This window comes from Prionailurus viverrinus, chromosome B3 (assembly GCF_022837055.1).
Source record: "Prionailurus viverrinus isolate Anna chromosome B3, UM_Priviv_1.0, whole genome shotgun sequence".
NCBI lineage: Eukaryota > Metazoa > Chordata > Mammalia > Carnivora > Felidae > Prionailurus > Prionailurus viverrinus.
The window spans coordinates 69,029,586-69,093,169 of record NC_062566.1 but is presented as its reverse complement, the minus strand read 5'-3'; the positions used below and the strand labels follow the sequence as shown (position 1 = coordinate 69,093,169).

Sequence of the window (63,584 nt, the reverse complement as noted above, 5' to 3'; positions counted from 1 at the left end):
GCATGAACGGGGGAGGGGCAGAGAGAGAGGGAGACACAGAATCGGAAACAGGCTCCAGGCTCTGAGCCATCAGCCCAGAGCCTGACGCGGGGCTCGAACTCACGGACCGCGAGATCGTGACCTGGCTGAAGTCGGACGCTTAACCGACTGCGCCACCCAGGCGCCCCCCTTTTTTTTTTTTTTCTTCATTCCTTTGCAGGCATATCTTTCTTCACTTGTCTTTTACTACATCTGATCAAGAACTAAGTCTTGCTTATTCTTCCTCAATAATAAGAAACAAAGTATATCACCTCCAGAGCTCAGGATAGGATTGTTCTTTTTTTTTTTTTCTTTTAATAATTATTTATTTTTGAGAGAGAGAGAGAATGAGAACGCACAAGTGGGGGATGGGTAGACAGAAAGGGAGACACAGAATCCGAAGCAGGTTTCAGGCTCTCAACTGTCAGCACAGAGCTGAATGCAGGGCTTGAACTCACGGACCACAAGATCGTGACCTGAGTGGAAGTCGGATGCTTAATCGACTGAGCCACCCAGGCGCCCCTAGGATTGTTCTCCTTAAGGAAACTCTGGGGCTCTTGGACAAACTAAACCTGTTCCTTCAAGGTTCTTTATGAAGGGTGACTATCCAGGTCTCTGGGGCAGCCACCCTGCATTTTCCCTCAGCCACCACAAAGAGGAAATACAGTGCCCCCTTAGAGCCCAGTCTGATGATCCCCAAAGGAGAAAGGAATCCCTGACATCCACCCCCCTCTGTGGGGCCCCTCACCCTGACATCCACCCCCCTCTGTGGGGCCCCTCACCCTGTGAACAGTCCCTCCGCATTACCCATCTTGAAGGACCTGAGCTAGGTTTTGTTAAAGGAACTGGTAGGTCAGGGTACCTGGGTGGCTCTGTCAGTTGAGCATCTGACTTCAGCTCAAGTTCTGATCTCACAAGTTCGAGAGTTTGAGCCCTGCCTGGGGCTCTGTGCTGACAGCTCAGAGCCTGGAGCCTTGGATTCTGTGTCTCCCTGTCTCTGCCTGTCTCCCACTTGTGCTCTGTCTCTTTCTCTCTCTCTCAAATAAATGTTAAAAAAAAATTATATGTTACTAAAAAAAGGAATTGGTAGGTCTTTTCATACCTTAAGACAGTGAAAACGTAAGAGGCAACTGATAATGGACAAGATTAGCAATCTGTAGAAATAATTTACCAAGAAAAGTGGTATGTCGTCGATGGGGTATCTGGGTGACTCAGTTGGTTAAGCCTTAGACTCTTGATTTCGGCTCAGATCATGATCTCACGATTTGCGAGTTTGAACCCCTCATTGGGCTAGGTGCTGACAGTGCAGAGCCTGCTTGGGATTCTCCCTCTGTCTGCCCCCCCCCCCCAAATAAATAAATAAACTTAAAAAAATAAAAAAAAAAACAGTAAAAATGGTATGTATTTGAGTGGCTGAGGTCTAGCCTAAGTGGCTTTCCTAGTCTCAGAAAAATACAGTGAAATTTAGAGACACTTAAATGTACCAAGCCTGGCTGAAGAAAGAATGTATAATGAAAAGTAAACAATTAGCCCAGAGTTTAGAAAAGGGTTATCCAAAGAGCAAGGTCAGGGCTCTCCCAAGTAATGGAACCTATGATTATATGATTATATTATATTAATATGTATGTTATATTATTATATTTATTATATTATATTAATTAGATAAAAAGATTTATTTTAAGGAATTGGCTCATATGATTGTGGGGCTGGCAATTCTGAAATTTATAGCGCAGGCTGTAGGCAGGAAACTCTGGCAGAAGTGATGCTCCTGTCTTGAGGCAGAATTTCTTCTTCAGCAGGAAATCTCAGTTTTTGCTCTAAAGGCCTTAAACTGGGGCACCTGGCTCAGTCAGTTGAGCATACAACTCTTGGTTTCAGCTCAGGTCATGATCCCAGGATTGTGGGATTGAGTCCCACATCAGGCTCTGTGCTGCACTTGGAGCCTGCTTGAGATTCTCTCTCTCTCTCTCTCTCTCTCTCTCTCTCTCTCTCTCTCTCTCTCTTTCTCTCTCTGTTAAATAAAATTTAAAGAAAAGTCTTCCAGGAGCACCTGGGTGGCTCAGTTGGTTAAGTGTCCGACTTCAGCTTAGGTCATGATCTCACAGTTCATGAGTTTGAGCCCCACATTGGCCTCTCTGCTGTCATCACAGAGCCCACTTTGGATCTTCTGTCCCCCTTTCTCTCTGCCCTCCTCCACTCATTCTCTCTCAATAAATAAATAAACTTTAAAAATGTCTTCCATATAATATAAACACATTTATTACAGAAAATTTGGAAAATACCACTTTTTTCCCACATATCAAAGTCATTCTGTGTATACAGTTTGTAATCTGTGTCACAGAATAGCATATCATTGAGTGGTCCTCCATGCTATTAAATTTTCTCTGGCAACATTGATTTTAATGGCTGCTTAAGATTTCATTGCATGGATGATTTATTTAACCATACCCCTATAGGATATCCAAGTTGTTGTTTTACATTCTTTGTAATCATAAAAAAATGCTACACTAAGCATTTCTCTTAATTAATCTTTGTCCTAGTTTGGAAAGATTGTCTAGGATAGTAGGATAGCTTTCTAGAAGGAAAATTATAGATGATATATCTTAAGGTTAAGATCGAAGGCTCTAGAGTCTGTTGACCTGAGTTTGTACCCCATTTAAACTCTTTCTTAGAGGGGCAGCTCACTTAATCTTTCTAAGACTGAAAGAATAATATTTCCTACCTCACAGCGTTCTTATAAATGTGGAATGCTTTTCATAGAACCTGACACAAAAGAAGGGCTCAGTAATTGTTAGCTATTTTTATTATTACAAATAAAATCATTTTTAATCACAAACATGTACACACATACAACTGGTCTGTTTCTGGACTATTGGTTTAGCTCTTTTATTCTCTCTATTCTTATACCAACTGCACATTGTGTCTCTTTATTTATACATTGCTTATTTCATAAAGGGGTTTAAGGTAAAGGGCTAAAACTATAGAATAAATTCCTTCACTCTCCTCTTTTTTAAAATTTTCTTTGCTTTTCTTGTCTGATTTTTATACAGATGAACAGTGGAATCATTTTGTCAAGTAACAAAAGATTCCATTAGAATTGTGATTGAATGTTGTAAAAGTGAGAAATTAATTTTGTAAGAATTGACATCTTTATGAGATTCATTTTTTGTAAGAACACAGCTGTCTCCTTTTTTTTCTCTTTCATTGTATCAGCAAAACTTTGTAGTTTTCTTTTTTTTAATGTTTATTTATTTATTTTGAGAGAGAGAGTGTGTGCAAGCAGGGGAGGGGCAGAGAGAGGAGAGAGAATTCCAAGCAGTCTCCACGCTGTCAGTGCAGAGCCTGACGTGGGGCTTGATCTCATGAACCTGAACTGAAATCAAGAGTTGGATGCTTAACCAACTGAGCCACTCAGGTGCCCCTATTGTTTTCTTTATATAGGTTCCTCACATTTTTCAGTAAGATTACAACTAAGTATTTTATAGCAGTGTTATTGTTACCACTGTGAATGGGGAAAATACTAATCACGGTATTTTTTTTTAAATTTTTTAACATTTATTTATTTTTGAGACAGAGAGAGAGCATGAACAGGGAAGGGTCAGAGAAAGAGGGAGACACAGAATCCAAAACAGGCTCCAGGCTGTGGGCTGTCAGCACAGAGCCCGACGCGGGGCTCAAACCCACAGACCACGAGATCATGACCTGAGCAGAAGTCAGACGCTTAACCGACTGAGCCACCCAGTCACAATATTGTGCCCCCTAATCACAATATTGAAGTCTTACTATGTGCAGGAAAGTGTGTTGCTATTTTAATTAATTTAAACTGAACTAATCATCAGGGTGCCTGGGTGGCTCAGTCAGTTGAGCACTGATTCTTGATTTCTGCTCAGGTCATGATCTCATGGTTCTTGAGTTGGAGCCCTGAGTCATTGGGCTTTGTCAGCACAGAGCCTGCTTGGGATTTCTCTCTCCCTCTCTCTCTCTCTCTGCCCCTCCCCTGCTTGCTCTCTCTCAGAATAAATAAACATTTAAACTTAACTAATTCTCAATAGATAAAAACTGTTATTTACATTCCCATCTTATGGATGAGGAAACTGAGGCCAGAGATGTTTATGCTCATGTGGCTAGTAAATGGAAGAACAGAACTTTAATCTCTTTCTATCTGGCTCCATAGTCCCGTCTTTTTTTATATATATAAAGATTTTATTATTTTTTTAAATTTTAATGCTTATTTAGTTTTGAGAGAGAGAGAGAAGAAGCACAAGTGGTGGGGGGGGGGGCAAAGAGGGAGACACAGAATCCAAAGCAGGCTCCAGGCTCTCAGCTGTCAGCATAGAGCCTGACGCAGGGCTTGAACCCATGAACTGTGAGATCATGACCGCTAAAGTCAGATGCTTCACTAACTGAGCCACCTAGGTACTCCCAAAATTTTATTTTTAAGTAATCTCTGTAACCACGGTGGGTCTTGAACCCACAATCCCACAAAAGTCATATGCTCCACTGACTGAGACAGCCAGGCACCTCTTCACAGTCCATAATCTTAACTATCATGTTTTTGGGATATTTTTTATTAATTATGTCTTCTAACTGGTTATTCTCAGCATTTAAAAGGCTACAGGAGGGAGGGAGACACGGAATCCAAAGCAGGCTCCAGTCTCTGAGCTGTCAGCACAAAGCCAGACGCCGGATTTGAACTCACAGACCGCAACCGCAAGATCATGACCTGAGCTGAAGTCAGACACTTAACCAACTGAGCCACCCAGGTGCCCCCTCCCCTTTTTTTTCAGTTCTCATCATTTTAAAATAGATTCTTATGGATTTTCTATGTATACAATTATATCATCTGCAAACAGTGATAAATTTGCTTCTCTCTTTCCAAAAGCTATAACCCCTTTTTCAAATTTCCAGCCTATTTTATTTGATTTTTCAGAATAATATTAAATAACACAGTGATGAAAGTAGACATTCTTTTTTTTACATAAACTGTTGACTTCATGTATATAAATACATGTGTTTATATATGAAGAATATTAACACGATTAGGAGTGTTTACAGAAAATGGAATTGATTTGCCACGTTCTCTTTGGTGACTATTAAAAAATGATCAAATTTTTTTTTGTTCGGTTTATTTTGACCTTTTATATAAATAAATTTCCTAATACCTAATCTTGTCTTAAATCCTGAGATTAAGCTCTAATTGGTTGTGGTATATAATTATTATATTAATATACTGTTGACCTTTATGTATTAATCTTAAATATTTTTTATTTTTACATTTATGTGCAGCATAAGTGAGATTTGTCTATAGGGTTTTTTTGAGGGGGTGCTATTTCTGACAGGTTTTGCAATTAGGTATATTCTGGCTTCGTAAACAAATTGGGTAGTTTTCCATCTTTTTCTATGTTCCAGAACAGTTTCTACTTTCTATTCATTTTGACAGATAAACACTGTATAATAGAGATGACAAGGAAGAGAATGCAAATCGGCACAGATTATTTTGCCTCAGTAACTCCGCCACTTTTGTAGCTGCAGGACAGCCTTGATTGTACAGGCGCAATTTGGAGCAGTAGGAGGGTCAAACGGTCCATTATTTTGGTGTTGAAGAGTGTAGCTGGCTGGGCAGGCACAGAGGTGAGTGAAGGGGTCCTGGGGAGGGAGGCAAGTGCTGAGGGAGGAGCTGAGCACCAGAGATGAAAGGAGCATTTACAATGGGCTGGAGGTGTTTAAACAAGGTTACAAAAACAGGATCAGGTAGAAGAACTGGGCCTGAAGGTGAGGAATGCCAGGCAGGGTTAGGGATGGTGTGGAAGGGCGGGGGTGGGGGTGGGGGGGTAAGGAGAGAATTATCTGGGAGAGGATACTGTTTCCTTTCCAGAGGAGTTTCCAGTGCTTTGCCTGTTGGTCACTGGCTCCTGTTGGGAGAAAATAATATTGTATCTGCCCCACTGTCCTACCATCTCCCTACCCTCATCTCAGCAAAGGCTTGGATCTGGAGGCCTTCTATCAGTGACTTACATGTTTCTGAGCACAAGAGTTCAGCACGGAGGGCAGGGCAGAGGGAGTCAGAACAGAAGACAGACTTTGCCAGCTCTGACTTTATGCTTAGGGCCAAGTCCTTGACAAAGTTCTCTGTATCTTTTTCACTCCTTGCCTTCTGCTTCTCTCTGGTTCATATAGATAGACCCATAGTATTTGCTGTATTTTTTTTTTAAGTCACAGGTAAGTGCTGCAGGAAAGAGTGGGAACAACATGGTATGGAATTATTGTGAGCTGTTCAGCATCATGCTTGCCTTAGAGCTGAGGCCATCTTGAATGAAAAACCAAAGACATTACAGAGAATTGAAATGCAGCCCATGTGAATTTATTTTAAGGCCAAACAAATTCCAAGCCCTTTTTACACATATTCTTTTGAAAATTATTTTAATGATGGCAGAACTGACATTACTGTTTTATAGATTTTCCTCTCTCTCTCTCTCTTACTCATGGATGGGTTAGTTAACAACCAACAGCCAAGAGCAGCACCAGCTTGACATCAGGAGGAAGATGCCAGGAGCACAGATGGTCCACAACCCAGATAATTAGCTTCCGAAGAAGAAACCACATCTCATAAGTCTTCTCTGAATGTAGAGCTTGGTTGGGCACAGCTGGGGCAGAGAACAAGCAGGCCTCCTGAAAACTCTTCTTTACCTCTTAAAATGTTGGTAGAGCACTCACCCACTTCCTGTGGACAACCACCTACTCATAAGACCTGCAGGGAAGAATTCCAAATAAATATTGTTGACACTCCACCCTAAAGGAGGGTCAGCAGAACTCTCTACTCCTTAAGTGTGGGATGCACATGGTGACTTCCTCCCAAAGAGCACAGGATGGGAGGGGGTGGGGAGAGTGTAATTTTACAGTGGAGGAACCTGATAAATACTACTCTTGCCAGGTGATAAAGGTCAACATCAACAGTCATAAATTATGTTGATAGTATGTACTATTGATATATTATGAAAATGATACTTCACCTCTGTGATCTTCCTCCCCAAACCCATAATCCCAGTCTAATCATGAGAAAACAATCAGACAAACTAAATTCCAACAGAGGGGCATCCTATAGTATGCCTGACCAGTACTTCTCAAAACTATCAAGGCCATCAAAAACAAGGAACAACTGAGAAACTTGTCACAGCCCAGAGGAGCCTAAGGAGACATGACAACTATATGTAACACAGTATTCTGGATTGGATCTTGTAACAGAAAGAGGACATTAGGTAAACACTAAGGAAATCTGAATAAACTATGGACTTTGATAATAATAATTTATCAATATTGGTCCCTGAATTATAATAAATGTACCATACATGTGAAGATCTTAATAACAAAGAGAGCTCTGGGGAGGCACATGGGAACTCACTGTACTATCTGCTCAATCATTCTGTAAATCTAAAACTGTTTTAGCAAATAAAGTGCTAGGGGTGCCTGGGTGGCTCAGTAGGTTAAGGGTCCGAATCTTGATCTCTACCCAGGTCATGATCTCATGATTGGTGAGTCAGAGCCCCAAATGGGGCTCTGTGTTGATATTGTGGAGTCTGCTTGGGATTCTCTCCCCCCCCCTCTCTCTGCCCCTTCCCTGCTTGTGCTCTCTTTCTCAAAATAGATAAATAAACTTAAGCAAAGAAATAAAGTCTACTAGTAGTAGTTTGTAGTAGGTGTACTAGTAATGATGGGACAAAAGCACTTCCAACCACTTGAGGCTTTTTGTATGCCTTTTCTTAGTTGTTTGGCTTTTTGACTTTCGTCCTTCTGGAGCATTTATCGTTGCACCCAGAGCTCTTTAGAGCTTATCCTATCCACACCCTTTCCATGTTTCCAAGGACTTTGTCCCCAACGGTCCAGGATGATCTCATTCAGTCTCGTGGCTTTCATCACTACCTCTCTTCTGGCATTTCCAAATCTTCTCTGGTTCAGATCAGATCACTCACTGTTCATCCAACTCTCTATTACACAGCGCCCCCTAGGCGCCCAATCAATTCAGCACTTCCAAACCCGAACTTTGATTCTCCCTAAACCCGCTTCTCTCCTTTCTTGTTTCACTCACAGAGGGCAGAACCCAGACTCCTCTTTCCTGGAGCCCTGCGAAGCAGTCCCTAAATTCTGTCAACGCCTCCTTCTTCGGGCTTTTTGCACTGTGTTCTCTTTTCCATCCCTGCTCCCAGGCCCTCAACACCTCTGGGCTCCCCGCCTTCAGGTATTCCCTTTCTCCTCCCCGTGTCTTCCCTTGCTTCATTCCTCTGCTTCTTTCCATTCCTCTAACAAGAGTGTATATATTTTCCCAGGCCTCCTCCAGGCACTTCATGACTCCTCTTCGCTGTAATCCCTTACCACGAATGTGTGAGTGTGTGTGTTTACCTTTTGTGTTGAGATATAAAATCACAAGGAATTAGTGGCTGAGTTTCCACAATCTATTTGTAAATATACGAAGGCCCATACAAAGCCCATTTTAAGAGCACCAGCCATTAACTCAATTCTCTTGCTTAGATGACCTAAGCAAGTAGTGACACAAGAGTCATTTCTGAATTAGGTAACGGAAAAAGCTGACATAAGATGGCTGCAGAACTCAGTCAAATTAAGACCTATAAAACGAAGGTGCGAAAAGATAAAAGAGGAAACTTCTAAGAGTGTAAGGAAAGGAAGGGAGATTTAAAAGATTTTGCTTAAGGCCGTGTCGCATGCGATGCAATAAAGAAGTCTCAGTCTCGCCGAGCCAGCCAGGAGTCGAACCTGGAATCTTCTGATCCGTAGTCAGACGCGTTATCCATTGCGCCACTGGCCCTGAGACAATTACACTCCGCTCAATGATGACACTTCAAGCTTATATTGCAGGGTTTCATGGGACGTGTAGTCCCTTGACGGAGTTCTATGAATGCACGAAGCATTCTGGGAGATTGAAATTCGTCGAGAACCAGACCCTGAGATTGGTGGATCTTCCGGAGCCACGCCGTAAGCCACTGTGCAGCCCGCGGATTGGCGGGAGGCGCCACTCCCCACCCCTCCGCCTCTCGCTCTGAAGCCGTGGAAGACGCTCTGGTTGTTAGGGCGACTCATCCCGCCTTCCGGGGGCTTTTTTCTGGCTTTTTGATTGGCTGCTAATATCAAGGAATCCCGGCGTGGACAGCGCGAGGGAAAAGATGGCGGCGATGGCGGTCGGAGGTGCTGGTGGGAGCCGCGTGTCCAGCGGCAGGGACCTGAATTGCGTCCCCGAAATAGCTGACACTTTGGGGGCTGTGGCCAAGCAGGGGTGAGGGCCCAGACCTCTGCAAGCGGAATGCGGGCTCCGAACTCGGGGACGAAGGGGGGACAGACTAGTCATCCCCGAGAAGCAGGGGTGAGGGGGTCGGAGTAAGATTAGGGCGGGAGAAACCATTACTCCTTGCGGGTGGGTGGAGAGCCTTAGGCTCTGGGGCGTAAGAAAAAAAAAAAACTTACTGGAGGTGTGTGGTCACTGAGCCCCAAAGTCGGGGGAGTTGTCAGGTAAACTCGAAAAGCGAACATACAGATCTCCAAGGCCCTGGAGAGCGGGATTACAGTCTGAGAGTGGGAGGGAGAGTCAGGGGGCTAGAGAGAGAAGAGGTAAATCTTAAGGGGGAAGGCATGGGCGATACTGGGGCAAATCTGGATGTGACGATCCTGGAAAACCGGTGACAGCAGAGTAGAAATCCACTTGGGGTGGATTTTTATCTTCTCTCCTTGTCTTTTTCCATGCCTGTGTTTTGGGGAGAAATTGAGGCACAGTGCAGCGGAAGTGATCTGCCCCAAGGTGGGCTGAACTCAGCAGTCCCGTCGGGTGACTGATGGCAGCTGAGAGGGTTGTGCAGAATTGAGATAGCCTAATCCAGTTGCTTGGATTTCTGGGCACTGCTGCTCTCTTTACATGACGATTCTGGGTCTGTCGCGGTTGTAGGTTTGATTTCCTCTGCATGCCTGTCTTCCACCCGCGTTTCAAGAGGGAGTTCACTCAGGAACCTGCTAAGAATCGGCCGGGCCCCCAGACACGATCAGACCTACTGCTGTCAGGAAGGGGTAGGGACCATCCCATATGCCCCTTAATTATTAGAGGCAGTAACAACTTCTGCTTTAACAGTGCCCTCATTCTCCTCCTTTCCTGACTTGGATATATTGGTTAGTCCTGGGACACAGATAACTCTTGTTTTCTTGCTTACCTGGTAAAAGCTGTAGTCTATTCTGCATCAGGCTATCCCATATCTGTGATAGAAAAAGTCTTTTATCTCTCATCTCTACTCTTTATTCCCTGTTAAGAACTAGAAATTGAACAAGTAAAGTGCTGACCCTCATTTAGTCTTTGTCTTTCTTGGATGGGGGGAGTGCAGACTGGAATACGCTAATTGTGGGAAAGCTTTCTCCATGGATTCGTCCAGACTCAAAAGTGGAGAAGATCCGCAGGAACTCCGAGGCGGTAAGACTGTTTCACCAATCCAATGGATTTGTCTAGAGGTCAGGTTCATAACCACGCTGGGTGCAAAGAGCAGTTTTTTTTTTTTCTCCCATAACTTAGTAAATCTAATATAATTCAATTAAAGCTAATTGGATTCCTAGCTCTTAACCTTTTCCTCTTGATCTCCATTCCAGGCCATGTTACAGGAGCTGAATTTTGGGGCATATTTGGGTCTTCCAGCTTTCCTGCTGCCCCTAAATCAGGAAGATAACACAAACTTGGCCAGGGTTTTGACCAACCACATCCACACTGGCCACCACTCCTCCATGGTATGGCTAAGGGCCTCCCTTTCTGCTGCATGTTACGATAGTCTGCTAGGTATTTTCTTGTTCCTAGCCATTGAGTAAAGAGTGCATTTGGGAGAACTGACATGTCAGTACTGCCTACCAGCTTCTAAAAGTGGTAAGCAGACTGTTATAAAATATATAGAATGTATAGTTATTTCTAGAAACTTACAGTTGCAATAAAGGACAAGGCAGGTATTTACATAAGGATATACACAAGGTAAGTGTACATGTGCATATAACCACAAGTTGGGAAAAACATAAAAGGATTAACTTGTGAGCTGGATCAAGATTTTTCTTTTTTTGAAGTTTATTTTGAGAGAGCAAGCACGAGTGGGGAAGGGGCAGAGAGAGAGGGAGAGAGAATCTGAAGCAGCCTCTGTACTATCAACGCAGAGCCTGACACGGAGCTCAATCTCACAACTGTGAGCCGAAATCAAGAGTGGGATGCTTAACTGAGCCACCCAGGTGCCCTGTGGATCAAGATATTTTTAATTGAAGGAAGCTTTCTGGACCTAGTGAGTTCCAAAGAGTTCTAAATAGAGTACTTGTTCATGTGCAGTTCTGGATGCGGGTACCCTTGGTGGCCCCAGAGGACCTGAGAGATGATATAATTGAGAATGCACCAAGTACACACACAGAGGAGTACAGTGGAGAGGAGAAGACATGGATGTGGTATGTCTCCTTTTGCTGCTGTGCCAGGGCAAAGGGGAGGATAAGGGGAGGTACAGGGTGGAGACTGTAGGGAGGTCTCCTCGAGCTGTGGTAATTGGTGAGCTATATATATTTGACAGTATTTTTCTGTATTTGACCCCGACAGGTGGCACAACTTCCGGACCTTGTGTGACTATAGCAAGAGGATTGCGGTGGGTAAGTCCACAAGGGTACTGGGATAGGTATCCCTTCTCTGACCTCCTGCGAGTAAGAATTAGGAGTTTTGGGGGCACCTGGGTGGCTCAGTTGGTTAAGCATCCGACTTCGGCTCAGCTCATGATCTCATAGTTTGTGAGATTGGGCTCTGCTGTCAGCACAGAGCTCACTTCAGATCCTCTGTCTCCCTCTCTCTCTGCTTTTCCCCTGCACACACTCTCCCTCTCTCTTATATATATCTCTCTCAAAACTAAATAAATATTAAAAAAAAAAAAGAATTAGGAGTTTTTGGAGATGCCAAGTGAAATGTGTGCATTTTTGATAACTATGTACTTCTGGTGACTTTACAGGTTGAAATACTTTTTTAAGTTTTGTTAAAATGAAGATTTTTTTTACTTTTTTTAATGTTTATTTATTTATTTGAGAGAGAGAGAGAGAGAGAGCGAGCAAGCAGGGGAGGGACAGAGGGAGAGAGAATCCTAAGCAGGCTCCTCGCTGTTAGTACAGAGCCCAATGCAGGGCTCAATCTCATGAACCATGAGATCATGACCTGGTCTGAAATTAAGAGACACTTAACTGACTGAGCCACACAGGCATCCATGGTTTACTTTTTTTTTTTTTTTTTTTTTCTTTTAAGCTATGTTGTTAGTACACAGAACACTTCATTGTTATTTAGGGGGAAGACAAATGTCACTAATTGAATATCTCTGAAGCTAGATTGATAAGGGGGAGAAAATACCTTTCCCTTCTAGTTCTGAGAAACTTCCTCTTTGGTTCCCAGGAGGAGGGATTCCTTGATGATGATACACATTAGCCACCTTGGCACAGACACCTTATGGTGTGGAAAAACTAAAATTCATTTTTTATGTCCTCTTCTCCTTCTCTGCCTTCAACATAGATTTGACTTCCTTAAACCCAGAGACCTGTTGGAACCTGACCCGAGTGTCAAAATGGTTCCCAGTATGTCAGGCAATCTGGACTTTGCAGGGTCACCATGGAGATGGCATCCCTCAAAAGAGTTCCTCTTTTAGCTTGTGGAGCATCAGATTGATAATTCTGCCATTTTCATTTCAAAGTCAGGGTTGGCTTGTGAAAAGTTGTTTAACAACATGCTAAATGTGAAATGTCAACCCTTACTCTAAACTTTTCCTTGTTCAGGCACTTGGGTGACTCAGTCGGTTAAGCGTCTGGCTTCAACTTAGGTCATGATCTCACGGTTCATGGGTTTGGGACCTACTTTGGGCTCTGTGCTGACAGCTCAGAGCCTGGAGCCCCCTTCGAGTTCTGTGTCTCCCTCTCTCTCTGCCCCTCCCCCCACTTGTGCTGTCTCTGTCTCTCAAAAATAAATAAAATATTAAAATTTCTTTAAACTCTTCCCTGTTCAGAGCATCTAATGAAGACTTCATTGGGTTTTATGAAATGGCTTTCTGACTTCGGTAGTCCATTAAAGAAAGGAGTTTGAAAGTTGCTGTATACTGTTAACATTGTCTGCCCATGTTCTGCCTGAAATACCATGATTGTTTATGAAAAGTATCTTTAATAGAGCTGGATACAGTTAAAAAAAAAAACAGGAGTTTCAGGGGCGCCTGGGTGGCTCAGTCGGTTAAGCAGCCGACTTCGGCTCAGGTCATGATCTCGCGGTCTGTGAGTTCAAGCCCCTCGTCGGGCTCTGTGCTGATAGCTCAGAGCCTGGAGCCTGTTTCAGATTCTGTGTCTCCCTCTCTCTGACCCTCCCCTGTTCATGCTCTGTCTCTCCCTGTCTCAAATAAAAAAAAAAAAACGTTTAAAAAAAAAAAAGAGTTTCATGTATACTAGGCTGCTGGGCAGTTTTGCTACTTTATGTCTCAGTAGGCCTTGCTCTTAAGGAGTAAACAGATGTTGCACAAAAAAGCAAGGAAAGCCTTCTTATATAGTAGTTAACTTTCTTTTCCCTCGTGTAGCTCTTGAAATTGGGGCCGACCTCCCATCTAACCATGTCATTGATCGTTGGCTTGGGGAGCCCATCAAAGCAGCCATTCTCCCCACCAGCATTTTCCTGACCAATAAGAAGGGATTTCCTGTTCTTTCTAAGATGCATCAGAGGCTGATCTTCCGGCTCCTCAAGGTGGGTGGTAGAAGGTTTCCAAAGATACAGCTAATCCTCTTGCCTTATTCACATATGTGTGATGCTTTTTTTTTTTTTTTTCTGTGAGGCTGATTCTTTTCCTTTCTGGTTTCTGGGGAGCGATTTCATCAAAATTGGAGCTCTTGAGAACAAAGAGGCGAATGGGATTAGGAGCCCCAGAACATTTCAAAAGGAACCAAATCTCATGAGAACTTTGCAGAAGGTTTCATTTAAGATGTTACAGTGAGGATTGATGGGGCTGTTTGAGTCAGGATGATGCTTATATGGCATTAGAGGGCTTTATAAGTTTATTGAAGCTTCATGCTGTTGTGTTGATACTTGGAGAGATCTGTTGAACTGGAAGACTGATCGTTTGGGCCTTATTTTACGCCAGGGTTCTTTGGCCATAAGCCATAACAATATCCCAGAATCTTGGTTCGAGGACTGTACCTGATGGTCTGACTTCTCTCACAGCTGGAAGTGCAGTTCATCATCACAGGCACCAACCACCACTCAGAGAAGGAGTTCTGTTCTTACCTCCAGTACCTGGAATACTTGAGCCAGAACCGTCCTCCACCCAATGCTTACGAACTCTTTGCCAAGGGCTATGAAGACTATCTGCAGTCCCCACTCCAGGTGGGTATGGAGTATTCTGAGAGGAGGGAGGTGTGGGAGAAGAGTCTCTGACCATAGGTGCCCTAAAATCCTACCAGAGCTCAGGAAGCAGTGGGAAATTTTTTGGTATTCTGGTGTGTTGCCCTTGCCAGAAACTGGCTAACTTATTTTCCCTTTTTCCTCTCATTCGTCAGCCACTGATGGACAATCTGGAATCTCAGACATATGAAGTGTTTGAAAAGGACCCCATCAAATACTCTCAATATCAGCAGGTATAGTGTGGGTCTGGGTCAAGTACAGGGCCGGGATGTCCTGGGTGAAGATGGGATCATAGCCATGAGGTCTTTTCTCCTTCCTCCACCAGGCCATCTATAAATGTCTGTTAGATCGAGTGCCTGACGAAGAGAAGGATACCAATGTCCAGTGAGTGCTCTTGCCCACAATCCCAGAGATTTGCATACCTCTTCTCTATCTGCTAAGTCAGCTTGACCCTTCCTCTTTCTTAGGGTGCTAATGGTGTTGGGAGCAGGCCGGGGTCCCCTGGTAAATGCTTCTCTGAGGGCAGCCAAGCAGGCTGACCGGAGGATAAAGCTGTATGCTGTGGAGAAGAACCCAAATGCCGTGGTGACGTGAGTAGCAACCTCCTTGCTGGGAAGTTTGTCTCCAGTGCCAGTTTTTCTTACCAGTGTCCTCACTTGCATTATCTTTATTATAGGCTAGAGAACTGGCAATTTGAAGAATGGGGAAGCCAGGTGACCGTAGTCTCATCGGACATGCGGGAATGGGTGGCTCCAGAGAAAGCAGACATCATCGTCAGTGAGCTTTTGGGCTCCTTTGCTGACAATGAACTGTCACCTGAGTGCCTGGATGGAGCCCAACACTTCTTAAAAGGTGCCTCTAGGCTGGGGTGTGCTGAGTAAGGGGAATGGATTCTCAGCTTGGAAGGCCGTGGCAGTTTGGGGGGCGGGGGCGGGTTGAGTGAGGCAGCAGCAGCCTAGGAGGAGGTGACAAGGTTTAAAGGAAGGTGGGTTGGACTTGGGTCATTGCCTTAGCAAATGAAGTAACTTCTCTGAACCTCACTGTTCACATCTGTAAAATGAGAGGAGTGGACTAGAGCAGATCCTCCTTAAGTCTGAGGTCTGTGGATTCCCTGAGCTGATGTAATATGTACCTTGGGCTTAGCTTTCATCCATATACCAAGGTTCTTTATGACCCTACAGAAGTTAAGAACCACTAGATTAGAATATCTTAGGTTCTTTCCAGTTTTAACCTGTGTCTCTGTAAGTTAACCTCAAAGTAGAATTTCTCATGAAAGGACCTAGACAAAACAGACCTAGACAGCTCCATGTTGTCACATGTGGTATGCTTTGATGTAGGAGGTTTGAACCTTCAGTTAGACGCACCATTTTCATCCCTTGGGAACTAATATGACCCTCCTACTCTCCAGATGATGGTGTGAGCATCCCTGGGGAGTATACCTCCTTTCTGGCTCCCATCTCCTCCTCCAAGCTGTATAATGAGGTCCGCGCCTGTCGGGAAAAGGACCGTGACCCTGAGGTAAAGAGCCACTGTCTTCTGAAGAGCTCTTTTCTCTTTAGTCATCTTCTTTTTCTACGTTAGCATCAACTGTTTTCTTGCACTGGAGAAGATGAAGTGATGGAGGAGCTGGGGATGTGGGAAAGCGAAAGTTGAAATGAAAATGTTATCCTTTTCTGTGTCCCTGAGGCTCAGGCTTCTTTTCCCGGGGAAGTAGGTGTGTCTCTGCCTGTCTGCTCCAGCTCTTGCTTGGTCTCTCGGGACAGGCCCAGTTTGAGATGCCTTATGTGGTACGGCTGCACAACTTCCACCAGCTGTCGGCGCCCCAGCCCTGTTTTACCTTCAGCCATCCCAACAGAGGTGGGTTCCCGCATGACTCTCCTCTGACTGGATGGGTGAGAGCTTACCTTTCTGGTTTCTTCTCTTACTATCCTGGGTCTGCTCTGTCTAGGCTTCCCATCCTGTTTTTTGCTCTTGCTTTACCAAGTTGTCTAGAGCTTTTGGCCCCTTGTCATCCACATAATTCTTCCTTGACAGATCCTATGATTGACAACAACCGCTATTGCACCTTGGAGTTTCCTGTGGAGGTGAACACAGTGCTACATGGCTTTGCAGGCTACTTTGAAACTGTGCTTTATCAGGACATCACCCTGAGTGAGTGTCTGGGGCAGTGGATGGCAGGGCATGAGTATGTTACCTAGGCAGTTTTGTTAATGTTTCATTTAGATGCACAGGGAGCCCAAGAATCAATGAATGGGGATCTTTGATTACTTGTTTCTCTGTTCACAGAAGACACGCCCCTCAACCCAGGCAAAAAGCAGTCACAGAGACCTCAATGTTTTCATTATTTTTTCAAACAGGTATCCGTCCAGAAACTCACTCTCCTGGGATGTTCTCATGGTTTCCCATCCTCTTCCCTATTAAGGTAGGAATCACCTTTAATACTCCATGGGTTAAGGAGTAACTTTTGCCATTGGTGTTCTGCCCTTTCCCTGCTCTCAGGAGGATGCTTGAGTATGACCCATGTTCTGGTACTCCCACATGTTCTTGGATCCCTGTTGTAGATGTTGAGATGTCTGCGGTGCCTGTGTCCTTAGCTTCCCCACATCTCCTCTGGCTCCTCTTCTGTCTAGTCTCTACCTTGAGCAAGAGTCATTTTTTAAAAGCCCAGATCTTGTCATATCTCTGTCCTGCTTAATACCGTTCATTGACCTCCCACTGCCATCAGGGGAAAGGTTTAACCTTGTAAGACGGTGTGATCTAGTTTTAGCTTGTCTTTTCAGCTACTCTTCCCTTAGTTACATTGCATCAGCCCCCTTTTTTTTTTTTAATTGAAGTATAATTAACAAAGCAGTGTTATATTAGTTTCAGGTGTGCAACATAATGAATCAACAATTCTGTACATTATTCAATGCTCATCATGATTCTGTGGACCTTCTTTTGGTTTCTCTAATACCCTGTCTTCTTTCCTGCCTCAGGCTTTCACACCTCCTTTGCCTGGAAAGTTCTTTGTTCATCTCTTCACTCAGCTGACTTATATTCCAGGTCCCCTTAAACATTCCACTTGTCAGATAACTTTAACTGACTGCCTGAACTAGGTTCGCCTTGCCTCCTAGGTGCTCTTGTAGCGCAATGTTCTCTGCAGGTTCGTAGCACTCATCACACTTCTGATGGTTTGTTTAGTGTCTGATTGTTCAGATAATTCATTCTGAAAGACTTCAAATAAACTTCATGAGGGTTGGAATGTCATGTTTTATCCTTTTCTCTGCACACTTAGCTCAGTAGTACATTGCCACATACAATTCATTAGCTCTACCCTGAACCTCCCTGTCTTTCTTCTTACAGCAGCCCATTACGGTACGCGAAGGCCAGACCATCTGTGTCCGTTTCTGGCGGTGCAGCAATTCCAAGAAGGTGTGGTATGAGTGGGCTGTGACAGCACCAGTCTGTTCTGCTATTCATAACCCCACAGGCCGCTCATACACCATCGGCCTCTAGCCCTGCCTACAAGTGTTGAGACCTTGGAAGCAGCTTCAAGTTCTGCTCCTGTAGCACAGAAAGTGCAGTACATCTGTGGGCTGTGATTCCCCTTGCCCATCAGAGTGGAGCATTTCAGTCTGCTTTCCTGCCTTACATCAAGGTGGGCAAAGGATGAGAATTAATTGCAGGGCTCAAGCCACCAATCTGTGAAGACTTCAGGCCAGGGTGGGAGGAATTAGTGCTGGATCTGAAGCTACTCCAACAGGCATTCGGCCTCAAGCGCTCCCTGGAATAGCCCTGAGAACATGTGGATTGAACAAATTTTCAGCCCTTTTCCCTGCCCATCTCTGTTCCTGTTTTGATGGTTTTGTGTGGGAGGAAATACAAATAAAGTGAAGTTATAGCCTTTTCCTGCTCCAACCCTGTTGCCCCCTGCCTGTGCTTTCCCACACTTTACTTAAACCTAGGCATATTCAGATCTGTGCCCTTATGCAAGATTCAAAGCGCCCTAAAACTTTGTTCCCTATTCAGGAAGCTTAATGGTCACTCTTGGACTCCTGGCCGTAGGCCTTTTCGGCCAGCTGCAAAGAGGTCTTGTACATTAGGTCCTGTGATTAGGCTTTTCTCTGGGGATGAAATTTTGCCACTATGGAGAAAGATGTAGTAGTGAGTGAAGCCAGCTTCCCTTCCACTTTTCTGAGCTGCTGCACCACCAGCTCCTTTGCTACCTCTTGGAAGGGAAGCTGGAAGCCATCCAGGCATCGCCGGCAAGAAGGCACCTATTTTGTTTGAATAAAATCACAAGGTGAGAGTTTGAAGTCCTAAGAGTCCAATTCTCCATTTTACAGAGGAGGAATCAAACTGATAGATACGAAGTTAGTATTCAAGACTGGAACACAGATCCTCTGACTCTGGCTCTCTTGATGTTATAACCAGCTATGTTTTTGGCAGCACGTATGGGGCAAGTGAAGTGTGGGGATTATGGAAGCCCTTGGAATGTGAGAATGGACCTTAGTTCCTTCTCTTTCTGGTTAGAGAGGGCTGAGTATTGCACCCACGGAGTCCCAGGAGAATCTTCCAAGTTTACTCTTGGAGCGGGAGGCGTGTGAGCTGTGGGACCAGGTAATGACGATATGGCAGAATGTGAAAGAAGACAAATCTGTTACAAGACTTGTGTTTCCCGGGGCCAAAGCACTAAGGGCAAGAGGAGATGGTTGGGAGGGTTGTGTAGACAGCCAGCTCAGAATGGGGATGTGGAGTTCGGCATCCCTCCTGACGTGTGCCGCAGTGTCCCCAAAGCTGTCACAGGTAAGTCCGACGCAACCCTCGGCAAATCAGAGTAGGGAGGGAATAGCAAAGAGGTCAATTGTACCTCTTTGCCGGCTCTGCCTGCCGGCGTTGGCCTGGAGCTCGGGAGCTGAGTAGGAAGTCATTCCCGCTGGTTCTTTGCCCGCATTCTCCGCCTTCCTCAAGTCGCCTAACCAATGAGAGAGCTACGGGCGGGCCGCCGTAGGACGCTTCCACTTTCCCGTGTCTGGGAGAGGTTAGCCAATCAATGGGAACTTGATGGTTGCTAAGAAACATTTGAGTTTGGCTCCACCCATGCTTAGGGTTTTGGCCAATGAAAATTTAGACTTTGGACTGTTGCCGCGAAACCAGTGAGATTAGTTCCACCGCCTAAATGTTTCGGCGCCTGCGCAGATTGGGGAAAGTTCTGGAAGACAGCGGAGGTGCCGCCATTTTGCGGGAAGAGGAGAAGCTCCGACTGCAGTGCTGCTTTTACTGCCGAGACTCTGGAAAATAGCCCTGCTTCGCGCCCCCAACACACCCAAAGGAACGGAGGAAACCGGGGCCCCCTGCGGGGACCCGGAACTGGTGAGAAACCCCGAAACCCGGTCCCTCCGCGACGTCACCTATGCGTGACGTCGCCGCACGGCGCCTCCCCCTGACGTCACAGGCAGAAAATGGCGTCAAGAGCAGAGTCAGGCAAACTTTTAAAAACAAAGAAAAATTGTTTACTTTGATTTGGAAGTGTTCGCTACCTAAATGTAGCCTGCTGGCATGGATTTAGGGATCGGCAGCCTCGTGGGTATATCTCTTAATGGTGAAGGTGCTGTCTTAAGGATCCCAGTGACTGATATCTTTCCAGGTCCCCTCTGCCCTGACGTTTAGGGTCGTCCATACCGGGGCGGTCTGACAGAGCTCGCAGGTTCGGGTTTCAGCTCTTAGTGCTACCACTCCGAGAGAGGCTAGGGAACTGAGATTTCTTCCTCAGTCTTCAGTCTCTGGAAGACTCGTGTTCACTCTGTCGCCTCGGGGCTTTCCCTCTTTTTTTAACCACACATTCCGTGGCTGTACCGGAGGATAGTGAGGCTTCATAAGAGGTTTTTAGCATGGGACACTGGCCCTCGCAGAGACCATGCCAGTCGGTTGCTTATAGTAAGGACCATTTTTTGAAGTGTAGCCTTGGCTTGTTACGCAGCATGGGGAATGTTTTTTATCTTACTGCTCCTGTTCTTAATTAAGCTGTCTTCAGTTTGGAGGTGTTTGTGTCCAGCTTTGTGACTGTGGACCCAGGAGGTGATCACCCTTTGGGACTCAGCATGTGGTGAATTTTGCCTGAACTGAGCTGACAGTGGTTTTTCACTCTTTTTTGTCCCTTAAGCAGTGGGGCCTAAGTTAAGTGCTTGTTTGGGTCTTGACTGTGCGTTGATAGAGCCCCGAGACTTGCATGATTGTGGGCCCGCCCTTAATGCAGTTTTTGGAGCTGGGATGGACTAAGGCTCTTACAGTGTCTTAATGGATGGGATTGAATGGACTTTGACCCATAATTTGGGACATGGGAAGAGTTTGAAAACTCCCAGTGTGAAAATGCATGGTGTTTGGGACTTTACTGCTCCTAGGATATCTGAAAAGATGCACCAAACCTAGTGAGATTTCATTTCAAAATGTGCTGGTGTTGTGTGTATCTTTGCTTAAAGGGATTCATTCATTTCTGAGTACCTGAGTGAAAACTTTACTTGATAGGTGGTGGTTCGTTTGTGGACTTAAGTGAAAGTTTTTGTGCGTTTAAGTAATTCCTACTCTGTACTAGCAGTCAACAGAGAGCAATTACTGAAATCCGAAGCATTTCATTTGGGGAGGAAAAAGATTATAAAAATATAAAGAGGAGCTGTATGACACCTAGAGAACTTGTATAGACCTGGCAGCCAAAATGACTGGAAGAAACAGAACATCAAAACCTTTAAAGAACCATTTTTCCACAGTAGGCCAAATAGTATGTATTAAAATTAGCCAGGTTCCTAATATTTTGAAGTATATGCTGCCTCATACCTAGAAGACACATAATAAGGTGTGACTGAGGGGAGTAATTCTTTTGATAAACCTGTCAGAACAATCATTCTTCAGATGAGTATGTATTTAAAACTAGACATCTTGGGGTGCCTGGCTGGCTCAGTCTGTAGAGTGTGACTCTTGAACTCAGGTTGTAAGTTGGAACACCATGTTAGACGTAGAGATTACTTAAAAATGAAATCTTAGGGACATCTGGGTGGCTCAGTCAGTTAAGCATCTGACTTCAACTCAAGTCATGATCTCACAGCTTGTGAGTTGGAGCCCCACATCAGACTCTGTGCTAACAGCTCAGAGCCTGGAGCCTGCTTCAGATTCTGTGTCTCCTCTCTCTCTGCCCCTCCCTGGCTCGTACTGTCTCTTTCTCTCTCTCAGAAATAAATATTAAAAATTTTTTTAAAACCCCCAAAATCATAAATAAATAAATAAATAAATAAATAAGTAAATAAATAAAACTAGACATATTAGAATGCTGTGTACTCTTCTTTTAAAATCTTTAAAGTTCTGGAAAACAGCATGGAGGTTCCTCAAAAAACTAAAAATAGAACTACCCAACGACCCAGCAATTGCACTACTAGGCATTTATCCACGGGATACAGGTGTGATCTTTTGAAGGGACACATGCACCGCCATGTTTATAGCACACTATCAACAGTAGCCAAAGTATGGAAAGAGCCCAAATGTCCCTCGATGGATGAATGGGTAAAGAAAATGTGGTATATATATACAATGGAGTATTACTTGGCAATCAAAAAGAATGAAATCTTGCCATTTGCAACTACGTGGCTGGAACTGGAGGGTATTGTGCAAAGTGAAATTAGTCAGAGAAAGACAAAAATCATATGACTTCACTCATATGAGGACTTTAAGAGACAAAACAGATGAACATAAAGGAAGGGAAACAAAAATAATATAAAAACAGGGAGGGGGACAAAACAGAAGAGACTCACAAGTATGGAGAACAAACTGAGAGTTACTGGAGGGGTTGTGGGAGGGGGGATGGGCTAAATGGGTAAGGGGCGCTAAGGAATCTACTCCTGAAATCGTTGCACTAAATGCTCATTTGGATATAAATTTTATTTTATTTTATTTTATTTTATTTATTTATTTTTTTATTTTTGGGACAGAGAGAGACAGAGCATGAATGGGGGAGGGGCAGAGAGAGAGGGAGACACAGAATCGGAAACAGGCTCCAGGCTCCGAGCCATCAGCCCAGAGCCTGACGCGGGGCTCGAACTCATGGACCGCGAGATCGTGACCTGGCTGAAGTCGGACGCTTAACCGACTGCGCCACCCAGGCGCCCCTGGATATAAATTTAAAAAAAATAAAAAATAAAATTAGAAAAATCTTTAAAGTTAAGTTATAAAGTACAGGAGAGAGAGGTAATTTGATCGACTTGATAAGACATTAGACTTAGAGTCAGGGGACCTTAATCAAGAGTCAGCTCTTCCATTTGAGCTTTGTGGCTCTGGGCAGTTCATAAAACCTCAGTTTTTTTCATTGTGCATTGGGTCTGACAGCTGCCTGTGACATATATTACCTTTGGTTGTTAAACGTATGATGTTACTTATAGTAAGCAGTTGAGTTCACCGGTTTTTAGACACAGCTATTTCACCTTGATTTGAATTCCATTTTATGTCTTAAATTTGTCTCCAAGTAATTTTTTTCTTTTTTTAACTTTTTTTTTAAGTTTATTTAAAAAAAATTTTTAATGTTTATTTATTATTGAGAGACAGAGAGAAACAGGGCATAAGAAGGGAAGGGGCAGAGAGGGAGACACAGAATCCAAAACACGCTCCAGGCTCCTAGCTGTCAGCACAGAGCTAGTCGCAGGGCTCAAATTCATGAATCATGAGATTATGACCTAGGCTGAAGTCAGATGCTCACCCGACTGAGCCACCCAGGCGCCCCAAAGTTTATTTATTTTTGAGAGAGAGGGAGAGAGAGAGAATCCCAAGCAGACTGTGCACTCTTGGCACAGATCCTGATGTGGGTCTTGAACTCACAAACCTCAAGATCATGACCTGAGTTGAAACCAAGAGTCATACGCTTAACAGACTGAGCCACTGAGCTAGGTGCCCATAGCTCCAAGTAATTTTTAATTTATTGTTTTGCTCTTTCCAAGAATCTTGTTTCTGAAACAAGCTTAGTTCAGTGCCTAGCAATATCAGGTACTGTAAATGACAAATGGAACGATTAATTTTATTTTTGCATCACTTAGTTTATATTAGTATGTTTATACTCATTGTTAAGTCATCAAAATAGGCTGTGGGCTTTGAGGGCAACAAGGACAGCATCATTGGATAATGCGTTAGCTCCTTTAAAGAGGACAAAGCTCTTGGGGATATGAAAAGTCTGGTTATGATTAGCTTCCTTGTACAGAAATTCTTCAGATTAGTTGGAGGGTTGTGTTTTTTTTGTCAGATTTACTGAGATATAATTGACCTAAAATAAAACTGTACACATTAAAGTGTACAATTTGATGTTTAAACACCCATGAAACCAACACCCCCAAAAGTTTCCTCTGCCCTTTTATAATTCTTTTTTCCTTTCCCCTGCCTACCTCGTCCATCCCTAGGCAACCACTCATCTGCTTTCTGCCAGTACAAGTTAGTTTGCATTTCCTAGAATTTTATATAAATGGAAGCATATGGTATATACTTTATCTGGTCTTATTTCTTTCACTCAGCATAATTATTTTGGAATTCATCCATGTTCTATATGTTGATAATTCCAGGCCAGTATATTTTTTTTTAATAATTTAGCCTACTGATTTTATTTGATATCTTCTGGTTTTTGTTTGTTTGTTTTTTAATTTGACAGGCCTGTGGTGGACAGTCTTGGGAAGGATGATTGCTAGGTGTGAAAGCTCGGGGGAGGCAGGAAGTCTTACCCTGCCTACCTAGACAGGCTTCAAAGTGGAATTGGTTAAGCCTGTCTTAATCATAATCTTTCTGAGTTACCTGAATTCTAGTTGCTGTTGTACACGAGATACTTACTGATGACTTGCCTAATTATTGATGTTTGAGTGGGGTATGTGGGGAGAAGAGCTTAGGGCAGATCTGCATTCTGGTGTTGTTTTGTCTTGTTCCTGATTTGTACTCTTTCACTTTTACCTTTTTATTGGAAACGTGTGTCTGTTTCTGGGATTGATGTGTAAGCCAGTTATATATACAGAATTTTGGAACTGTAGAATGGAGGCCTAGCGTCTACTGTAAAATGAATAGTAATTTTGAATACCAACACTTTGTTTTCACAGGACAGGGTCCGTATTGTAGTTTTTTCCTACCTATTCAGTTTCCTTCTCAACCCTTGAGTTTTTCTGAGCCACAGAGCTGAACTAGTTAAGGTTTATAATGTACAAAAATAAACCTAGAGTAAGCAACAGCCAGGAAGATCCCTTTGGAATTCAAGAAACAGAACTGTATATTCTGAAGTCTGTTTCTTGGGGAAGGAAGGGAATGTGGGGTGCCAGAAGGGGAGGAAAAATACGAGTTTATCACGTATCCATGTCTTCTCCTCAGATCTGCTACGATGGCGTCCGATGACTTTGATATAGTGATTGAAGCCATGCTGGAGGCTCCCTATAAAAAAGAAGAGGTAATACTCCCCACTTCACTCCTAGAATTGGGTTAGTAAGAAGCAGCAGTTCTAGGTCATCAGTTTCAGCATTTTGTGAATCCTTTTTTCCTGCTTGTTTATTATGTGTTGTGGCTATTCGTAAAAGTCATAGTCTTTTAGCGCACCCCACTCTCCAGCTCTCATATTCAAAGACATGCTGGCAGAGAGGCTCCCAAAGCTGGGGGTGTGGGGGAGAGGTTTGGGCAGGGCATAATGTGCTAGTAATTAGTACTTTGCTCAAAGCTCTCAGTGACACACTAGAAAGTCAGTGTATCTCAAACCTAAATAATTTCTCACTCTCCTGGGAAATAGATGTCAGTGGAACCAATGTTGGGTAGCTGAAGTTTTGACAAAATCTGTCACTCTGATCTCTTTTTGATTTTCTCTCTTCCTATTTTATTCCTTTTGTTAGGAGATCGGGTGCCCAGAAACTGACTAGTTAATTGTGAGCTTTGATTTCATAATCAAATCTCTGTCCACTTTTGTTCTTTTGTTGCCCAGTGGAATGTGTGTGTTGCCACCTTGTGCCTTGTGACGTTTTTCCTGGCTAACCCTTTAGGATGATCAGCAAAGGAAAGAAGTTCAAAAAGATGGCCCCAGCAACACCAACGCCAGCAGCAACGGCAATAGTGGCAGTGGTACCAGTGGGAGCAGTGCCAGTGGGGAGGCAAGCAAGTGAGTGTGGTGTGGAGAAATGGGCTGGCAGCTGGGGGAAAGGAAGCAACCATGTCCATGAGAGAAACAGCCAGAACAGGGAGATGGTTGCTTAGAAGACTGCTGACTTTTAGTGATGGCTCCACCGGGTCCTGAGAATAACGGTGACTTGGTTTGATGTTCTTCTAGTCTTCACATTCCTGCCTAGATTTGTGGATTTGTTCTAGCATCAGTATATTTTAATTGAATAAAACAGCAAGAGGACCCCTGATTTGGAGACAGCAGCTTTGGCCTGGCTTTGGGGGGGAAACGGCCACTCCAGATGCCTGACAACATCCAGGGCTGTGTGCAAGCTCGTGTTGCGCGGTTACTGTGAACTCCTGCCAGGTCATCTTGGGCACTTTGGTCTTTTACTGCCGTTCCACCCTGGCCTTTCTTTTGTTTCTTGTCCTTGGGGGGAGAGAATAAAACGTTCTCAATAAGTTATCCCCTCTTTCCCAGGAAAAAGAGGAGTCGGAGCCCTAGTAAAAGCAGGGATAGAAAGCGCAGGTAAGTAATTGTGGGGACTTCTGGATTTTGAGGATTGCTATAAGTGGAAAGATACCAGGGAAAGCTCTCCATCAAAGGCCAGAAGAGGTTGGTTTGTCCTTCAACAAACTCAGTAGTGCCTTCCACCTATAGTCGCAGTCGAGATCGGGACCGGCACAGGCGGAGAAGCACTCGAAGCCGAAGTCGAGAGCGGCAGCGTCGCCACCGCAGCCGGAGCTGGGACCGTCGGCACAGTAGTGAGTCACGCAGTCGGGACCGGCGGCGTGAGGATCGTGTGCGTTACAGGAGCCCACCACTTGCCACTGGGTAACACCTCTCACCAATCTGATGGCCTTTGTGTTGTAGTCTGGGTAAAACCAGTGTGCTGTGCTTCCTGCCTGGGGATGCTTACAACCTGATGTGATGGGCAGGAGACCTTGTTATTGGAGGGGTGGTGTTGAGAATTCCCGTGAGGTGAAGTGCTGGAATCTGGTTTTCTCGTGTTAGAAGACTGAGCATTGGACTAGCGCGAATGACATTGAATGACACGATTTTCCGTTTGTTTTTCTCTGTTCCATAGGCGTAGGTATGCGCACAGTAAGAGTCCTCATTTCAGAGAGAAGAGCCCGGTCAGGTGAGTGGATAATGAGCTTTCCCAGGGATTGTGAGGTGTGAATAAAAAGCCGTTTGAGCTGGAATACAGGAACTTGTAGTGCTTGAGTGTAGCTAGAAAACAAGGACTGTGTATCGGAGCAGGTGTCTCAATAAATTGTACTTGTTCTTTAGGGAACCAATTGATAATCTGAGTCCCGAGGAGCGTGATGCCCGCACAGTTTTCTGTATGCAGTTAGCTGCCCGCATTCGGCCTCGAGACCTGGAGGACTTTTTCTCTGCTGTCGGCAAGGTAACCTTCCCTCCCTTAGTTTTCGTCCATGTGGCCTATTTTCTGTCCATCCTCCCTTATGCCCAACTCAGGATTTCCTTCTTGCCCCGGATAGGTTCGTGACGTCCGGATCATCTCAGATCGGAATTCCCGTCGTTCTAAGGGCATCGCCTACGTAGAATTCTGTGAGATCCAGTCTGTGCCACTGGCCATTGGGCTGACTGGGCAGCGGCTGCTCGGAGTGCCTATCATTGTCCAGGCCTCACAGGTGAGCAGGCTGAAAACCTGACACAAGAAGATGGGGTTGAAGGTAGGAGGTATGGGATGTGACCCGTCATTTCCTCCTTTCCTAGGCTGAGAAAAACCGACTGGCAGCCATGGCCAACAACCTGCAGAAGGGTAGTGGTGGACCAATGCGCCTCTATGTGGGCTCCCTGCACTTCAATATCACTGAGGACATGCTCCGGGGTATCTTTGAGCCCTTTGGCAAAGTGAGTAGAAAGTGATGGAAACCTCTGAAGGGAATTGGAAAAAGTGGGGAGGGTGAGTGTACCTCTTTATTCTGACCACGATTAAGGCACTGCATCCATCGAACGGGCATGTAGGTCCACACTGGGAAAGTTAGGCTCCATCTTTGTCTTCATAGTGCTCAGTAAACAGGTCAGTCAGGCACCGTGAAATCAAATAATGGGGTGCAGATTAAGTAAGGTTGGTCAGGAGAGGTGGTTTGGAAAGAGATGGCATTTGTCTCTTCTTTAAAAATTTGGGGGGCCCTGCGTGGCTCAGTTGGTTAAGAGTCTGACTCTTGATCTCTGCTCAGATCATGAACTCATAGTTCATGAGATTGAGCCCTGTGTCATTGGGCTCTGTGCTATCAGTGAGCCTGCTTGGGATTCTCTCCCCCTCTTTCTCTACCTTTTCCCCGCTTGAGTGTATGCATGCACTCTCTCTCAAAATAAATAAGCTTCAAAAAAAGAAAAGATTTGGGAGAGTTGAAATCAATTGGCTGGAAGGTTAGAGGTAGTGTGAACAGTCAGATAGGAAAGCTCAGCTTAGCCCAAAGATTGTTAATAATTTCCGCCTCTTCTACAGATTGATAATATCGTCCTGATGAAGGATTCAGATACAGGCCGTTCTAAAGGTTATGGTTTCATTACGGTAAGTTTCTGGTCTTGAAGTTTTGAATTTCAGCGTGGGTTTGTCCACTTGTCTGATTCTGCAGCTCAGCCTCCTCCTCCTCCTTTAGGAACTGTCTAAATGACTCATAAGCCCTGGTGCCTGAAGCTTGGACTAGCCTTCCTCCCCTTGAGATGAGTGCATTGCTTGAGATCTTGGCTTTGCTCCCACACTCTGTCAGTGGCCCTGGCATGGGGGTGTCCAGGAGTTCAACCAGCTTCCCTGGTGCTGCAACTTGCTTTTTGGGTAATAGTAATGATTTCAGGCAGCAGCTAAAAGGTTGGGGGCATGAGGGAGGTTAGATGTGGGCTTTTGTAGACATGCTTCATGGAATTGGTGTTTTCATGATAGTGGGAATAGAGATTTATATTTTTTTCTGGCACTATCCCATTTGAAGGAGTTTCTCCACTGAGAAATATCTTTATGTTTAAAGACGGCTATAGGGAGAATAGTGGGGCTGTGTCTTACCTTTTCCTGACACTGTCACAAAATTACTTCCAGTTCCCATAACTGGTTCTTCCAGCCCTGTGTGACTCCAGGCTGAAGACTGGCTGCCAGCCACAGAGTCTCACAGAAGCTGATATTTCCTGGGTTTAGTCCAGGAAGCATACACCCCCCACAGTTGCCTGCAGGGCAGAGGAGAGTTATGTTGTGTTCTGCACAGGTGAGGTATTGCTCACCTCAGAAGTATCCAGTAAAGGCAAGCCACCTACACCACCTGCCTAGGAATTGTCAGTACCAACGTGCCAGGCCCTAGGGCAGGTGCCACCAGAATAAACAAAGCCAGCTCTGGTATTCATGGTGGCAAGTACCTCTTCTAACACCTTGTGTGACTCAGTTGCAGAAAAGTGTTGGTGAGGCCTTTTTGCCCTTGCGCTGCTGCCTTTTTGATCAACACCCATGACACTTAAATAGCAGACTGGAATCTTTTCTACACTAGGCAGCTCTGGTGACGCTGATGAAAGGGACTGGGGAGTGGAGCCCTCTGATCGACAGCACTGGTGTAGGCGTAGGGGTGGGGTGCAGTCTTGCTCTCCACGCCAGGGTGTGCTCCCCCCTGCGACTGAACTCTGGAGTTCCAGATTCCTTTTTCTTGAGTGAGAATTGAAACTGACTAGTCCAAAGGGCTGAGATAAAATAAAAGTCCAGGAGTTTGGGCCCCTTAGCCTGTCTTACTTCCATTTTATCTGGTCATTTGTGAAACAGTCTGTCAGGGTAGGCACTCTATGGGTAATAGATTTTTTTTTTTTTTTTTTTTTGTATTGTTAGGTTTTTAGTGTAGCTGGAAGATTGAAGTAATTGCCATTTAGTCAGTTGGAAAAGGTCCTTTTTACCCCATTTTGGGAGGATGGGGACCTTAGGTCACATTCCCTGTGACAGAAAAGTTTGTGCCACAGTGAGCATGCAGTTTTCCTGGGATAGCGAGACTAGGGAATAGTAGTGGGGTTTTGAGAGCATGTCTGTGTCCGGGAAGTGACTGATACGGCCTGGGTTTCTTGTAGTTCTCAGACTCCGAGTGTGCTCGGCGAGCCCTGGAACAGCTGAATGGCTTTGAGCTTGCTGGTCGACCTATGAGAGTTGGTCATGTGACCGAGCGACTGGATGGTGGCACAGACATCACTTTTCCGGATGGGGACCAGGAGCTGGATCTGGGATCAGCAGGTGGACGTTTGCAGCTCATGGCCAAATTGGCAGAAGGTGGAGAGAGTTTCTCTGCAGAGTGAAGAACACGGGGTTGAATTTTAGATCGGAGGTTGGGACTTAACCCCACCTTTTCTTTCCCTTTTAGGCTCTGGAATGCAGCTGCCTACTACCACAGCTGCTGCTGCTGCTGCCGCCCAGGCTGCTGCTGCCTTGCAACTGAATGGGACAGTTCCCTTGGGGGCCCTGAACCCTGCGGCTCTGACTGGTAGACTTAAACTTGGGAAAGGGAGGAATTGGGTTGGGGCCTGGAAAGAAGGAATGCTATGTGCTCACCAACTCATTATGCCTCTCTTTTTGCAGCTCTGAGTCCAGCCCTGAACCTCGCCTCCCAAGCAATCGCCTCCCAGTGCTTCCAGCTTTCCAGCCTCTTTACCCCTCAGACCATGTGAGTCTCAGGGTCTGGTATTCATGGTGGCAAGTGCCATGTCTTTGGTTATTTTCTTTCCTTTGGTTTCCCATTTACCTCTTCTCCTTGCCATAGGTAAATCAGTGGCTCAGTACACTGCCTCCCTGTGCCTCTGGGTGCCACTCCCTTTTCCACGTCTACCCTTCCATGGCCCCTTCTCTCCATTTTGTGGACCAAGCTATCCTGAGGGCGTGGATGTTGACTCTGTGGGAATTGGGGCCACCTTTAGACTCCAAGAAGAGCTCCTGCCCAGGGCCCCATCGGGAATGGACTCTGCTGAGCAAAGCCAGTAGTCGAAGAGGACAGAATCTGCACCTATATTGAACACCTGTTTTTCCGTGTGTGTCATCTCCCGGGATGACCTTCATTGCTCTCTCCGACCAGCTCTTAGTGATTCCTTGATTCCTCCCCCGTTGGGAAGGCCGTAGGGCATTAACTGAGGGAACTAACCTCTCTCCTTTTCCTGTACTTTTACCCTACAATCTGTTGAGGAAAACCCTTGAAGACCTCTAGTCCAAGAGGACTTTGCAGTTTGGAAGGTGAACCTTGAAAGTGCTGGCTTGCTGCTGCACAGGCTCTGGAAGATGGCATGGACATGAACATTGTGAAGCCTTCCTTGGGTCTCAGCTTGAGGCCAGAACTGCTACTGTGGGCTCAGCCTCTTACTGGGAAGTATGGGAGTAATCTGTCCTGCCAGGCATTTTGGATGTCTTAGGGGCATTCAGGAGTTGAGTGAAAGGTGGGGTACTTCTCTACTAGGTTCCATCTTCCTCTGTATAGTTTTCCTTCCTCCCAGGTCTTTCCTCTGGCCCAGGGTGGGAGGATGGAGAGGAGGCTGCTATTCTCTACCACTTCCCATGTGCCTCTACCATGGGCTCAACCCCAGCTGTTAAAGCTGCTCCTGTCCCCTACCTGGGCACATGTGAGCCCTTCTCACTGGATTTTATACCCTTGTGTCTGTGTACATAAAATTGTGTGTATATGTGTGTGTGTGTGTGTGTGTATATGTGTACACGTATACACATACACATACACATACGTATAAACTTTGTATAAAAGGCAAGCTCCACTGTTGTGGCGGCTGCTGCCCATGTGTGTGTGGTCTCAGTCAGTTGGTGTATCTGTCTGATGTTAATAACTTTTCATGAGCCAAAACCGTGAATGGTTCTAGGATATAAAACATTTGTAATGCCTTTCTGTTTTTTCCCTTTAATTTTGTTTTATCTAACGTTCTTTAGAAATTAAAATGGACAAAAGGCACACGCCTGGATGGAGTTCCCAGTCTGTATCTGCATTACACCTTTAGCCCCATTGTCTCCTCCGTTTGTCTTCATCTTAACTATTTCCAAACCTACCTTGCCCACTGGACACACTTCCCAAGGCTGTCTCTGCGTCTAAGGGACAGATCTTGTCTTTCCACCAGATGGCAGTGTGACAGTAGCACATTCTGCTCCTCAAGTGGCTAGAGGCGTTTGAGATCTTGAGCAGCTTAAGTACCAGGGAAGCGTAAGCTCACCAGTTTTACCATTAGCCTCTGTGCCCGCTTTTGGCCCTTTTTGTAATGGAAATCCCAGTCTGGTATCCAAAGGGGCTTGGGGGTCTTACATCAGGGCTCCCAGGCCTTAAATCTGCTATTCCTTGGTCAGTCCCCTCAAGTCTTGGTTTCCATATATGGCTCTGCTTGAGATAACACAGGCTAGGACCAGTGAATTCCAGAAAGCTGAGTATCCCAGGAATCGCCCTGAGGAAGGGGATGCACATTTCTTTTCTCTGCCGGCTTTGTAAGATGCGTGACAAGGGGCCTGCCAAAACCTGGCTCACCAGTTAGGGACCAGCCTAGAGAAGAAGGTCTGAGGTTCAGGGGCAGAGCTCTGTGGGACTCCCCCATTCTCTTCTGGTCTCTATGGCAACAGAATGTTAAGACCGTATTGTCATGCTAAAAATATGGATAATTGCTGTTAGGTTTTAATTTGTCAGCTCTCAGACTTCTAACCAGAGTGAACAGTTTTTGGTGATAATTAGTTTCTGGGGTTGCTTTTCACACTGAAGTATTAAGTACTTGGTGCCTGCTTGTGGTATAAAAGGCCACTGGGACCCAGGACTAGGTCTTGATTCCTCCTATCCCAAGTACTGACCAGGACCGACCCTGCTTACCTGCTGAGATCAGCCAAGATGGGGTGTGTTCAGGGTGGTATGGCTGTATAGGCTGGTGCAGCCTCATTTGCTGCTACGGTTGCCTTTGCCACCACCTCCACCCTTTCCTGTTCTAATTTGCTCTCTTGGCCTGGGGGATAGGACAGAGGATACATTGTTTTTAGGTAGCAGCTGGCTGTGGCCCAGTCCCCCTGTAGTTATTGATTTGGCTGCTAATGCATCCTGAAAAGTACAGTGTGGACCATTTTTGTTAGTCATCCTGAGGCTATGGACTGGGCCGCCTCATGGCAGTTTTCAACTCTTCCAAACCATAAATACCCACAGGCTTTGCCTCCCTGCCCTCCTCAGATGGGTGTCTATCTCTGCTTGGTTTCCTTATATTCCCATCCTTGCCTCCTTTGGTCTTTCTGCACTTTGGTTCCTGCCACCCTTCTTACTTCCTCATACAGCCTCTTGTTGGGAGAGAGAGCGTGGTGGAAGTGAGGAAACATCTAAGACAGCTACTCTAGTCTTAATCCATATAAGGTGACAACATCTAATGGGTGACAGCTGGAGTCACTGCATGTGACTCAGTGCCTTCTTGTTACTCATGCCTGCATTGGAGGTGGTTGGAGTAGAGAGGAGGGGGCAGCAAACAGCCTCTGTGCCCAGCTTAAGGTAAAAGAAACCTTCAACCTCTCTTGTCTGGGCATGGCACCTGGGGCGAAGGTAGAGGAGAGAATGACCCGGATCCTCTACTAGCATAGAATTTCCCAACTGTCCTCAGTTCTAAACAGATGTTCACCTGACATTTGGCTTCTAGCCCATGCTTCTGCCTTTTCTAAGGCAGTGATGTTTTCCTCCCTGTTCTCTAAACTTCTGTGTTCTTGAAATTGGGTTTCTGCCTACTTCCTTCTTAGGTTCCAACAGCCCCCGATGTGAGCTACCAGAGGAAACAGGTGTTTACCCTTTGAACCTTTAGTCCTGGTGCTTATACAGAAGGAAAGTAAGTTTACACCTTGAAGGGAGATGGTCAACCGCAGCCTCTCCTTTCTCTGTTAAGGAAGGGGTCTGGTGAGAATCCGGAAGTAATATTTAGACAGGGAGAAAAGGCTGTCCTGGCTTCGGAAAGTGGGAGGGGGTATAATGACTGTTAACATCGGTGCAGGGTTGTCCCGTCGTTGTGGGTTAGGCATTGTTCTAATCACTTTGTATGTATAGAGTTGCTTCAACCTCACAGTGACCTCTGAGGCAGACTCTTTTATCATCTTTGTGAACAAGGAAGAGGCTACCCAAAGGGTAAGTAACCTGCCCTGCGATTACACAAGTGAGTTTGGGATTCCAATCCAGGCAGTCTAGCTTCACATTCCTGGATCCTAATCTCAGCCTGCCTCTTGTGGAAGCCAAGGCCTTGGAGTCACTTTTCCTATCTCTGTACCCAGAGTTCTCAGTATGTCCTGAACTTTTCTTCTTCCACGTCTGCTCATCTTGTTCTCTTTTTGCTCCTCTCCTGCTGGTTAAAATCCTGTCCATTAAGACTCTGAAGCTTTGCTAGTTGGTTTCCCTTTTCAGTATTCTTTGTCCCATTAGAAGTCTCATTCTGTCTTTATTTACAGTTCTGTGTAAACTCTACTAGTAGATGGTGATAGCCCAATGAGACAAGGCATCGACATGTCTTTTTCACTATTGCTTTCCTTCGCACATATTAGATGTCTTGAATTAATTTCCCCTCTGTTCAAGTCAGAGCTAAGCTTTCCAATGTCCATCCTGGCCTCCTCCTCCATTCATTCCTCACCCTCCAAGAGAGAAAGCAGCTTTACTCTTTTTGGTGTTACCATGGTAGCCTGTGATGCTTTCTGTCAAAAATGCTGCTTCCCATCCAACACAGACTGATGTTTCCACGGCAACCAGGTGAAGTCAATAGTCATGAGCTGGATCCAGGAAAGAAATTCTGGTCTCAGAACTGTGTCTGAACCTTCTGGCTTCAAACATTCCTTCTCTTCTCTCCCAACTCTTACATTTATATCCAGAACTGATGTGCTCAGTGTGCTCTTGGTTGAGAGAGCTCTGAGAGGTGAAGCAGACCAACCAGTTTAGATCATACAGGAAGGTGGAGGCAAGGAAAGAGCTGATCATAGCTCACTTTTAAAAGTTGGATGAGTTCTGTTAGCTTTCCCAGATGATCTCCTCTCAAGAGCCCTTAAGGAGTTGGCTGCAGTTACTGGAGAGCCATTAAGCAGTTATTTTTTAGGGCAATGGTAGATGGATGAGGGCCCTGAAGACTGGAAAGGAGCCAGTCAGTGCTAGATTGCAGAAAGGAGAAGCAATGACCTTGGAAATCAGAGACTTGTCAAACTCTAGCCAATGTCCCAGAAAGGAAGGGAGCTTCAGTCAGCTTTCAGGCATCATGAAGCCTACTTGTTTAGAATGGGTGGTGCTGAAAATTAGCCTTTTCTGAACTGGGTTGGGCCCAACCAAGTCAGGAGACCTCCATCCCGTAGCAGAATGGTCACCCTCTGGGGCAATACCACATGGTTCAGATAGCTCTTCTGTCACAAACCAGCTGAATAAACTTGGATGTTCATCACTTCTCTAACCTCGACTCCCCTTCTGTAAAAGGGAAATGATGACAATAGTACCTGTCTCAGGGACATTGTGAGGATGAAATGAAATGATTGTGTTGAGGGCTTAGAACTTGATATCTTGTCATTACTACTTGTCATAGCTACTGCCATCACTATCCCCATTCCTCTGGATGCCTACACACTTGACTCTACCTGACCTCATCTTCCAACCTCAGAGAATGCTTAATATATGCAGGGAGAGAAGTGAAGGTGAGGCAATGGTGGAAGTAAGTCTCAACTGTTCCTGGACTAAAGTCCCAAGCTCCCTAGGTCCTGGGTCACAAGCAGCTTAGTTTTCAGAAACACCAGTCCCACTGGCTCAATCTCTTTTTATGCCTGAAACTATAAATCAGAGCGAAACGGCTTTGAAAAATCAATGTGATTCTTTCCCTCCCCACCCCCTCAGGTACCTTCAGGGTACCTAGTGCCCTTTGCTTTGTCTGGCCGGGGAAAATCCTAGTGGTGTCTGCTACAGCCCTTTGCTTAGCCTCCCTCCTGACCTTCCGCAGGTGCTCCTGTAGCACCTGCCATCACTGGTCTCCAGACCTCTGACAATTTCCTTTCAGATAAATGTTTTAAATCAGCACAGATACTCTGCCTAAAGACATTATAACCTGAACAAACAATGGAACACTAGGCAGTATAATACCATCACTGAGGCTTTGGTTGCCAATCACCCCCCTCCTTCCCCATCCTCTTCAAAACAACACAACTCACAGGGGGTTACCTGTGAGTCCTATGGGAGGCAAGTTGGACTTTGTGGACTGCAACTTAAATACTTTTTTATTTATCTTTTTAAGCAATCTCTACACCCAGGGTGGGACTCAAACCCACAACCTCAAGATCAAGAGTCGTACGTTCCACTGACCAAGCCAGCCAGGCACAGCTTAAATTTGTATCTCCAGGGTGCTGCTCTGCTTGAGAGGTTAGCAAGCTGTCTGGATGCCTGAATAAGGGACCTGGACACAGGTTGTAAAAAGCATTACTTCCACAGCTCATTTGGATAATGTTTGACAAATTACAAAGATACTAGGATTTGTATTTAGTCCTTATGACTATCCTACAAGGTAGGTAATGTTATCTTCATTTTACAGTTGGGAGAGCTGAGGTTCAGAAAGGCAAAGACGTTGAGAGTGGTGTCCTCCATCCAGAAAATCATGGGACTAAGTGCTAATTAAAATGTTTGCAAGGCCCACATTGAGTCTGTATTTGCATCTTGAGTCTGCAAGGTGACCAAGCCATGGAGCATGGCATCAAGCTACATACAGATGAGGGGCACCTGGCTGGCCCAAAGATGGGTTGGGCTGGTGGAGTGTGCGACCCTTAATCTCAGGGTTATGAGTTCTAGCCCCACATTAGAGGTAGAGATTACCTAAAAAAAAAAAAAAAAAAAAAAAAGATTAAAAGGGACCTTGAGCATATCCATCAGAGAGCCACCAAGATGATAAAGTACTAAGCAGCAAGATGCTGCTTATTGGTTTTGGGGTCCCTTGACAACTTGGCTGTACCATCCACCCAAATTTGGCTGCCTTCTTACAGGAAGGGTATTTACCTCACATGGCAGGCTGCCCACCATGTCTGTGTCTCCTGTGCATTTGCTCATGTACCTTCACCACAGGGAGTTTTTTCTTCTTTCCCCCATCTATCCACAGCTTACATATATCCTTTAAGGCCCAGCTCCTAAAATCTGTCTTTAAATTCTGTTTCTTCCATTCAGAATTCTTAGAGCTCAGGACATAGCCCTCAGATAGTCAGAATGTGGTACAGTTTGCTGTTGTTGGCCCTGGTAGTGCTATTACCACCTTGTCCCATCTCTCCAGCTCATTTGTAAGCTCCCTGAGGGCAGGGATAGTGTCACCTGTATTTGTTTTTCCCATAAGGTCCAGCACAGTGACTGGCCTATGGCAGTACTTGAGGGGAACAACAAGTATTTGTGGATGAAAGTCTAGGAAAAATTGACTTAGACTGATGTGGATAGAATTATGCTAGATGAATAAAAAGATGTATATGTATGGGTGGACTTTCTGGGAATGAGGGTTTAACCCAGAAGACTTGTGAAATGCTCTTCCACGACTGGCAGCCTTTTAGAAGACGAAAGGGGCGCCTGGGTGGCTTGGTCAGTTAAGCGTCCTACTTCGGCTCAGGTCATGATCTCGTGGTTCGTGGGTTCAACCCCATGTCAGGCTCTGTGTTCACAGCTTGGAACCTAGAGCCTGCTTCAGATTCTGTGTCTCCTTCTCTCTCTGCCCCTCCCCTGCTCATGCTATGTCTCTGTCTCAAAAATAAATAAAACATTAAAAAACAGTTTAGGAGAGGAGAGACCCTGCCCAGTCTCTCTAGAGAGGGTTAGATGCAGCAGGGCACAAAGGCCCAACTCTGAGCAGAGGCCCAGAGCAGAGAGATGCTTTCCAAGATGCAGGGCAGGCCTCACCTCTGGCCCCTCAGAGCAGAGCACACACAGCTCATGCTCTCAGCCAGTGAGGAGGCCTAGTGGGCCAGAAATCGTGGGGGTCACAGGGGCTAGCTGGTAAAGGAGCAGAGACAAGATTGCAGTGGTTAAGAGGAGCATGAGGGCAGAGAAGACCTTACCTGGCACAAGCAGCTCAGGCCCAGGGTCCTTTGCTGGTCTCTCACAGCGGCCCAGACCAGCAGCCTGGCACTATGCCTTGATCAGAGGGAGGTAGAAGAATGGCCTGGCTCTCGCAGAAGACCCCACTTCCCAAGTCTGACGGGAGCGTGGCTTCAGCTTCCGTCTGTTCTGAGCTCGTCCCTGTAGGCGTCTGGAGGGAACGCACAGATGGGTTGGGCTGATGGGACTGGCTGAGTTAGGGGGAGGGAAGCCTGTGGCACGTGCAGTCCCCCTCCTGGGGGAGGCCCTGCCGCCACCACCATCATCTTCAATATGCATATTTTCAGCTTCAGCCACGTGAAAGGCACTGGACCTTTTTCCCCATCTGCCCCTTTGGCCACATTTGACCATTGGTGGTAGTCTTCCTTTAAAAGCCCTCCTCCTAGGGCACCTGGGTGGTTCAGTGGGTTAAGTGTCTGACTTTGACTTGGGTCGTGATCTATCAGTCTCGTGAGTGAGTTCGAACCCTGCTCAGGCTCTGTGCTGACAGCTTAGAGCCTGGAGCCTGCTTCAGATTCTGTGTACCCCCCCTCCTCTGCCTCTTCCCTGCTCACACTCTGTCTTGCTCTGTCTCTCAAAAATAAAGAAATGTTAAAAAAAAAAACAAAAATCTCCTCTTGGGGTGCCTGGCTGGCTCAGTTGGTAAAGTATGCTACTGTTGCTCTCAGGGTTGTGAGTCTGACCCCCCGGCGCTAGGCATAGAGTTTACTTTAAAAAAAAAAAAAAAAAAAGGCCTCCTTTCTTGGCACTGGCCACTACCTGCACAATTCTAGTCCTTCCACGGCCTGCCTCTGTGGTGGCTACATCTCCACCTTCTTCGTCTGCTTTGGTCCTTCTTTCTCTAGAACATCAAGGCTGTGTTTTGTTTTACATTATTTTATTTAGTTTTTGAACAGGTGATACACGCCATAGTTAAACATTCAAAAGGAACAAAAAGGGCACACGATGAAAAGTACACTTCCTACACCTGTCTTGCCCCCACCCAACTGCCCTCCCTGGCAGCAATCAGTAACATCCTGGTTTGTCATTTGTTGGGTCACAGACCCCTTTGGCAATCTATGAAATCTATGCACACTATTCTCAAGTGCATGACTGCATGGGCACATGAATTGTCCCACTTCACAAGAATCACAGCCCCTAAAGCCTATGTGTGATTTGAGGCAAGGATCCCAGCCAGTATTGTATCCTTTCCCTTTGTACCTCCCTTAGCATGATTTGTGGGGTCTGGGGCAAAGTTAAAATGCAGGGCTCCTTGCTCAAAGATTTTCAAGGCCGCAATAGCAACACATTCTACTGAGCACGGGGTGCCGTGTGACTGCTGCTCATCCTTTCCTCTGGCTCCTCTGCTGCCATCTTGTTTTTAATAAAACGTTTTTAAAAATTTTTAAATAATGTTTTCATTTTAATTATTTTTGAGAGAGAGAGAGAGAGCATGAGCAGGGGAAGGGCAGAGAGAGACAGAGGAAGACACAGAATCTGAAGCAGGTTCCAGGCTCTGAGCTGTCAGCACAGAGCCCGACGCAGGGCTGGAACCAGTGAACCACAGGATCATGACCTGAGTGGAAGGAAGTGGGACACTTAACCGACCGAGCCACACAGGCACCCCTCTACTACCATCTTTACGGGAATTATTCTCATTTCTGTATCCCTTGCCCTAACTTGTTCTGAATTTCAGACCCAGATCTTTGGAGAGCTGCCGAAACCCCATATGGATATTCTAGCATCGCAAACTCAAGAGTCTCCAAAATGGATCCATTTACCCATGTCCTCCTCTGCCCTCTAACTCCCAGTTCCTCACCCACCACCTAAGACTCCCCCCTGTACCCAGTCATCGCAGTCCTGACTCACACCCGTAGTGCCTCTCCTTTCCCACTGCCTTCTCCCTATGGTCAGTACTTCATTACCTTCCAATATGTAAAGTTAATTGCCCGCTAAACTCAGCTTCTCAGGCCTTATCTTTGCTGCCCCAGTCCATGCACCTCTCCCAGCCTCCTCTGCCCAAGGACCATCCTGCTCATGTCACTTCCATAGCCAAAGACCTGTGGTGACTCACTGCCTGCAGGCTTGGGCACAAACTTCTTTGCCTGCCATTTAAGGTACTTAAAAGTAGGGTTCCAAACCTTCTACTCCGTGCTCATCTCTTACCCCCTCCCCTTAATATCCCTGAGGTTTCAACCCAGCCATCTGTCTTTTAATGGGCCCAGTGTGTTTTTACACATTTTACATTTTGAAGTGCCTCTGTTCACGGTCCCTAGAGTTTCCTGGCCTATTCCCCCATAGCCATGTAACTTCTCTGGCCTTTTCACCACAGCCACTGCCCATGGCCCAGGCCATTGTGTCGCTTACATTTCTTCTAGTGACCTTCTTCTTCTTCCCCTCATCCTTACTGGAGCGGGAACCTCCGATGCAAAGCTGGATAAAATTAAGTATCAAGCAGACATGAGTGGGATCCCTGCTCTGTTGCTTACTGACCTCAAGCAAGTTACTTAAACTGTTTCTTCTACAGTATAAGAAGTAGTAACACCTTATATGGTCCTTAAAGAATTAACAGAGAAAAATTAATAAAGTCCTTAGGATAATGTCATTATTCATATTACCATCTCATAACCACTGATGCTGAACTGGTCCCCTTGGCTCCTTCCCACCAGCTACAAGGACTCGGGAGACATCTCATCCCTCCTCCATCAAGCTCTGGGAACCTGAGTGGGGTGGAGTGGAGGCCTGGCCCTCAGGTACTCAGGGAGCTATACTGCATGTCTGGGGTGAGGGGAGAGCTGCTGCCTCTGCTCTCTTTGTTCAAACTCGTGGCTCAGCAGAAGACGTGGGCGTCCCCAGGGGGAGACACTGACAGCTTCAGTTCTCACACGGGCTTTGCAGGTGACAGTTGGGAGGGTGGAGGCCTGCCAGGGGAGGTGCAGGCCGTCCCATCATGCCCCAGCTGATGGGCCTCTCTGGTGGATGTGGGCCCCACCTTAAACCAGCTCAGGACAAAGCTCTGTATAGCTCTAGGTGCTAAATGTAGCCTCCAGCTTACTCTGCAGAATAAGGTCGTGTAAGGAGATGAGGTCTAGAGTCTATGGACCTGGTCCCATTGTGTCATTAAGTCACTAAATTACTTCTAGTATTTCCTTGCTGCTCTCCAGGGTTGTCTGCTCATCTACAAAGCGACAAGTTGGACCCAGCGATCTCTAAGGGCCTGTGGCTCCTTGTTACAGACTACAACCAAGACTGAGTCAGTTCTGAAGCCTCTGTAGAGGTAGGTTTAGGTTCTTTGCTCCTCTGGGCCTAAGTTTTGTCTCTAACAGTTTCCATCTACATCTATCCCTTCTGCAGGACTTTTGAGAACAGAGTCAAAATGAGCAAATGTAGTAGAAAAGTTCTTTATTGAAAAGGGAAGGGTGGCTCTTTTGCTGGGGCCTCCTGGGCCCAGGGTGCTGCCTGCTCAGCTCTTAACAATGGCATCTGAAGGCAAGAGTCTGTCCAAACCTTACCTTTAATAACCTTAAAAGGGAAGTGCCGTGATGTAGTGGTAAATCACAGAATCGATTCTGAAAAATGGCACTTCCAGGCCTTTGCCTTTAAGAACTTCTTAAAGGCAAAGTGGACAAGTGCAGCAGATAAGAGCCAGCACGTTTTGGGAAAAGTCTCAAAGAAGCGTCTCCAGTGTTTTTACCTTTAAGGATGTCTTAAAGATGAGGCGTGTTCGCGCAGAGAACTGTAAAGAGGTCTACCAAGCTCCTTTCCAGTTCTCACTTTTAGGGTCTCTTTACAGGAGAGGTGGCCAAGCGCGACTTAATAAAAGTCAAAGTAGCTCACGGAACTATATCCCCTCCTGCCCGCCAGAAGCCGCCTTGCCCGCCGACCGCAGCGCGCCCGCCCGCAGGTCTGCGTCCTCGCCTTCTAGGCGCTCTTGGGCGGGGAGGTAGCCAGGGCACGCGTGGTGGCAGGGCTGGGGGCGACGCCCACCAGGGGCTGGGGGCAGGGGGCCCGCCCCCCGCGGCCACACCCGCGCGCCCTCGGACTTTTTGGTTTACTAGACGGTCTTCACAAAGGAAGCCGGGCGGGGGCGGGGCGGGGTGAAGGGGTGAGCTGAGGGCGCGGTGACCATGGCGACCGCGGTGGCCATGACGACCGCGGCTCAGAGCACGGAGAGGTCGTGACACGACCTGGAGCGCTGCTTGAAGAACTTGGCGTTGCGCGGCACCAGGTTGGCAAGGAAGCGCTTGGCCTTCTTGGTGAGGCTCTCGCGGCGCGCGGGCGGCGCGGGGCCGTCGGGGCTGCCCCACTCGGGCCGCGGGACCCCGGCACGGCTCCGGCCCCGCCGCAGCCGGATCTGGCGCACCGCGCCCTCGAAGAGCTCCCGCGTGTTGTGGTGCAGCGCCGCCGACGTCTCGATGTGCTTGCAGCTCAGTGTCCCTGCCAGGTGGCGGCCCTCTACAGGAAGGGACAGGTTGAGGAGCCCGCGGGCTACACTGGGCCCGGGGCGTGGCCAGGCAAGGGTGGGCCTGGGGAGATGCCCGCTGTGCAGTACAAAGGGGTCCTGGCAGGTGAATCTCTTGCAACTGAGAACAGGCAGGGATCAGGTGGAGGGTCTTGGTGGTGCCGAGGGAAGGAGATAAAGGGGCCTTGGCGAAGAGGTGAGGAGTGAAGAGAAGGGGTTCTCCGGCGCTAGACATGGGTATTGGGAGTCTGCCCTTAGCCTGTCCTGGAAGGGTAGAAGGGCCTTGTGGAGAAGAGGTCACTTGGAATCTCCCCTGAGATTGCAAGTGTTAATTAGGTCCAGGATACTCACCCTCCAGTGAGACCTCCCTGGAGCGGGCTAGGTCGCTCTTGTTTCCAACAAGGATGACAGGGAGGTCGTGGTGGGGCCTCTCAGCCCGGAGCCGAAGTAGGGTCTCTGGAACTTTGGAGAAGCTTCGTCGGTCGGTGACTGAGAAGACGATGAGAAAGGCATCCCCGGTCTGAAGGCAGTGGTCCCGCAGCCAGCCCCCTGCGTCCCCCTGCATGTGGGCAGAGAGTGGTGGGATGTCAGGGGTGGAGGCATGGGAGAACCTGTTCCCCACCTACATCTCAAGGATGAGGAATCTGGATGTGAGGGAGAAGCCACCTGCTTAGGACAGCAGAGCTAGTTAATGGCATAATCTCCATCCCTAGAGTGTGTTGTGGAGGGGAAAGTAGTTTGTAATGTGAGCCCCACATGGGAGAATTGGGGAGATAGGGTCCTAGGCTAGGGTAGCCCATCCTACTTTCATATGCTTAAGCTCTTAACTTAAAAATGAATGCTCTTCAGCTGTATGTAATCTGGCCTCTCATTTCTATGTGGTAACCATTTTTGTCCAAATATTCATAAATCCTCACTTATTTCCCTTCCTTGATATTCCAGAGCCCTGAGCTCTTGTCCTGTCAGGTAAGACTCTTCCAGGCTGAAACACGTATGGATGGGGTCAATTTCAGGGTGTGTAGCCTGGCTTGCAGCTTCAGGGTTTGTCAAATTCAGATCCTAACTTTCCTCAGGGTCAGAAGATCCTGGAAAGACAGCGGCTCTCAGTGCCATGGTATGCACAATTGATGTGGGCCTTTGCTCTCTGGATGACACATATGAAAGGTCATATGTCCAGTACATATTAAAACCAGGGCCTACAGAGCCACCTGCCTTCAGCCAGACTTTGCCCCTCCCCAGCTCTCCTAGGTTTCATTGCCTGCTTACAGCCCTGTCTTAGTTCTTACCTGTTCCCAGATGTCATAAACAATTAGAGTCACTTCCTCCTTATCCACCATGATGCGTCTTTCATAGGTATCCTCTGTTGGGAAATAAGGACAGGGAATAGAGCCCATCAGGAGGCTCCCCAACACTCATGAGACCTGGTAACCAGGGACGCCTCAGATCCCAGCACCAGGGACCCCCTCCAGGGAGGTTGCCACAGAAAGCATTGAAGTAACTTCTCTTAGGTTTTGGCCTCTGGGGGCTGCTCATGCCTCTTGCATCCCTGACTAGGGGTCCGCAGGTGCCTTTGACCCTTTCAGGGTTTCCCCTCCAAATACCTGGGTTCTCTGGCTCATGAGCACTATCTCCCTGGAGACCGCCGAAAGTGCCTGCTAGGGTGCTCTTGCCCACGCCGCTCTCCCCTACCAGCATGACCTTGAAGATGCCATCTTGTTCGGTGGGGGCTGCCTCCCCCGAGCCCAAGGAGTCAGAGGAGCCAGAGGATGAGGCTTGAGGTGGCCAGTCAAGTTCATCTATAGCTTGGGCACGCCGCAGCTGGTGCTTGTAGGGAACAGGCATACTGCCTCTTCGTCTGGGTGCCCCTGGGGCCGGTGGTGGCCCACCCCGGTCCAACCCTGCCAACAGCTTCTCTGGCTTCTTCAGCAGTGTGGCATCTGTTTCTGAGGTGGGGGGTAGGCAAAGAGAAAGAAGCTATGAGTGAAGGTATGCCTGGCCATCTGCAGAGGGCTCAATCCTGGCTGCTCTGGCTTCAGAGGCCCAGCTGATGACCATGCCCCAGAAGGAGCTGAGAATCTTTGGTCTGACTTCTTACACTGAATTCCCTCAGAAGCCTGAACTGGTGGGGTTCTGAGGAGCTGAGCTGAAGGCTTAGCCAGTGTGGTTCCAGCCACAACCTGTTTAAAACATGCCCCATGCAGGGGAGGCACCTGTGCGCAGGCTCGCACACCCACTCACTCTTCACACTGACACACAGGCACACCCCCAGACTAGGCCTCTGGCCCTGAGGGCTGCCCCTGTTTCCACCAAGAGGCCCTGCCTTCCACTGCTTCCGCACTGGTTGTCCCCACACTGGGGAGGGGCACAGGGGATGAGAAGCTGAAGCTGCTGCCCAGGTTCTGGGGGGTGGGTACTGGTAGAGTCAAAAACTTTGTGGGGAGCCTATGCCCAGGGAAGGGCCTTTGCTCATTACGATGTGTGCATTGGGTCCCCCTCCACGGTGTGTGAGAATTGCCGCCTCTTCGCTTCTTCAAATGGCCCTCTAAGTGAGCACTCCTGGTGCATGGCTGTGTGTGAGAACCCTTCTGCATCTCTGACCTTCCCGTGAGTTCCAGAGAATCTTGTGTTCATGGTGAGGTAGAGGGAGGGAGGGAGAGAGCAAGAGAGCGGGAGCATGAGCAAGAGGGAGAGTGACAATGCATGGGTCAGGGTAACTGGAGGAAGAACGACAGACACAACAAAGGGGGATGGAGAGAGGCTGGAAATAGCCCAGGATCAATACTTGGCTGGCAGCCAGGGCCTCCTCGAGCCAGTGAAACCCTTACAACAGGTCCCCAGGGTAGCCCCCAGCCTGTGATTCCCAGGCTTGTGGGCTGCCCCTTTCCTTTCCCCCATCCCTCCTGCCCATCCCAGCCTCATGGGAATGAGGCTGACCTAGGGGCTAAGCACCAGTTTCCCCAGCGAAGCCCCGGAGGAGTGATGGGGGGTGGGGGTGTTTAGGCAGCACTCCGCAGCCCCCAGCCCAGCCCAGCCTCAGTCCTGGTGTGAGCGTGAGGCTTCTCCACTTCCCGAGTTGCTGTTTGGGTTCAAGCTCCGTCGGCCGCCAGTTCTGACCTCCCCACCAGAGCTTCAGCTCCCACCCCCCGTGGTTTCTGCTGGAAACCTGCCCAGCTCAGCCCTCACCTGGTATGGGCGTCCCAGGGGGGGAGGCCTGGTGGCTGCCGGAGGGGCAGAGTGCTGTGGTTTCTGTGTCTGTGTCCATGTCCGTGTCGAGGTCCGTGTGCATCCGTGTGCGTGTGCAGCCCAGCCGCTTGCAGTCCCCGCTCCCTCACTCAGCAGCACTGTCAGCTTTTCCCTTAAATACCACCCCCATTCCCCCCCCCCAACACCTGGGGAAGTTGTCCCGCCCCCTGATGAGGTCACACATGCTAATGAGCAGTGATGTCAGCGGGATTCCCTCCTTTCTGCCCCCCCCCCCTTCCTTTGTGTGGCTTCCCTCTGGGAGCACACACACTGCGGAGTCTGGCTAAGACCTGAACAGACTGGAGTCAGAGGAGCAAAAGAGACAGGCGTTCAGAGAAGTGGGCTGAGGGGTCAGTGGGTAAGGGAGTGGAGGATGGCCAGAGGCAAGGACCCAGGGACTGGGAGTCCAGGAACCAGGACTGTGCGTCATTTGTGTACTCTCAGCCTCCCAGCCCAGCGTCCAGCTCAGAGTGGCTGCTCAGTGGCTAAATGGAGGTCCTGGAGGCAGAAACCAAAAGACACCGGTCACCCTGGCACCAAGCTTCCCCATCACCCTCTCCTTTCCCATACCACCCCTTCTGGGTTAAGACACACCAGAGTAGCCACTTCCCAGCTGGGCCCCTAGGCAGATGGGGGCTCTAAGGAAGGGGAGATGGCTGCCCTGTTTGGGCAGCTTCATTCTGTCACTACGTTTAGGTGGATGCGAACCATGTGGGCTCCCCTTCTCTCCCTCCCTGCCAGGCCCACCAACCTGGTGTTAGTACACAGGTTGAGCTTAGCCCTCTAGAAGTTCCCAGTCCCAAGTGCCAGCCCCCTCTCCACACTCTCCAGGGCACCACCAGGCCTCCTGAGCTACACGATGATGTCTACGTCTTTGTGGGAAGCCAGCATGGCACCTCTCCTTTACTGCTCCTTTTCTGCCAGCTTCCTTTTCCCTGTCTGAGTGCCAGATCCTTTTTCGTGTGGAAAGGCCCTTTCCCTTCAGATCAGCTCTTATCTTTCTTCCCGACGCTGCAAGCACCCAAACATACCTTCTGATTTTCTGGCTCCTCCTCACCCCATGTTTGCCAGGTGCTGTGTGAAGCAGCTTCCTGCATTATCTCCTGTCATTCTCATGACGTGGAGGCTTAGAGTGGTAGGGGGGTAGCCTGTCCCCAAATCAATCATCAGCTGGAAAATGGGGACACCAGAATTCCCACCCTGGTTCTTCCAACGCCAAAGACTTTTTCATCTGCCTTGCTGCCTTCTTTGTCTTAAATATTCCAACTGTCTTCTGTTATTTGGAACAGTCTGTATTGTAATCTTCAGGGGACTCCTCCAACGGAAGAGACAAATAGTAATCATGGACTAATGTGCAGTAACACTTCACTGACCAGAGATGAACTACGGGGCAACGTTTGGGGTCTAGGGGGAGCAGAAGGGACCCCTGAGCAACTACAGTACTTACACACTTTACTCATTGGATAGACTCTCCAGGCTTCAATCACAGCTTCCCTTGTCCTTATTTACAATTTCAGTATGTGTCTATGTGTTCCTATACTCATTACAGGAAATTACAGAACATTAGAGTAGCAAGTGACCCCTGATCACCCAGTAGCAAGGGCAACAACACCACAAAACACTTTAAAGGTGTCATAAGCATTTAAAAAGTCATCGAAGAGCATTTTGGCAAAAAGGCGAACAGCTTCCCTGACACTGTTACAGCTTCTGAAAACATTGTTATAGAGAAGCCATTGGTTTCTATGAATGATCCTCAGCCATCTGGAAAAATTTGTGTTCTATTGCAGATGTGCTGAAGACTGTTTAGAATGATTCCCTTCCAAAATGAGTTTTAAAAGTTTTATATTGTTTTTTTTTTGTTTCTTTGTTTTTAATTTTTTTAACGTTTTTTTATTTATTTTTGAGATAGAGAGAGAGACAGAGCATGAATGGGGGAGGGTCAGAGAGAGGGAGACACAGAATCCGAAACAGGCACCAGGCTCTGAGCTGTCAGCACAGAGCCCGACGCGGGGCTCGAACTCACGGACCGCGAGATCATGACCTGAGCCGAAGTTGGCCGCCCAACCGACTAAGCCACCCAGGTGCCCCTAAAAGTTTTATATTGTAAAGGGGTGAGCTTCATATATCTGGAAAACCCACTTAGGTGGTTGGATTAATTTCTATGATACCATATAAGAGTGAGACGGGGGCTGCAGACCCCAGGAAGGATTATTGACCATGACCATTGACTGTGCTTTGGGTCACAGGAGCCAGCTGGGTTTCACCTTGAACCACTCTCTTATCCCACTAGTAAGAAGTGGAGGAGGGAATAACCTGAGAAATGTTGGCTCTCCTCCACGGGAGAGTCTGTGGAATAGTGGGGCAAGGGTGAAATTTGGAACTGAACCAATCCAGGTTTAAATCTGCCTCTGTGTAGAGACTGGGCTAGTCTCCTAATTCCTCTGAAACTGCTTCCAAACCTGTGAATTGGGATTATGATGCCCATGACACAGCCTTGTTTTGAGGGCTCACTACACATGAAAAAGGATCTGGCACTCAGCAGGTTGCCCAACTATCTGGTGCTCCCACAACCTCAGGCAGTGTGGCTAGGGGTCCCTCTCCCCTCCCAGCAGGGCCTGGAGCTTGGTTCAGTCCCAGATTCTTAAGGACTCAATGCTGGTATGTGCTGTTATCTCAGATTCCCAGCCTGATCTCCATCTCATGCTGAGACACCTCCCTCCTCTGCACTGAGAGCCTTGACAGGAGTCCCATGCCCCAATACTGGGCACTTTGGATAGTGTTGTCTCTGTCCTGATAGGATGTGAGGTGGTTTTGTTTCTTTTTCCATAGGGCTTGGTGCAAATAAACTTGGGTGACTGCTCCCCAGTTCCCCACCCTCTCCTGGGTGGGACCTTCTGAGTTTCCCATGTTGCCTGTACAAGGCTAAGTCCCCTCTTCCCACCAACCTGGGGCTTCTCTGTGGCTGACAAAAGTAGCATTACCCTTTGCACCTTCTAGAGCATACACCCAGCACCTAGAGAAACTTCTTTCAGGCTCAGGACACACAGCCCTTCCCAGTGAACTCTACCCTCAGGTCTTCCCTCTGGCTTCCTGAAGCATTCCACCCTGAGGAGCATTCTTTTAACATGTCTTTGTCCACAAATTACAAATAACACCAGGAGGTCAAAGATCTGGAGCAGGACAAGTGATGAGGCTGTCAGCTGAAGGAGAGGAGCATGGGAGAAGGTGCAGACCAGGAGATGGGGAGGTGTGGAAGGAAAATCAGCATTCCCTGCTTCCCTGGGCCTTTCACTAGGGGAACCCAGGGACTGTTAGCACTAGGGAAGGAAGACTCAAAGGGAGAAGGGTATGCAAGGATGGGGATCTCTGAAGTCCCTTCCCCAATCTCTGGAGAGGGTCTGGAGTCAAAGGAATCTGGGTCTTTCCCAAGATTCCTCAATCCAGGACTATACCATATTCACTCTCTGCCACTTCCCTAGGCTCTTGCTCACTGAGAGGAGGAAACATGCGGTTGGTGCTGGGTGTGCGGATGTGGGCTCAGACACAGACAGGCTGTAATTAACAGGGCCCTTCCGCCAGAGGCTGGGGCTAGACCAGGCCGGCCAGGAAGGGTGAGGGCGAGCCTGAGGAGAGTCTGCTTCTGTTTGGGAATGCCTCAGCTCCATGCCACCCCCATAGATGCTTTCTGTATCCCTTGTCCCAGTTTTCATTTCAAACTCTGGGACGGCTTCTGTCACCTCACTTACCAGAGGCTGGGCTCCAACATTTCTCCAGGTTATTCCCTCCTCCATCACCCACTCTAGCTCTTCAGCTCTGGCCACTGCTTACACTCCTGCCTCTTTTCTTAGGAGGTCTGGGGTCCAGCCTGCAGCCCTAGCCCTCATATCTGCTTAGTTTTCTTATCCTGTGGATTCTCACTGTTCCTAGAATCCACAACTCTATTCCACCTATGGACCACATTCTTCAGAGTCTAGTTTGGGCCCTCTTCTAGGCAGACCTTGTTGGATTTGGTCAAAGTGATGCCAGCATCTTCACACCCCAGACGTTTATGATTTTTTTCTCTCAACTTATTTTTGCCTGCTTTGAGGCATCCTGGCCAAGAGTTCCCCTATCTTGCACAGGACAGACTGTAACTGCTTGGTGGGGGTGGAGGGTAGAGGCCAGGAGTTAAAGCTCCTGCGTTCCCCTAGGGACATTCTGCTTCTATGATCTGTGCTCTGGGAGTACTCCATGAATGGGAACATTCCCACTACAGCGCCCAGCTGGCTCACTAGACTTCTGGCCTGGTGGTGAGTAAAGAGGCTTGGTGCTGACCCCTGGTGTCAGTCACTGTAGGGCTGAGCCCCAGGTAATAGGTGGAGGTGGTGGAGAGGGTCAGTCCTTAGGGTTCCTAGAGTGGTGTAAAAACCAAGGGTATGTGGTTAAGAAGAAGTAGGAAGAGGGCAGCGTTCCGAGGGCAGAGACCTTCACAGGGAGGGGCAAGGCGAGGGGAGCATAAGCTGAGATGGGTAGAGACAGGGCTCAGGTTATAGCTCATTTACAAAAATCTTAAATTTCTGGTTCTTTTATTTTCAACCTTGACTTGCTGGGCAATGACCTAGCTATGGGACAAAAGCAGTTTTTGTGCTCTTTTTATGAGCCAGGCCCTGCAGGAAGGATCACAGTCGGCAAAACCTCAGGCCCTGCCCAAATCCTTCCCTTGGGTGCTGGAGATCTCCAGCCAATTGACATTCTGGTGCTGAAAGGCCACTTTGGGGTAGGGGTTTGGTAAGGATGGAGTGTCCGGGCCTGTGACCCTTTAAGAAATTTACTTTTTAAAAACAGCCACCTGAGTGGTGGTGTGGGAAGACAGTGGTGGTAGAGAAATGGTGGTCTCTGGGCATGTGCGGAGGGAGCTCTGTGTGAGCCCTCTCCCTTCCTGAGGGATACCTAATTTTACAGCAGCTACACAGGGTCACAGGAGGCCTGCCAAGTCCCCTCAGACAGAGGGTCAGGGAGGGAAGTAGCGAAAGGGAAGCTGAGTTGCCCTCTAAAGGGTTGTCACTGTGACCAAAGCCCCCAAGGGAGCTAGGTCACCTCAGGCAAGCAGTGGCTCATCCTCTGCTTCGACTACCCAGACCCCTGGCTCAGCCAGTGGCACCAGAAGCACATCGTCCTCATCCTCTGGGGACAGGACTGTTGTGTGGGGTTCAGGTGGGGTCCGGGTTGGTCCTGGGGGCCGAAGGCTGGGCAGAAGGCAGCCTCGCAGGGCCTGCACCACTCCAGACAGCAGTGATGACTCTGGGGACATGGAGGGCGGTGGCCCTGGGGCCTCAGAGATGGTAGGGAGGGCTGGAGATGTGCTGGTAGATGGGAGGGGAGCCTTGACGGGCAGTGGGGGTGCCTGTTCCCCATCCTGCCCACCTTCCGCTCCGCCCTCACGGGCCGGACCTGTATTGCCATCTAGGGACTCAAGGGGAGCAGCAGAGGGTGTGACCTGGGATCTGGTCTCTGGGTTCCGGGCTGGGGGGTTGGTTCGAGGAAGCAGGCCCCAGCGGCGTAGACGGCGCACCAGGCGGCGCATAGAGCGGCCCCTCTGGCGGCGGCGGGCACCTGAGGCACCCCCTGGAGTCATATCCTGGCGCAAGATCTGTAGCAGAGAACGCAGGTTGCCCAGCACTGAGTTCTGCAAGGAGAGGAGGCAGACATCAGAGTCAGGGAGGTGGGGAGGGCCAGGAGCCTCAAAGAAGAATGGTACAGGCGCAGGGCCACGGAGGCTGGGAAGCAGGAAGTACTGGGCCGGGAGGTCACTTACATCATTAGGGTTCTCCGTAGGGAAGTCCTCTACTGGTGGGATGGCACCCTGGGCAATGAGTTGCCCATAGGAGGGTGGGGCCTGCTGCTGCACAATCTCAGCCTCCATCCGGGACAGGGGCGCGAAGATGCTGGAAGGAATGAGGGCAGCTCAGTCACAGGTGGTGCCGGCCAGAGCAGCCTGTCCTAGCCTGAACACGTCTTTTCCCTCCACACCCAGGCCAAGACCACTGAGCTATGTATGCCCTGGCTTTCCCAAGAGCCATGCGAGGTTCCCCTCCTTCTTGGAGACTGCCTTTAGGATCTAGACCTGTCCTTTCCTCAGAGGAGCACCCCCATCCCCAAGCTGGACAACTCCAGGAGCCAACCCAGAAGCAGGTCACCAGAGCCTGTCCCCAGTGTGGGCACCCTCAGGGTCTTCCCCTCAGCCCCCCGCCCCTGCAGCTGGCTGCACCCTCACTGACCTGTACTCCTGGGTGCGAATGGCATAGAGCTTGCAGGTGCAGCCCAGGGCAATGACCAGTAGCAAGCCACACACCAGGCTGCCAATGACTGCAGCTGTAATGACCTTGCGGGGCAGGGCATAGGAACAGTCCCACTCATCGCTGCCGTCGGCACAGTCTGGCTGCCCGTCGCACACCCATGTCTCATACACGCACTTCTCATCCCGGCAGCGGAAGTTGCCAGGCTGGCAATGCCGGCAGCGTCTCTCGTCTGCTCCATCAGCACAGAAAGTCTGGTAGTTGCAACGGTCAGCGGGCAGGTAGCAGGCTGTGGTGCTGGTTGTGCCAGCAGGCCCACAGGGGAAGTGTCCAGGTGGGCAGCCGGGGCAGTTTTCCTCATCTGTGCCGTCGGCACAGTCCCATGAGCCATCGCAGCGCTGGGCCTCACTGTAGCAGCGCTCACCGAGGCCCTCACTAGCCCCCAGGCCAGTGCCTAAGCCGCAGGGCCGATCCCAAGGCAAGCAGTAGCCTCGCACATGGTAGGTGGCGTTGAAGCCCCGACCATGGCTCCAAGCAACTGTGTGGTAGGCCACAATGGCCTGGCCAGACAGCGTCTCCACGGTGACAGACTTGCCATTGCTGAAGTGGGTGAGGCTGCGCAGTAGCCGAGGGGTCTTGGGAGGCCCAGGGCCATCATACACATGTACTGCATCTCCATAGCCCAGGTCCAAGGCCGTGAAGCGCACTGCCAGGCGCCGGCCATCATGGGGGTCCAACAGCCAGAGGCAGGACTGGGGGTGGGAGCCTGAGGCCAGGTGTGAGTATCCAGGGGAAGAGAAGACCCCGTAAAAGTCTTCCAAGGTATGATTGCAGGGTGGGGTAGGGACAGGGGCTGGGGTCAGGTCAGGGAAAGGGTCTGAGCTGCAACCTGCCTCATCAGAGCCATCGCCACAGGCATCGATCCTGTCGCAGCGCTGGGCCAAGGGCACACAGCGGTGGTTCAGGCACTGGAACTCCTCCTCCAGGCACATCAGCCAATCTGCAGAGACATCATGGAGAAGACACCATGAAGCACCAGAGTTGGTAGGATCCTCCCCTCCTCCCTGGGGCTTCTATTATCTGTTCTTCTAGTCCCATGGACAGCGTACAGCATACCTTGGCTGTAGGAGAGCAGGAAGCCCTGGCCCACGGGTGCTCTGGCTCCAGCATAGCTGTAGGTGATGGTGACATTGCCCCCAGGCAGCTGCAGAGGGCTGGCTGGTGCCTCACACAGGGAGATCTGTGGCTGGAGAGGGGAGCGCAGGATTAAGCGCTCTGAGCCACAGGCCAGGCGCAGTTTTTGGAACCTAGATGGGTGGAAGAAGGCAGGATGTGAGATATTCGTGACCACCACTGGTTTCTTCCTCTCCCAGTGCCGTCAGGCCCCTTGTACCCCAAGAAGCACAAACCCCTGCTCATCCATAATCCAAACAGCCAAATGAACTCAGCCAAATTCCTTTGTAGTCAATGGCAATAGTCCTAACAGAGGCCCGTGGCAGCACAGCATTCTGATCCCTCAGGCTCTCCCCAGACTGCCCTCTCCCTTCACCTACTCCTTTCAGGATAAATTCATGGAGAGTGAACTCTGTGAAGCAAGTAGCCAGGTACTTAACATGGGTCCCAATCTTATGGCTCAAGGTCAGAGGAGACTGAGGAGAGACCTGTACTGTTTAAAACATCTCGGGAGGCTGAGGTAGGTTCTAAGCTAATTAGGAATAGCTTTTGAAGCCCAGGCAAGGATGTGCAATGGACTGAAGGACTCCTCAGGGCAGCCATATTGGAGCCCAAGGACTGTTTCTAGAGTGACTGCTGTCCTTCAGAGATGACTAGAATCCAAGCTAGATGTCTGCCCCAGCTCACCTCCAATTTACTGTGGCCCACAATAAGCCAGGTTTTTAGGGAAGACTAGGCCAAATCAAATCCTACTCTTTCCCCTGTTGACAGGAATGGAAATTCCATGAAGAAGTGATTCCTGAAGGCTTTCCCATGGTGGAGGGGGTTAGGGGAGGGAGGGTAATAGGGTCTTGTCCCGTTTCTCACCTGACTGTCACAGTCTGCTCCTTGCTGCCCAGGATGAGCCACGTGCAGTTGGCAGGTGAGCTGCGGCTGTCCCGCAGGGGCCTCTGTAAGGTACCCTGCACTTCCAAGAGCACTGCCGGGGGGTCCTCACAGGCTGGAGAGTGAGGAAGGTAGGGACACTGGTTGAGAGCCCATTACTGTCACAGCCCCTGCCCCCAGGCTTGAGGCTTCTAAGGGTCTGAGCTCTTCAAGAAGGAGCAGAGAAACTGCCCTTCTCCAACCACACATACACACACTTTAAAATCAGTCTTCAGCTGGCCCCCTTCCTTCCCACACTCATTATAGCTTCACCTTAAGTATCAACACCAGAAACAATCTGAGGTTGGCTTTGTGCCAGCCGCTGGACCAGGAGGAGCAGGAAATACTGTCTCTACTATCAGGGAGACTACATTGCAGCTAGGGAGACCAAGCATGGATATTTGGAAAAACAAAATAGTACGTAACTACCAGGTGAGAGCTCACACTGGATGTTTCCCCGTTTGTAAAATAAGGGTGGATGATCTCCACTCTAAAACTACCGTAGGTGCCAGAGGAATTTAGGGAAGAGAGAATCCTTCTCAAGGGTTTTCTCTCACTACCAAACCCTTGGGGCCCCAGGGGCATCCTTTACGCACCAGGATTTGGGAAAATGATCCGGTCTGGATAGGCCACAGCGCCTCCTAGAGGAAGAGCAGGAAAGGACAGGAGAGTTAATTGCCCTTAGTTTTCTTCACCTGAGTAACTCAAGGAGGAAAGGAGCCATCTGGGATTTCCGGGTAGTTTATGGGAAAGGGGCAGTGGAGCAGGGGAGGATGCGGTGTGTGACCTCGAAGGAAGCCACAGCAGCACGGCCGATGGGGTAGGCACGCCGATCTAGGGAAGCCTGAAGGAGGATGAGGGCTGAGGGGAGTGGCTCGAAGCTTCCCGGAGGTTGGGGAGGGAGCTTCGGATGCGGCGGCAGGCGCTGGGGGGCACCGCCAGGCAGGGAAGGTGGGGGACGGCAAAAGAGAGCGCCCGGACTCTGATAGCCCCAGGGGCGGGGTGTTGGGTTAGTAGTCTTGTTTCGGTTTCTCACCTAGGAGGAGGAGGAGGAGAGTGGTGGGTAGCATCCTGAGTCGTCCGGGGGTGCAGGAAGAGTCCCGGAGCTTCAGTCGTCTATCCAGTGGGAAGGCGGCGCCGCTCCGAGCGTCCAGGCTCCCCACTGCCGCTTCCCCGAGGGGGCTGCATGGCCCGGGCTCCCCCACGGGTGCTCTGGATGCCAGGGCTGGGGGCGGGGAGGCGGCGGCCGTCCGGGAGCAGGGGCGGTGCCTCTCGCCAACTTCGGAGTTGTTTTCCCCCCCGCCGCCGCCGCCGCCGCGCTCTCTGCCGCGCTCTATCCCGAGGCCGGCTTCGAAGCCCCGGGAATCGGTTCGAGGCCCGGCGCTGGAGCGCGCCCTCGCCCAGAGCCCGTCCGCAGGCCGCGAGAGCCCCTGTCCAGGCCCGGCCGCCACCTGCCGGGGCTTGAAGCCACTTCCTCTTCGAGCCAAACTTTGCCGACGGTCAGCCCCCAGGGCCGGCCCGGGCGCGGCTCAACTTCTCCTGCGCGTCCAGCCGGCGGGACGCGGCGGGGGAGCGGGGGAGGGGGATAGAAGGCTCGGCCCAGCTCCCCGGCCCTCGCCCGGGCGGTACCCCCGCCAGCCCAGGGGTTGGAAGAGCCGGGCGGACGGAGAGGGCGGGTGACGAGCCTGGCCCCACCCCTGCCAATCAGCGCTCTCGCCCCGCCCACCCTCTCTCCTTAACCCCTTTCCGGCCCTGCCGGGACCCGTCAGACCCGCCCTCGGCTAGGCTGTCCGCCTCCACTTTGGACTCGGCTTTGTTCGGTCTCTTCCGTGACACGTTTGTTAACAGGACTCGTTGGCCAGAGGACAACTGCTTATTCCGTAACTGTCTTGTCTTTCCTTTGGACCCTTAAACTCTCAGTACTTTTCTTGTCCCAGTGTCTGAGATCAGGCAGCACTTTTTGTCGTGAGCCTCTATTATAGCAATTACCACACGGTGTTATAATTATTTGTTTACTCCTCTTTCCCGCCCCCGCCCCGCCCCTTCTCTAGAAACTGAAACTTCCTGTAGGTTGGGGCCTAGAATGTTTACCTTTGCACCCACGGGGTTTCTCTCCTACTAAGACACAGTAAGAACCCAATATATGGTAAATAAACGAATAAATGTGCCTTCGCCACTTGCTGGCTCTGTGACCTTGAGAAAATCACTTAACCTCTCTGCTTCTCATTTGTGAAGCCGAGTTAATAGTGCAACTCCCTTTTAAGGTTGTCATGAACATTTAGGGCGTTAATGCACGATGAGCATCTAGGAAGTGCTCTGTAGTTCCGAACAATTATGATTAGTCACAGAAGATATTTCTTATTTATGTGGGTTGTTATTCCTGTGGCACTGATAGGTAATATTAATAAACAACAACAATAGCAAATACTTTTTGAGCTTTTTTCACACTTCAGGCACAGATCTAAGCACTTTTCATGTATTTGCTCTTTTAATCCTCACAATCTTGGGAAGTAGAAACTATGATTACTCCCATTTTACAGATAAGGAAACTCAAGCACAGGTTAAGTATTTTGCCCGAGATCACGGATCTAGTAAATGATGAAACAAGGCCTTGAGCCTAGGCAATTTGGCTCTGGAGAGAGTGTACATTTGGATCCTTACTACTCTCTGCTCTCTACAAATGGTACAAAACAGTTTTCTGTCCATGACATTTGTTGTTGGCATCAGTTTTGATATTTTCAAAACTGGAACCACAGCAGGGTTGGCCATAAAAAGGCCCTTCTTCCACTTGGACCTTGGTCCCTTGGTCTCTCTGCTGTGCCCTCTGCTGTACTCCCTCTGTGTGCAGCCTTTGGGATTAATGAGGAGTGAAATAGAAGGCTGAGTGTGAAAAAAAGGATGTTGAGCAAAGGTAAGGAAGGCAAAGAGGTTGGAAAAATTAAAAATATTTAAGTTCTAAAAGTGATCTTGGAGGTTTTAGTTAATTGCTGGCTTTGTTTTGTATGCTTGGCAGATGCCTTGAACTTCAAGGAGCATACTGCCTACTTGGAAAGAGAGGTCAGATACACAAATGAAAGAATCCAGACAGCCATGGGGAGTATCCATGTATATGTACACACACACACACACACACACACACACACACACACACACTGGAGTATTACTTGGCAATCAAAAAGAATGAAATCTTGCCATTTGCAACTACGTGGATGGAATTAGAGGGTATTATGCTAAGTGAAATTAGAGAAAGACAAATATCATAGGACTTCACTCATATGAGCACTTTAAGATACAAAACAGATGAATATAAGGGAAAGGAAGCAAAAATAATATAAAAACAGGGAGGGAGGCAAAACATAAGAGACTCTTAAATGTGGAGAACAAAAAGAGGGTTACTGGATTGGTAAGGGGCATTAGGGAATCTACTCCTGAAATCATTGTTGCACTACATGCTAACTTGGATGCAAATTAAAAAAAAAAATTAAAAAATGAGTTTATACTCCAATTAGTCCAGTTAATTTAAGTGTCCAGGTCCATATAAGTCACATCCTAGGGGCACCTGGGTGGCTCAGTCAGTTGAGCATCTGACTTTGGCTCAGGTCATGATCTCGTGGTTCATGAGCTCGAGCCTCGCATTGGGCTCTGTGCTGACAGCTAGGAGCCTGGAGCCTGCTTCCAATTCTGTCTCTCTCTCTCTCTCTGCCCCTTCCCTGCTCATGCTCTGTCTCTCTCTCTCTCTCTCAAAAATAAATAAACATTAAAAAAATTTTATTTAAATCACATCCTAGAGCATTAAGTACATTTAGGAATGGGCCTATGATGTTCTTGGAAATCTTTGAGGAATTATGAAAGGTAGTGGAAGTAGTGCGGAACAGGCAGATGTTTGGTTTTCAAAATGGTAATATCCAACTTTTATAGAGTACTCACCTCTAGGAGGCACTGCTGTAAGCATTTCACATGTATTATCTCATTTAATCCTCACCACACCTCTAGGAAGTAGGTGTTATTTTTGTCCTCCTTTTATAATTGAGGAAACTGGGTCATAGGTAGGTTAGATAACTTGCTCAAGATGAAACTGCTAGCACATGCAGGAGCCAAGTTGCTATGGTATGAATGTTTGTGTCCCCTGTCCCCTAAATTCATATGTTGATTTCATAACCCCCAAAGATGATAATATTAAAAGGTGGGCCTTTGGGCGATGTTAAGCCCATGAGATGGTGCCCTCAATGGCACTAGTGCCTTATAAAAGAGGCCCCAGAGAGATCCCTCCCTGTCTACTATGAGAGGACACAGTAAGAAAATGTGGTGGTGAACAAAAAAGAGGGCCCTCACCAGAAGGTGACCATGCTGGTACCTTGATCTTGGGCTTCTCAGCTGCTAGAACTATGAGCAGTAAATCTGCCCAATTGGTGGTATTTTCTTGTAGCAGATGGGCTAAGACAGTTGATACCGAGAAGTTGGGGTGCTGCTAGAACAAATACCTAAAAATGTAGAAGTGGCTTTAGAACTGGGGCAGAGGCCGAGATGCATGCTAGAAAAAGCAACATTGTTGCGAACAGACTGTTAAGAGGGTTCTTGGGAAGGCTCAGCAGGAGAGAGCTGTATAGATCTCAATCTCTTTAGATTACCTAAGTGGTAAGGAGCAGAATATGGATAGAAATATGGAGGGTAAAAGTCACCCTGACTAGTCCCAGACAGAGATGAGGGACATGTTAATTGGAAACTGGAGGAAAAAAGAGGTCCTTGATATAAAGTGACAAAGAGCTTGGCTGAATTGTGTTTGTATCCTGGTGGTTGGTGGAAAGTAAAACTTGAGAGTGATATTTGGGGCTCAAATTGGATATTTGGGACTCAAATGTGGGGCTCAGGCTCACAACCCCAAGATCAAGAGTCGCATGCTCTGCGGATTGAGCCAGCCAGGTGACCCAACTGGCTGAAGAAATTTCTATGCAAAGTGTTGAGGAAGCAGCCTGGTTTCCCTTGAATACTTATAGTAAAATGCAAGCAGAGAGAAATTATTTAAAGGTGAAATTGTTTTGTTTTGTTTTATTTTTAATTTTAAACATTTATTTATTTTTGAGAGACAGAGAGACACAAAGCATGAGTGGGGGAGGGGCAGAGAGAGAGGGAGACAGACTCTGAAGCAGGCTCCAGGGTTTGAACTGTCAGCACAGAGCCTGATGCTGGGCTCAAATCCACGAATTGTGAGATCATGATCTGAGCTGAAGTCGGACACTTAATCAGCTGAGCCACCCAGGCACCCCTAAAGGTGGTATTGTTAATCAAAAAGGATGCAGAACCAAAAATTTGGAAAATTCTTATCACGATCTAATATTCTATGTATCTTACTCATTTATCATGTTTATTGCCTGTTCCTCCCACAAGAATGTAAGTGCCGTGGGCAAGGATCTATTTGTCTCCTGGTGTATCCCTAGTGCCAAAAATAATATCTGGCACAAAGTAGGTATTCAATAAATGTTTACTGAATGAATAAATCAATGATTACCAGTCATAGGCATCACATAGTTGATGTCTTTTAATTCGCTCAACTACCCTTACAGTTTTTAGCCCCATTTTACCTTATTTTTATTATTTTTATTTTTTAGCCACATTAAAAAAATTTTTAATGTTTTTATTTATTTTTGAGAGAGAGAGAGAGGGAGTGTGCACAAACGGAGTGGGGCAGTGAGAGGGAAGCACCGAATCAGAAGCAGGGTCCAGGCTATGAGCTGTCAGCACATAGCTTGATGCGGAGCTCGAACCCTTGAACTGCGAGATTATGACCTGAACCGAAGTTGGCTTTTAACCCACTGAGCCACCCAGGTGCCCCTTTTTTAGCCCCATTTTGAAGATGAGGAAATTGAAGCTCAAGAACATTACATAACTTGGGGCCACCCAACTAGTAAGTTGTGAAGACTGGATTCAAACTTGGGTTGTGTAACTCCAGAGCCCTTGTTACTGCCTCTCTATGTGCTGGAAGCTGTTTTAAAAGACTAATACAATGGGGGTGGCTGGCTGGCTCAGTAGGTGGAGGACGCAGCTCTTCCAGGTTGTGAGTTCAAGCCCCACCTTGAGTGTAGACATTATCTTAAAATAAAATCTTAAAAAAAAAAAAAGATTGGGGCGCCTGAGTGGCGCAGTCGGTTAAGCGTCCGACTTCAGCCAGGTCACGATCTCGCGGTCCGTGAGTTCGAGCCCCGCGTCGGGCTCTGGGCTGATGGCTCGGAGCCTGGGGCCTGTTTCCGATTCTGTGTCTCCCTCTCTCTCTGCCCCTCCCCCGTCCATGCTCTGTCTCTCACTGTCCCAAAAATAAATAAAAAACGTTGAAAAAAAAAAATTAAAAAAAAAAAAAAAGATTGATATAATGAATCAATCTATAGGAGGGTGTTAGGAATGATGAGGAGTCTCTAAGCCATGTCATATGATAAGCTGTTTAAGGAACTAGAAAGGCTTTTTGCCTAAAGAAAAGCTTAACTTGAGTGAGGGTTTGAATATATGAGAACTAGATCCAAATATGTGAAGAGCTATAGCATGGAACAAGAATTTGTTTGTCCTGAACAGTTGGAAGGGCAGAGGCAGGAATTAACAGAGCAAATAAAGTCAGTCTATTCCCTGCTTTTGAGGTACAGAAGCTGATGCTACAGGTAGGGTTGGTGCTGAGGGACAGATGTCCTGGGACTTCAGGGTTCCTTGGCAATGCTGTGACTCATGAATTTAGGATGGCATAACTTCCCAGAAAACGAGGCCAAAGAAGCTTCTAGAAACAAATTATGTTCGATGCTAACATGAAGCCAAGACAGTGAAAACACAGAAAAGGCCTGGGCTGTGAAGAAAGAGGTCAGGAGGGCCCTTTAAGGAGAAGTTTCAGCACTCAGTTTAGCAGCACATATGCTACAACTGGAACCATACAGAGAATATTACATGGCTCCTGTGTAAAGATGACACACGGATTCATGCAGCATTCTGTATTTTTATTGTACACATAAAACTAACAGAACAATGTATGTTCATTAAACTTCAATTTTTTTTAATGCTCATTTTGTTTTTTAAAGTTTTTTTTTTTATTTTGAGAGTAAGAGAGAGAGTGTGAGCAAGCAGGGGAGGGGCAGAGAGAGGGAGAGAGAGAATCCAAAGCAGGCTCTGCACTGTCCACACAGGGCTCAAATTCATGAACTGAACCATGAGATCATGACCTGAGCTGAAGTCAGATGCTTAACCGACTAAGCTACCCAGGCGCCCCTAAACTTCAATTCTTTTTTTCTTTTAAAGGAGAAATTGCACTACATGCCTGGGTTGGGCCACCTTCCCAGTTGGGTTAAAAAGAAATGACAGGTGAGGCGCCTGACTGGCTCAGTCAGAAGAACATGCCACTCTTGATCTTGGAGGTCATGAGATCGAACCCCATGTTGGGTAGAGATTACTTAAATGAATCATAAAAAAAAAAACTTTAAAAAGGGGCGCCTAGGTGGCTCAGTCGGTTAAGCGTCCAACTCTCTGTTTAGGCTCAGGTCATGATCTCAAGGTTCATGAGTTTGAACCCCAAGTCCACACTGACACTTCAGAGCCTGCTTGGGATTTGGGATTCTCTCTCTCTGCCCCTCCCCCATGCTCACTCTCTCAAAATAAATATATAAACTTTAAAAAAAAACTAAAAAAAAAAAATGGTGAAGGAATGCAGACAGCTGTTGAAAAACCTTGGCTTGACAGAAAAGGGGGATATGAAGGAAATCATTTAAGACTGCAGCAGTATCCAGGAGAGAGCTTTTCAAGATGTGGAAACTTCTGTGTCTGAAGGGAGTGGGGACTAAAGATCCCGCCATATGGTTATAGGAGCAAGTTTCCTTATGCGTTGGAAAGAATGAGATGCTAGTTTGGAGACACATCTCAGAGGTTTGAGAGGAACCTCAATCATGTCCATTTTGGGGATGCCTGGTATATTACAAAATTAAATACTAAGATAAATGGTTTTAAAAAAAAGATAGATGGTTTTAGGAGTACCTGGGTAGCTCAGTCGGTTGAGCATCTGACTTCAGCTCAGGTCATAATCTCGCGGGTGAATTTGAGCCCCACATCAGGCTCACTGCTGTCAACCTGTCAGCACAGAGCCTGCTTTGGATCCCCTGTCCCCCTCTCTCTGCCTCTCCCTCACTTGCACTCTCTTAAAAATAAATGTTAAAAAAAGACAGATGGTTTTGAAAATACTTAGTATATTTTACTTATTTATTAAGATTTTATTTTTTAAGTAATCTCTACACCCAACATGGGGCTTGAACTTACAACCCTCAGATCAAGAGTCCAGTCTTTAGTGACTGAGCTAGGCAGCTGCCCCAATATTTAATGTATTTTAAATATTTCTATTTAACAATTTTCTTTTTCTTTTTTTTTTTTTCTTTTTTTTTTTTTTTAGTTTATTTACTTTGAGAGAGAGTAAGAGACACAAAGCACAAACTGGGCACAGAGAGAGGAAAAGAGAGAGAATCCCAAGCAGGCCCAGTACTGCCAGCATGGAGCCTACCTGAGTCATGTCAGAGGCCTAACCGACTGAGCCACCCAGGTGCCCCAACAAATGAAAACTCTTAGCACAAACAAAGCAATAATACAGTGATAGTCACCAAATGCCTACAGGCATTCATATATTTATATTTTATTTTATTTAAGGCATTAAAAAATGTTATTTGGTTATTTAGAAAGAGAGAAAGCAAGAATCCCAAGCAGGCTCTGCTCTGTCAGTGCAGAGCCCATCTGGGGGGCAGGGGTGCGGGAAGCATCTCATCAATCCTGGGATCATGACCTCCGCAGAAATCAAGAGTCGGAAGCTTAACCCACTGAACCACCCACGTGTCCCCAAGACATATTTTTTACGTTCAAAATTGAAGAGCCTTATAAATGTGAGACTGGGATTAAAGGCTCCTCCTGACCTTGGGATGAGGTTAGGAGGATGGGTGCAGGTTAGAGGCACCCCAAGAGGCGTGTGGGCATGATTACCAAAGGGCCCAGAGAAGTGACACAGAAATGCCCACTCTTGGATAAAGGAGTCACGGAGGCCGGCTTGCCTTGGCCCAAAGGAGTTGGGTCAAAGCATTCTGAGGTCTGAGCCTGGGAGACAGGCATCGGTGTTTGAGGCATCCACGGAGGGCAGCGTGCCAACTCGGAGAAGCTCCTAGAGGGCACCGAAGTGCCCCCTTACTTCCTCCTGCACCCCTTTCACTCCACTCCCTCTTCCTTCCCGGAGTTATTCGAGGGCTGCGCGCCCCCCCCCCCCCCCCCCCCCCCCCGCACAGAGACAGCTGAGGGAAACTCTGACTTCTTCCTCTCTGCAGCTGCAAGACTAAGGCCTGTCATCCTGTTGCACCCATAGTCCCACCCCTTTAAGTACAGGTGGCCTGGGTGGAAACATGGAAAGTGTAAAGGGGGAAGGAACGGGCTGGCAGTATCCTTGGCCCTTGTTGGGGGTGTGGGGCTGGGGGATGGTAGCTAGGCCCCCGCGTGTCTCCGGCGTGGTTTGCAGTGCCAACACCCAGCACAAGGGGGCGCTATCGCCCCACAAACCCTACCTGGCAGGTCTCTGCAGTGGAGGGGGTGTGGCCAACCGGAGAATGGGATGGGTGTTTTTCTGGGCCCCTTGTCCAGCTTTCCTCCACTCAGAATTTATAAGCAGTTTTGTGCAGGCAAGTAGTAGTGGCCTCTGGAGCACAGGCCGTTAGAGACTTCGGGGCACAATTGGCATGGAGCTTAGACAGCGGTAGGGAAGAGAGACTTGTGTGGACCCTTCAGGTCAGGGTCCCGATGCAGGCCGGACTGAGGATACAGTCCCAGGAATTGGTATTTCCAGGGGCTCCTGGTGGCTCAGTCGGAAAAGCATGCAACTCTGGATCTTAGGGTCTTGAATTCAAGCCTCATGTTGGGTGTAGGG

General features: G+C 47.9%; 4 protein-coding genes and 2 non-coding genes across 12 annotated transcripts; 3 read left to right on the top strand and 3 right to left on the bottom strand.

Moving 5' to 3' along the window:
• Positions 1-8,763: 8,763 nt before the first annotated feature.
• Positions 8,764-8,836, bottom strand: TRNAR-ACG (transfer RNA arginine (anticodon ACG)). Its single transcript has one exon. It is a non-coding gene; the product is annotated as a tRNA-Arg (tRNA).
• A 250-nt stretch (positions 8,837-9,086) lies between these two features.
• On the top strand, positions 9,087-18,325 carry PRMT5 (protein arginine methyltransferase 5). 2 transcript variants are annotated; one of them, XM_047861591.1, is made up of 17 exons: positions 9,087-9,301; positions 9,965-10,083; positions 10,392-10,477; positions 10,651-10,785; positions 11,363-11,475; positions 11,621-11,670; positions 13,611-13,774; positions 14,249-14,410; positions 14,584-14,661; positions 14,754-14,812; positions 14,896-15,018; positions 15,105-15,280; positions 15,837-15,946; positions 16,192-16,285; positions 16,463-16,579; positions 16,786-16,850; positions 17,771-18,325. In XM_047861591.1, exons 1-17 carry the CDS (start codon positions 9,192-9,194, stop codon positions 17,921-17,923), a joined length of 1,914 nt encoding a protein of 637 aa, XP_047717547.1. In that variant the 5' UTR covers positions 9,087-9,191; the 3' UTR covers positions 17,924-18,325. The 2 variants fall into 2 exon arrangements, with proteins under 2 accessions (XP_047717547.1, XP_047717548.1); XM_047861592.1 differs by lacking the exon at positions 9,965-10,083 and having other exon boundaries at positions 9,178-9,301.
• Positions 18,326-19,611: 1,286 nt separating this feature from the next.
• Positions 19,612-42,004, top strand: RBM23 (RNA binding motif protein 23). Of its 5 annotated transcripts, XR_007152788.1 has the most exons (16): positions 19,614-19,780; positions 24,782-24,857; positions 25,438-25,553; positions 26,034-26,081; positions 26,214-26,387; positions 26,641-26,694; positions 26,847-26,964; positions 27,059-27,211; positions 27,297-27,434; positions 28,036-28,101; positions 29,622-29,817; positions 29,909-30,028; positions 30,124-30,208; positions 30,305-31,182; positions 31,950-31,953; positions 41,994-42,004. XR_007152788.1 is itself a non-coding variant. In XM_047861598.1 (14 exons), the coding sequence occupies exons 2-14, from the start codon at positions 24,792-24,794 to the stop codon at positions 30,306-30,308; spliced, it is 1,302 nt and encodes a 433-aa protein (XP_047717554.1). In that variant the 5' UTR covers positions 19,612-19,780; positions 24,782-24,791; the 3' UTR covers positions 30,309-31,499. The 5 variants fall into 5 exon arrangements, 4 of the variants coding, with proteins under 4 accessions (XP_047717554.1, XP_047717552.1, XP_047717555.1 ...); XM_047861598.1 differs by lacking the exons at positions 31,950-31,953; positions 41,994-42,004 and having other exon boundaries at positions 19,612-19,780; positions 29,622-29,781; positions 30,305-31,499; XM_047861597.1 differs by lacking the exons at positions 31,950-31,953; positions 41,994-42,004 and having other exon boundaries at positions 30,305-31,499.
• REM2 (RRAD and GEM like GTPase 2) lies at positions 40,980-45,414 on the bottom strand. Of its 2 annotated transcripts, none has more exons than XM_047861593.1 (5): positions 45,240-45,414; positions 43,658-43,999; positions 43,343-43,416; positions 42,408-42,615; positions 40,980-42,320 (listed from the first exon to the last, which is right to left on the bottom strand). In XM_047861593.1, exons 1-5 carry the CDS (start codon positions 45,340-45,342, stop codon positions 41,428-41,430), a joined length of 1,620 nt encoding a protein of 539 aa, XP_047717549.1. In that variant the 5' UTR covers positions 45,343-45,414; the 3' UTR covers positions 40,980-41,427. The 2 variants fall into 2 exon arrangements, with proteins under 2 accessions (XP_047717549.1, XP_047717551.1); XM_047861595.1 differs by having other exon boundaries at positions 41,609-42,049.
• A 4,433-nt stretch (positions 45,415-49,847) lies between these two features.
• Positions 49,848-55,351, bottom strand: LRP10 (LDL receptor related protein 10). The gene is made up of 7 exons (XM_047864383.1): positions 54,708-55,351; positions 54,268-54,312; positions 53,615-53,747; positions 52,691-52,881; positions 51,557-52,574; positions 51,094-51,223; positions 49,848-50,964 (listed from the first exon to the last, which is right to left on the bottom strand). The coding sequence occupies exons 1-7, from the start codon at positions 54,739-54,741 to the stop codon at positions 50,377-50,379; spliced, it is 2,139 nt and encodes a 712-aa protein (XP_047720339.1). The 5' UTR covers positions 54,742-55,351; the 3' UTR covers positions 49,848-50,376.
• A 5,187-nt stretch (positions 55,352-60,538) lies between these two features.
• Positions 60,539-60,644, top strand: LOC125169177 (U6 spliceosomal RNA). The gene has a single exon (XR_007153507.1). It is a non-coding gene; the product is annotated as a U6 spliceosomal RNA (small nuclear RNA).
• Positions 60,645-63,584: the final 2,940 nt, after the last annotated feature.

Coding starts and splice junctions, on each gene's coding strand:
- LRP10 (XM_047864383.1), bottom strand. CDS start 54,741: ATGCTACCCACCACTCTCCTCCTCCTCCTCCTAG. Junction 54,313..54,707: donor TCTCCTCCTCCTCCTCCTAG/GTGAGAAACCGA, acceptor CTCTTCCTCTAG/GAGGCGCTGTGGCCTATCCA. Junction 50,965..51,093: donor CTACGGAGAACCCTAATGAT/GTAAGTGACCTC, acceptor CTCTCCTTGCAG/AACTCAGTGCTGGGCAACCT.
- PRMT5 (XM_047861591.1), top strand. CDS start 9,192: ATGGCGGCGATGGCGGTCGGAGGTGCTGGTGGGAGCCGCGTGTCCAGC. Junction 11,476..11,620: donor GAGGAGAAGACATGGATGTG/GTATGTCTCCTT, acceptor TGACCCCGACAG/GTGGCACAACTTCCGGACCT. Junction 14,411..14,583: donor ATCTGCAGTCCCCACTCCAG/GTGGGTATGGAG, acceptor CTCATTCGTCAG/CCACTGATGGACAATCTGGA.
- REM2 (XM_047861593.1), bottom strand. CDS start 45,342: ATGCACACGGACCTCGACACGGACATGGACACAGACACAGAAACCACA. Junction 43,417..43,657: donor TCATGAGCCAGAGAACCCAG/GTATTTGGAGGG, acceptor ATTTCCCAACAG/AGGATACCTATGAAAGACGC. Junction 42,616..43,342: donor TTTATGACATCTGGGAACAG/GTAAGAACTAAG, acceptor GCCCACATGCAG/GGGGACGCAGGGGGCTGGCT.
- RBM23 (XM_047861596.1), top strand. CDS start 24,792: ATGGCGTCCGATGACTTTGATATAGTGATTGAAGCCATGCTGGAGGCT. Junction 26,695..26,846: donor AGAGAGAAGAGCCCGGTCAG/GTGAGTGGATAA, acceptor CTTGTTCTTTAG/GGAACCAATTGATAATCTGA. Junction 26,965..27,058: donor TTTTCTCTGCTGTCGGCAAG/GTAACCTTCCCT, acceptor TGCCCCGGATAG/GTTCGTGACGTCCGGATCAT.